Source organism: Cajanus cajan, chromosome 9 (genome assembly GCF_000230855.2).
Source record: "Cajanus cajan strain Asha chromosome 9, NIPB_CcT2T_4, whole genome shotgun sequence".
NCBI classification, from domain to species: Eukaryota; Viridiplantae; Streptophyta; class Magnoliopsida; order Fabales; family Fabaceae; genus Cajanus; species Cajanus cajan.
The window spans coordinates 31448277-31520365 of NC_138525.1; the positions used below are offsets into that span (position 1 = coordinate 31448277).

Genomic DNA, 72089 nt, shown 5'->3' on the forward strand with positions numbered 1-72089 from the left:
GATAGAGATATAGGACTAAGTTACCTACAAAGTACAAAGCACACAAGTAACAAAGCTTTAAACACACAACAAGATATAATATGTACTTTTTTCTTTAAAGGGGCTTATATTTGTAATCATCAAAATTAAAACACTATGTCTTCATCTTAAGGTTGATCCACAGAGTATTGAATCAATCATTTTCCATAGTTAATAAAATGGTTGGTTGTTGTTTCAAATTCCAATAATTGATTAACTTGCACATTGAGTCATTAATTAACAATTGATGTTTAGTGTAACTAAAAATTTTGTATATTCCATCCACGTGATTTTCTTCAATCAATATCTAATTTTATTTTTTTCTTATCTAACATAAGTTTGTAACTATCTTGAGAAATTTGAAGTAATTTGACATTTTGAATTATATGTTATAATTGATTTAAAACGTAAATTTTATCTTGCTACTTGTGTTTAACAAGTAATGTTCTAAACCTTTAACTTCTATTGGTTTTAGGTTGGCCTATCATATTGGAGTTGAGGCCAATCTCCCAACGATTAGGACTGGAAAAATATTAGGATTGATAGTGCCACTATTGATCTCTCATCTCATGAGCCCTGATATTAATGAGTCTTTTACATGTTTTCACTTGCTTTTATATCAATTGATCAATTTTGAGACCCAATACTTGTTTATTATTTTAGTAGTTAAGAACTATAAGTACTAAATAGGTGCTTGAATTCTTTAGCCTTATATGTACCAGTTGCATCATGTGGATGGTCTTACTTATTCTAGAGTGAGAAAACTTCTTGGCGCTTGTAATATCTTGTTAATAAAAATAGAGAGAAAAATGAGTAACATAGAGTGGGGAAGTTGTTGATATTTTATTAAAAACCTCTAAAGAGTACAAACTATATCATATCACAATCTCTTATTTTATGGGCATAACATTACTTGAAGTTAAAAAGAAAAAAAAAATCATAATAGCCTAACATTGAAAACGTGAAAAACTTAAAAAAAATTTCTACAAAATATGAAACAAACTATGACTCAACTAGCTTTTTATATGCACATGTTTAACAAATCTCCTACTTGCCTAAATAGTTGCATACTCCTATTTTGGTTCTCAAAGCTTTAAATCACACTTTTGGAAGAGTTTTTGTTAAAACATATGCACTTAAATCTTCAATTTTATAATAAATTAGTTTGACTTCATTTTCTCTTTGCATATCTCTTAATAAAAATAACTTAATCTTAAATTGCTTAGTCATGCCATGAAAAACTAGATTGTTTGAAATATAAATAATTTCTTGATTATCAACAAAAATCTGTGTTGGCTCACTTTTCTCCATATATAAATCAGTAAGTATATGCCTAAGCCTAATAACTTGATTCACAACTGTAGTGGCTTCCATATATTTTGCCTCAATTGTGCTTTGAGCCATAATCTCTTACTTTTTTGAGTACCATGAGAACACACTTGAACCAAAACTAATACAATAACCTATTATACTTTTCATGTCATCAACTAAGCCACCCTAGTCACTATCAGAATATCCATGAAACTAAAAAATTTGTAAATACTTATACATGATACCATAGTGTACAATACCTTTGATGTATCTCACATTTTGTTTGAAAACTTGAAAATGCACTTCACTGACACAATGCATAAATCTTGAAAGCATGCTTACTACAAATATGTGTTGGTCCCTACGGTTAGAATCTAGAAGGGGGGGTTGAATAGATTCTATGTTATTTTTCCTTTTCTTCTTTGCTTTCTAAATCTTTACCAAACAAATCTTGATTTAAAACAAACCTTTAAACAAAAAAGGTAATTCAGAGTTATAAATGCACAGCTTATCCAACAAGATTTGAATAACAAGATATGTAAAGATTGAATTTATCAATTACCAAGAATCTTTAAAGTTCAGTTTCTGCAGATAATGTTTTTCTTCATACAACATTAATCAAGAAACTTATACAGAATGTAAAGAGTGTAAGAGTTAAGAAAATCATGCACCAAGATATATACTGGTTCAGCCATCCAAAGGCCTACATCCAGTTTCAGATTTAGATACACCTCTAAATCCAGTCAAATCCACTATTGATATTCTTTACATGCACCCTGCACAAGCAATATCCAATCAATGAATTTAACAAGCAAATCTTGACACCTACAAGATTAACAAACCATTTCTTGACTCCACAAGAAACATATAACCCAAGAATATTGATCCCACAATATCCTACTTGAGAAAAACCTATCTCAAGATTTCTCTTTACACAACTCTTCCAGAGATTCTCTAATCTCAAGAGTTAAAACCATTCAAACAATAACAAAAGATCAGAAACGAGTACACCTGTTCGTGTAGATATGATCTTCAACAACGTAAACCAGTTTAGAATGAATTTTCTATATGAACTTCATCTTCTTGAATTGATCTTGCACACTTCTTTTTCCAAAAGTTGATTTTCAGCAGATATGTTCTTTCTTTCTTTTTCAGAAAATCTTTTTCTCTTTTGCAGTAATGTGTATTCTAAAAAATGTCTCTCTTGTTCGTGTAAGTATCTCTCTTTTTTTCTGTGTGTGAAAAATTCTCTTTTAAAAGCTTCAGTTTTAATCTTATTTAAAGATAATTTTTATGTGCAAGGAAACAGTTATTTCAGTTATATTCATAACAGAGATAATCTATTACCTGTGATGGTAATCTATTACCACGAGTTAGAATAACTGAACTAATTGTTTCAGCTCCTGTTTTAATCTATTACCTAACATGGTAATCGATTAACACGATGCCAAAATAACACAAAACTCACATTTGGAACAGAGGTAATCGATTACTTTAAAGAGGTAATCGATTAACACGATCCTTTTTCCTCTTGAAATCATCAGAATCAGTTTGGTAATCTATTACCACACATGGTAATCGATTATTCCAGTATCAATCAGTTTTTCAACATGAGTCAGGTAATCTATTACCAGTTCAGGTAATCTATTCCTTAACTCAGAAAATTTCTGATGTTTTCAAGTTTTCATTTAAAGTCTCAAACACTCAGTAAATTAATACTTCATGTTCTCAACAATGAATGAAATAAGAAAAATGAGTATTATGATATTTTCACCTTCATGTTAATTACTAATTTTTAACACATAACAAACAAACACATACAAGCCTAATCTTTTAAACAATCAATACATTATCCTTTTGACATAGGCTTAAAATAAAAAGCAACATGAGCAAAACATCAAAACTAAAACTTCTAGGGAACATCTTCCAGATGTAGATTCTTCAATCTTCAACAATCTCCCCCTTTTTGGTTTTGATGAGCCAAACTCTTCATGTTGACTTTCACGATCATCATGTTGTTTTGTTTCACTTGTTTGTTTGAAATTTGAACTTGAATTTGAACCTGCATATGTCTAGAACAAAGACTTCCATACAAAGCATTATGCAGTTCTATTTCCATTTCTTTCTTATACAATACATAAACAACCATATAAACATTTAATCAGTTTCTCATGAATTTCTCCCCCTGTTTGGCTTAACCAAACCAAAAAAAATAGAGTAAACAGAGAAATAACATGATACTTATGCAACAAAAACAACAAGCACTTAATAAGACTTTCATCATATAAGCATTAAAAATGTTCAGAAGCATACAAATACTACAACTATTACAAACTTTAAGTCTGAAATATAAATCAAAGTATTTATGCAGAACAAATTAAAATGCAGTGCCTAAAATGTAATGCATAACTAAAGTTCTTCATCCTATTATGAGTGCACATACATCAAGTTTAAACCTATAAGTGCTTAGCAATTTCATGCATATTCACACAATCATACTTTAATTATGAGATTTAGGATAGATTGGACTCACTAATGATACCAAGATTGGTTCTTAGCTTGAAAAATCTTTCCTTTGGTAGAGGCTTTGTAAAGATGTCAGCAAGTTGATCTTCTGACATTATGAATTTGATGTCACAGTCTCCTTTCTCTACATGATCTCTGATAAAGTGATGTCTAACTTCAATGTGCTTAGTTCTTGAGTGTAGAATAGGATTCCTTGAAATGTTAATTGCACTTGTGTTGTCACACTTCAGTGGTATGTGATCAATCTTCAAACCAAAGTCTTGAAGTTGATGTTTAAACCAAATTGACTGAGCACAGCAGCTTCCAGCAGCTATATACTCAGCTTCAGCAGTTGAGAGTGCTACACAAGCTTGTTTCTTGCTCTGCCACGATATGAGACATTCTCCAAACGTGTGGCACGTTCCACTTGTACTTTTCCTATCCAATTTACAACCAGCAAAATCGGAGTCAGAGTAACCAGTTAAAGATGGAGAAGTACCTTTAGGATACCACAATCCAACATTGATTGTGCCTTTCAAATACTTCAGTATTTTCTTTACAGCCTTCAGATGTGATTCCTTTGGTTTTGATTGGAATCTAGCACATACACATACACTGTACATGATGTCAGGTCTGCTAGCTGTTAGATACAGAAGAGATCCAATGATCCCTCTATACATTGATTCTTCAACATCTTTTCCTGCAATATCACTATCTAGATAACAATTAGTAGACATAGGAGTATTTGATATCTTACAATTCTCCATATCAAATTTCTTTAACAGTTCTTTGCTATATTTAGTTTGATGTAGAAAAATTCCATTTTCCATTTGTTTGACTTGTAGTCCTAGGAAGAAGCTTAATTCTCCCATCATAGACATATCAAACTCCTTCTGCATATTGGAAACAAATTCTCCACAAAGAGATTGGTTAGTTGATCCAAATATTATATCATCAACATAAATCTGAATCAGCAGAATATCTTTTGATTTTCTCTTTATGAAAAGAGTTTTATCAACATTACCTCTTTGAAAGTCATGAGTTAGTAGAAACTTACTTAGCCTTTCATACCATTTCCTTGGAGCTTGTTTCAGTCCATACAAAGCTTTCTTGAGCTTGTAAACATGCTTAGGTAATTTGCAGTCAACAAAACCAGGTGGTTGAGCTACATAAACTTCTTCATCAATTAGACCATTTAAAAATGCACTTTTCACATCCATTTGATATAGTTTGAAATCAAACACACAAGCAAATGCAAGTAAAAGCCTAACAGCTTCTAATCTAGCAACTGGAGCATATGTTTCACCAAAGTCTATACCTTCCTGTTGATTGTATCCTTTGGCTACTAATCTAGCTTTATTTTTAACTATAACACCTTCTTCATTTAGTTTGTTTCTGAAAACCCATTTTGTACCAATGACATTCATATTCTTATTGAAAGGAACTAAAATCCAAACATCATTTCTTTTGAATTGATTCAGTTCATCATGCATGGCCATTATCCAGAATTCATCTTTTAATGCATGTTCCACACATAATGGTTCAATTTGAGAAACAAATGCCATATCATCACTTAGAAGATTAAAAGAGTGTCTAGTAGAAACTCCCTTATTTATATCTCCAAGAATGTTATCCAGAGATAGATCTTTGGGTTTCCTCCATTCTTTGGGTAGTGATGTGTCTTCAGATGGTGTTTTCTGCTGTAGTTCCAGTTTTTCTTCTTCTTGTGTAATACTGTCACCTATCTCATCTTCATCATTAAGAGATTTTCCTTTTTCAAGGATGTTAGTTTCATCAAAAGTAACATGTATAGATTCTTCAACAGATAAGGTACTTTTGTTAAAGACTCTATATGCTTTGCTAATTGCAGAATATCCAATAAAAACTCCTTCATCAGCCTTAGCATCAAATTTTCCAAGAGTGTCTTTTCCATTATTCAGAACAAAACACTTACAGCCAAACACTTTAAAATGTGAAATGTCAGGCTTTCTTCCTTTGTAAAGCTCATATGGTGTTTTCTTTAACATAGGTCTAATCAAGATTCTATTTAGAACATAGCATGCAGTGCTTACTGCATCAGCCCAAAAGTATTTTGGTAAACCATTTTCATTTAACATGGCTCTTGCTAGCTCTATTAGAGATCTATTTTTCCTCTCTACAACTCCATTTTGTTGAGGAGTTCTAGGGACAGAAAAATTGTGATTAATACCATTTTCTTCACAAAAAGTTTGAAAAGATTCATTTTGAAATTCACCACCATGATCACTTCGCAAAGATTTAATTTTCAAGTCCTTTTCATTCTGAATTCTTTTTGAAATGATTCTAAAGGCTTTAAAAGCATTGTCTTTATGGGATATAAATGCAACCCATGTGAATCTGGAGTAGTCATCAATGAGAACTAAAGCATAAGTGTTTCCACCTAGACTTTTGGTTCTTGATGGTCCAAAGAGATCCATGTGCAAAAGTTCCAGCGGTCTAGAGGTTGACATAACTTTCTTTGATTTAAAAGAAGCTCTAGTCTGCTTTCCCTTTTGACATGCATCACAAAGTCCTTGTTTAGAGAACTTGATCTTTGGAAGACCACTAACAAGATCTTTAGATGCAAGTCTATTTAACTGATCTGCATTTATATGTGCAATGCGTCTATGCCATAACCATGTTACATTATCATGTGATGTGAGACAAGAATTGGATGATGAATGCTCTAAGTCTAAGATGTATATGTTATTGACTCTTTTTCCTATAAGCAGGACTTCATTTGATTCCTTATCACAAACCATACAGCATTGATTATTAAAAGAGATTTTGTAATTTTTGTCACAAAGCTGGCTAATACTAAGCAGGTTATATTTGAGACCTTCTACATACAGGACATTTTCAATGAGAGTATTGGAATTGTTACCAACACTGCCTGAGCCTAGTATTCTGCCTTTGTTGTTATCTCCATATGTTACAGATCCTCCTTCTTTTTCCTGTAATGAGATAAATTTGCTTTTATCTCCTGTCATGTGTCTTGAGCAGCCGCTGTCTAAGTACCACATTGATTGCTTTGCTCTCAAGCACACCTGCAACACAAGTTATTCAATTTGATTTTGGTACCCAATGGATCTTGGGTCCTGGAGAATCAGTGTGTACATAATCTAATTTCTTAATCCATTTATATTTTCCACTAGGAATGCCAAATTTCCTTATCATGCATCTGTAGTAGTTATGACCAGATTTCATACAATAGTTACATGAGTGGGAATTAATGGATTTCATAACATTAACATTCTGTTTTTCTTTATCCTTTGCTTTTAATGCAGCATACAATGTTTCACAGTTCTCACATGGTGACTTTAGTTTAGAGATATCTGAAAGTAGTTTCCTGTTATCATTCTCTAAATCAGAAATTTTTATCTCTCATGTGTGTCATTTTCTTTTTGTAAACATTATTTGATTTTTCTAATTTCTTTGCTTTAGCATACAGTTCAGCAAATGCATTTTGCAATTCATCATACGAGTCAATAGATGAGTCAGAATCATATACCTCATAATCTGAATTATGTTTGGTCATGAGACAGAGATTTGCTTCCTGATCCTCATCACTATCACTTGAAGTTGTTGAGGCATTCTCTTCCCATGCTATGTATGCTTTCTTTTTCTTTGATCTGAACTTTTGTTTCGTCTCCTCATTCTTTTTCAGGCTTGGACAGTCAGCTCTCATGTGTCCAGCTTTTCCACATTCAAAACATTTGAACTTTGGAGATGAGTTTTCATTCTTCTTGAAGGATTTCTTCTGACTGGAGAATCTCTTATTGTTGTTCTTCCTTCTCATGAATTTTCTGAAATTCTTCACCATTAGATTTAATTCTTCTTGTTCAGAACTTTCATTGCTGCTATCCTCTTCATCACTTGAGGATTCTTTTACCTTTAAGGCCAGACCTTTTGCCTTTTTATCTTTTTGTTCTTCATCAGCAATCCTTGACAGATCCATCTCATATTCTCTTAGCTTTCCAAATAACTCAGCACTTGTCATCTGAGCTAAGTTCTTTGACTCTGTAATTGCTGTGACAGTTGGTTGCCATCTTCTGTTTAGTGACTTCAGGATTTTGACATTTACTTCTTCTTCCACGAAGTCTTTCCCTAATCCTTTTAGGTGATTTATTATGTGAATGAACCTCTTTTGCATATCCATGACAGTTTCACCTTGATTCATTCTGAAGGTTTCATATTCCTGAATGAGTGTGTTCTTTCTAGCTCTTCTCACTTCTGGAGTTCCTTCATGTGTTACTTGGATTAAATCCCAAGCTTCCTTTGCTGTAGAACAAGCTGAAATTCTAAAAAATTCATCAGAATTTAGTGCAGAATGTATGATATTTAAAGCTTTTGCATCATTCTCTGCTCTTCTAATTTCACTTTGATCCCAGCTATCATATGGTTTCTCAATTTCTTTTCCTCCCTCTATCTTAGTGGGTATTTTGTAATCTGTGATTACAGCCTGCCAAATATTTCTATGAACAGATTCCATGAAAATTTTCATTCTAACTTTCCAAAAGGGATAGTTATCTCCACAAAACAATGGGGGTCTGTTTATAGAAGCACCTTCAGCAAACGGTAATTGATTACCAGCCATCTAACCTTTCTAAAGATCTAGTCTTGAATGTTTTACAAGATACAGCTCTGGTACCAATTGTTGGTCCCTACGGTTAGAATCTAGAAGGGGGGGTTGAATAGATTCTATGTTATTTTTCCTTTTCTTCTTTGCTTTCTAAATCTTTACCAAACAAATCTTGATTTAAAACAAACCTTTAAACAAAAAAGGTAATTCAGAGTTATAAATGCACAGCTTATCCAACAAGATTTGAATAACAAGATATGTAAAGATTGAATTTATCAATTACCAAGAATCTTTAAAGTTCAGTTTCTGCAGATAATGTTTTTCTTCATACAACATTAATCAAGAAACTTATACAGAATGTAAAGAGTGTAAGAGTTAAGAAAATCATGCACCAAGATATATACTGGTTCAGCCATCCAAAGGCCTACATCCAGTTTCAGATTTAGATACACCTCTAAATCCAGTCAAATCCACTATTGATATTCTTTACATGCACCCTGCACAAGCAATATCCAATCAATGAATTTAACAAGCAAATCTTGACACCTACAAGATTAACAAACCATTTCTTGACTCCACAAGAAACATATAACCCAAGAATATTGATCCCACAATATCCTACTTGAGAAAAACCTATCTCAAGATTTCTCTTTACACAACTCTTCCAGAGATTCTCTAATCTCAAGAGTTAAAACCATTCAAACAATAACAAAAGATCAGAAACGAGTACACCTGTTCGTGTAGATATGATCTTCAACAACGTAAACCAGTTTAGAATGAATTTTCTATATGAACTTCATCTTCTTGAATTGATCTTGCACACTTCTTTTTCCAAAAGTTGATTTTCAGCAGATATGTTCTTTCTTTCTTTTTCAGAAAATCTTTTTCTCTTTTGCAGTAATGTGTATTCTAAAAAATGTCTCTCTTGTTCGTGTAAGTATCTCTCTTTTTTTCTGTGTGTGAAAAATTCTCTTTTAAAAGCTTCAGTTTTAATCTTATTTAAAGATAATTTTTATGTGCAAGGAAACAGTTATTTCAGTTATATTCATAACAGAGATAATCTATTACCTGTGATGGTAATCTATTACCACGAGTTAGAATAACTGAACTAATTGTTTCAGCTCCTGTTTTAATCTATTACCTAACATGGTAATCGATTAACACGATGCCAAAATAACACAAAACTCACATTTGGAACAGAGGTAATCGATTACTTTAAAGAGGTAATCGATTAACACGATCCTTTTTCCTCTTGAAATCATCAGAATCAGTTTGGTAATCTATTACCACACATGGTAATCGATTATTCCAGTATCAATCAGTTTTTCAACATGAGTCAGGTAATCTATTACCAGTTCAGGTAATCTATTCCTTAACTCAGAAAATTTCTGATGTTTTCAAGTTTTCATTTAAAGTCTCAAACACTCAGTAAATTAATACTTCATGTTCTCAACAATGAATGAAATAAGAAAAATGAGTATTATGATATTTTCACCTTCATGTTAATTACTAATTTTTAACACATAACAAACAAACACATACAAGCCTAATCTTTTAAACAATCAATACATTATCCTTTTGACATAGGCTTAAAATAAAAAGCAACATGAGCAAAACATCAAAACTAAAACTTCTAGGGAACATCTTCCAGATGTAGATTCTTCAATCTTCAACAATATGATATTGGGTTTTGATGCAAGAAGGTAAGGAGGAGTGATGAATGTTCTTCTCCTTAGCTCTCCTTATGCACGGATCTTCTTCAAGGAAATAGAAACCAACGTGATGAACACTATATGAAGGAGATTCTCGGATAGGAAGAAGGCTTAAGCCTTGGATGGAAGCATCCAAGCTTAAGGTGCAAGGGAAAGCTCACTTCAAAGAGGAGGAAATCCTAGAAGGGTTCCTAAGGTGAAGCTTTCTCTCATGGTGACTCTTGAACGAAATTTGGCTGAATAAGCTCTCAAATTTCATTATTCTCAAAAGTGAATACAAAGAGTGGAAGAATCACTTAAGTAGGGTTCCAAGTGTGCAACTTTGGGCGCCTAAATCCAAGGCTACATGTGGCGCCCAAAATTTGAATTCAAACTTGAAATTTGAATTCAAATTTTGGCTCCCATGTGCTAGTCCGAAAATTTAGGTGCCTAGATGAATTTAGGTTTGATTTGAGAGTTATTTAGGGTTAATTTGAGTGGCACATGTTCAGCCACCCATGGTGCTAAACATGTGACTCAAATGTAACTTAAATGACTTCCAAATTAAACCTAGTTTAACCTAATTTACCTATTTAAGTAATTCTTGTATATTCCTAATCTAATGACCTAAATACAATGGTCAAACAAATACAATGGAAAGGAAAAATTACAAGAATGAAAATGAGCCCAATATTGGGTACCAAAAGCCCAAAGGCCCATGAAGCCAAAAACTAGGCCCAACTAGCCTATAACCTAAAATGCTACTCTATATGGTCCAAAATACAAGACCAAAATATATTCAAACTAGGTTAACAAAAATATAATAAGGATGTTAATAACAAGATAGGCCCATGTTGAAACTTGGTTTGGGCCTTCCAAGCCCATAGGGCCTATTGGGCTTGGACTGGCCCAATCTTCCATGTCTAGCCCACTCCTCTTGGATCTTTAAGTATGTCACCTCTTGCACTCCAAAGCATGATTCCATCATCCCCTCCCTCTTGAAAAGAATTTGTCCTCAAATCTCGAGGATGAATGGAAGAAGAAAAATTAACACCTACATATAAAACATGCAAGGAATAAGAAGTAACATGGTAAGAGAAAAGATCATGGATCCTAAGAGGAGTCCTAGTATCTAACCTAACAAAGAAAGATAAAATATTAGACTCTCTAGAAATAGGCTCCTCTTTTAAGCATAACCTAGAAGTAAAACCTAAAAATGTAAGAACACTATGACTAAGACAATGAAAAGTCTGATTTTTAAACACTACAATATCTTGCCTAAAGTACCCTAAATGGTATCCTAGGCTTTTCCTAAAATATAAAAAAAAATACTACTAAAAAACGTCCTAAACAATTTTGGATTTGATTGTTTATTAGATACTCATAGTCATATAATCTATTTTTGTCTTGTAAGGAAGGATACATATTAAGTTCAAAAAAATAAGAACTTCCCATAAGATCAAACATAGAATATAGATTATTACAAGTTATATCTACTAAACAATGTAAACCGAAAATTGGGTGCTTTATGAAATCCAAAGAAATACTTCCTTCCTTTTGCACCTTCAAGGAAGTAGTATAAGGAGTAACACTAGGTATAGTCCACTCCTTCTTCACTATATCTCGAAGTTGAGAAGAATTCTTTACTTGAAATTCATTTTGTTCCTCATTCTCAACTTTAAGATAAGTGGCAGCATTAGGATAAGAGTCAAGACTTTTGTGAATAAAGAGAGTTCTTTTCAAGTCTTGATTGGTCATAAAATAACTCTCTTTTGTCATAAAGGTCTTAGTGGAGTCCCCTTTATCCACACTCTTTCCTTCTTTTTTTTCTTTGTTTCTTTTCTTTTTCATTTGCTTTTGATCCTCAAACACTTGGGGTGGTGTTAAAGGATTAAAAACAATTTCCTTATTTTTATGAGTGAAGGATATTTTGTTAGTGAGGCCATCATGTATAGTTTGTTTATCAAATTGTCATGGCCTACCAAGAAAAATATGACAAGCTTCCATAGGGATCACATCACATAAAACTTTGTCTTTATAATCCCCTATAGAAAACTTGATCTTCACTTGTTGATTCACCTCCAATTCCTCACCTTCATTGAGCCAATGAAGTTTATAAGGGTGAGGGTGAGGAATGGTGGTAAGGGCTAACTTGTTAACCAACCTTGTACTACAACAATTAGAACATGATCCACTATCAACAATGAGAGAACAAGTTCTTTTAGAAACCAAACATCTTGTATGAAAGATGTTCTCTCTTTGAGAAAGTGAAGTGGGACAAGGTTGGCTTCCAAGAAGCCTTTTGATCATAAGAAGATCACCATCCACAGGATACAACTTTTCAATTTTAGGATCTTCCTCACTAGTCTCACTACCACTTGAAGTGGTAGAACTAGATTCATCAAGACTACTATAAATGTCTTGTCCTCTCAAAATCATGACCTTTTTAGTTGGACATTGAGAAGCTATATGGCCTCTCCCAAGACATTTAAAGCATTTGATGTCACTAGTTTTACTACTAGAAGTGACAACATTTTTATCATTTTCTTTTTTTATTTCTTTTTCTTGACCCTTACTAGAGTTTGTAGAAGAGTCATGTTGACCCTCCCTCTTGTAGTCATTCTTGATATATGAGCTAGATTGAGTTTTACCTTTAAAAGAACTTTTTCTCAAATTTTGTTGTTCCACCCTTATACAAAGTTGGACCAAATCATCAAGGTCCCTATAAGGGAGTAACTCAACTCTATCTCTTATATCAAAATTTAGACCACTTAAAAACCTAGCAATGGTCAATCTTTCCTCTTCCCTTATGCTAGCCCTCATGAGATACAACTCCATCTTTTGTCTATACTCCTCAACACTCATATTCTTTTGTTGGAGTCTTTGGAGCTTATCCATAAGCTCCCTACTATAATAAGAAGGTATGTGCCTTCTTCTCATAGCACTCCTCAACTCATTCCAATAAGTGATGGGAGGATCATTGTGAAGTCTTCTCTCTCTTTCCAAGGATGTCCACCAATACATGGCTTGTCCTTGAAAAGCTAGGGTGGCTAAAGGAACTTTTCTTTCCTCACCTACTTGATGACAAGTGAAGATTTGCTCCACTTTCATCTCCCAATCTAAGTAGGCGTCCACATTTTCTTTTCCATGAAAGTAAGGGAGATCAATCCTTGATTCCCTCACTTTGTGTTCTTTAATGACTCTCCTAGGTGTGGGTTGATAGTAAGCATCCATTTGTATACTATTATCTTGACTTTGAGAATCATTGGAGCTCTTGGTTGAGCTCCTAGAAGAACCTTTTGGACTTTTATTTTTATTCAATCTTTTCAAAAGTTTTTCTTCTCGTTGCTTAATCTTTTAAATCTCTTGTTCTAAAGCCATGATTTGTACTTCCTTTTCAAGTTTTTCTTTTTGTTTTTGAAGTATTTCATCATGCTTCCAAAGTTTTAGTGCCTCAACCTCCTTGACAATTCTTTTAAAACTTTTAGGAGATTCAAAGTCACTACTACTTTGAGAATGTTGACTCATGATTAAGCAATAAGATTTTATATGCTATGCAAAAAGTTATAAAATGTTTTTGGTATTTTCTAGGAATGAAAATAACACTTGGAAGTCTAAGTGTACAAGTTGCACTATCAAGGGAGGTGAGCTACAAAGAGCCACTTAATAACCAAGCCTTTTCAAGTGAAAATCACTAAACTCCTTTGTGGTACTTCCAATTCCCCAAAACTTTTCACAAAAATTTTGAATGCTTTTTCACAATTTGTTTGTTTTGAGACTAAACTAAACGTGAGTAAGTAAATCTACACAAGTCTAGACGTTTCAAGGCAGCAAAATAAAGCAATTAAAAGACAAAGAACTTAAAGGAAACAATGTAAGCAACTAGTCGGATATCCTAAGTGGAAGCTTGAAACATATGAAATTTCCAAGCCACTTCCACTAGCACTACACGTGAGGATGCTAACAAGGAGTTAGATATACCTGACCAGCTTCTTAATACTCCCTCCAAGCTTTACAAATTGATTTTAAAATACAAGAGAGATTGCAAAATTTAAACTAGCCTAGAAAGCAATAAATGGCGGTTTTGGTGACCAATTAGTGACGGTTTTTGTGTTCAACTTTTCTAACACTTGTTTAAGTGTCTTAATCCGCCACTAATCCTTCAAATTTGATGCTCCTGGACCTGCAAAGAATCACAACAAAAGAGGTTAATGGTGGCTGCCTCACAAGGTGAAAGGAATGGTCACTCAAGTGAAGGAAGTTTAGGAGAAGTTTTGGTCACTAATTTAGGTCAAATTTTTAGGTCTTAGTGTCCAAACTTTTCCTACTGTTTGTTGAGCAATGCTTGATCCTTGAGCAAGGATTTGAGGCCACTTCCAGCACAGGGAAATTATTGAAAGAAAACTAGACAAGCAATAGAAGCACAATTTGAAAAGCTTATACCAAAAGTTAAGAGTAATATGTATATATGACAAGACTCAAAGAGGTTCAACAAGTAAAACTGGAAAATAAGACTCCAAATAAAGCTAGCACTCAGTTAGGAATGTTCCTAGATAGGTACTAGAGTAGATGAACAAAACAAAAAAAATTTGAAAGCAATTGGATAAGTATAGCAAAAATAGTAGTCAAAACAATAACAAGGAATCAAGTAGGTTTTTCACCAATGTACACCTCTCGGCTTTTTCCTTTTAATTTGCTTTCTCTATTTTATTTTTTATTCTTTCTTTTTCCAGTTTCAAGTTAAGAGTCCAGAGAGTATATTTGCCTTTTGTTTCAAATTTTTTTATGATTCCAAGCTCTAGAAACCGAGACTACAAGTTAGGTCAAATTTCAAGTGAAAACAAGGAAACTAGTGCACTAGTTTTAGGTTTTGTTTTTGGATTCTTTTTGTACTCTTTTTCTTTTGAAATTTGGAACTCTTCTTTTGTTTTAGGCTTTGTATTTCCTCTGTTTTCAGCCTTTTTTTTTTTTTTTAAATTGAATCCACAAGAAAAGTGCACTAGAAGTAAGTTAAACACTTGAAAATTTTCGGTCACAAATTTTTTTTAAGAGATGTTCAAAGGAAAGTGAATTGAAAACTTAAGAACACAATGGAAACCTAACTCTAAAGAAACTTGCTAGGACTAATAGCAAATCATGAACACAATAAGGTAAAAGAAAAAGCACATATAGGTAGGCAAAAGAGAAGCAAAACTGAGAGCAATATGTAGACACAAAGTTCAAAATAAAACTAGGTTAAACATGCTATTCAAGGAATTTGCAACATATAAAGACTAAACACAAACTTCTGAGACAAAACATAGATTCAAAACCAAAATCTAAATGCAATGCATGAGGTCCAATCACGGACACATACAAGGAATGGAGAGACTCAAAATAAAATCAAAAATAGCACAAGCAAATAGTTCCTAAACAAGTTGATTGAAGAAGAAATTCAAGAACAATCAACAATGGATCTATGAACACAAGAACATCAACAATATAGATCCGAAAATGAAACTCAATTAAGACAAACAAGAACAGCAAAGACAACACAAGACACGGACACAAAAGTTTGAAGAACTTATCTCCTTGAAGAAACCTTGCTCTTGATACCAAAATTGATGGAAGAAGGTAAGGAGGAGTGATGAATGTTCTTCTCCTTAGCCCTCCTTATGCACGGATCTTCTTCAAGGAAATAGAAACCAACGTGATGAACACTATATGGAGGAGATTCTCGGATAGGAAGAAGGCTTAAGCCTTGGATGGAAGCATCCAAGCTTAAGGTGCAAGGGAAAGCTCACTTCAAAGAGGAGGAAATCCTAGAAGGGTTCCTAAGGTGAAGCTTTCTCTCATGGTGACTCTTGAACGAAATTTGGCTGAATAAGCTCTCAAATTTCATTATTCTCAAAAGTGAATACAAAGAGTGGAAGAATCACTTAAGTAGGGTTCCAAGTGTGCAACTTTGGGCGCCTAAATCCAAGGCTACATGTGGCGCCCAAAATTTGAATTCAAACTTGAAATTTGAATTCAAATTTTGGCTCCCATGTGCTAGTCCGAAAATTTAGGTGCCTAGATGCATTTAGGTTTGATTTGAGAGTTATTTAGGGTTAATTTGAGTGGCACATGTTCAGCCACCCATGGTGCTAAACATGTGAGTCAAATGTAACTTAAATGACTTCCAAATTAAACCTAGTTTAACCTAATTTACCTATTTAAGTAATTCTTGTATATTCCTAATCTAATGACCTAAATACAATGGTCAAACAAATACAATGGAAAGGAAAAATTACAAGAATGAAAATGAGCCCAATATTGGGTACCAAAAGCCCAAAGGCCCATGAAGCCAAAAACTAGGCCCAACTAGCCTATAACCTAAAATGCTACTCTATATGGTCCAAAATACAAGACCAAAATATATTCAAACTAGGTTAACAAAAATATAATAAGGATGTTAATAACAAGATAGGCCCATGTTGAAACTTGGTTTGGGCCTTCCAAGCCCATAGGGCCTATTGGGCCTGGACTGGCCCAATCTTCCATGTCTAGCCCACTCCTCTTGGATCTTTAAGTATGTCACCTCTTGCACTCCAAAGCATGATTCCATCAGGTTTAGTTGTAGTAAGATACATTAGACAACCAATTAGGCTTCTATAATGGTGTTCATCTAACATATTAGCACCATCATCTTTGCTAAATTTCTCCTTTTGATTCATAGGGGTGGTGGTACTTTTGCAATTCTCCATGCCAAACTTTTTTATTATCTCCTTTGTATACTTCTTTGGTATATAAAGACTCCATCTTAATCTTGTTTTACTTTCATTCCCAAAAAAGGATATCAAACCAAGATCTATCATCTCAAATACATTGAGCATTTCAACTTTGAACTCCTTTATTAGCTTCTCATTGGTGCCTATCACAAGTAAGTCATCAACGTAGATAAAAACTATGATTAAATTAAAACCAGCCATTGTCACATATGTAGTTTCACTTGGACTCTTAACAAATCTAAGGTTTTGAAGATAATAATCATTCTACCATACCAAGCCCTAAGGGCGTATTTAAGACTATATAAGGAATTCTTTAGCTTGTAAACATTATCTTCTTGTCCCTTGACTTGAAACCCCTCTAGCTGTTCCATAAATATCTCCTACTTCAAATAACCATTTAAAAATGTAGATTTTGCATCTAAATGGTAAATATTCCATCCTTTGTGTGAAGGCAAAGCAAGTAGCATTCTGATTGTATCAAGGCGTGCAATGATGGAAAATGTTTCTAAAATTTCTACCCCAAACACTTGAGCATATCCTTTCACTACTAATCTAGCCTTGTATTTGTTTATAGAACCATCTGCATTAATTTTGGTTTTTATAAACCCATCTGACTCCTAAAAAACTTCCTCTTCAATAATTCCATTTAGAAAACATTCTTTACATCTGTTTGAAAAATTTTAATGTTTTAGTGAGTTGTAAAAGCTAAAATAATCTTGATATCTTCAAGTCTGGCAGCAGGTGCAAAAGTTTCAATAAAGTCTATACCTTCTTGTTGATTATAGCCTTGTGCTACCAATTTGGCTTTTTTCCTTACCACTTTACCTTGCTCATCCAACTTGTTTTTGAAGACCCATCTTGTTTTGATGATGCTTTGATGATTTGGGCCTTGGGACCAAAGTCTATACATCATTCCTTTCAAATTGATGAAACTCTTCTTCCATAGCTAGAATCTAGTCGTTGTCACCAAGGGCTTCATCTATGTTTTTTGGTTCAATGTTTGACGCCAAGGCATATGAGGCACTATCTCTAAGAGCAAAACTTGTTTTGACCCCTTCAATCTTATCACCAAGAATTTGATCTTGTGGGTAACGATTGACGAACTTATAATTTATGTGAGATCTAACAGCTTCATATGACTAATTCGTTTACCTTTCTAGCGTAGCCATCATTTGATTAGTGTTTGGCTCCTTTGTCTTCTCTACATCGATTTGCAAATCTATAAATTCTTATTCTAGATCTGATAGTTTTCTATTAGTCATTAATGCATCATTTAACTTCACATGGATAAATTCTTCTACCATAGAGGTTCTAGAATTAAAAACTCTATAATCCTTTAAGGTATCTAAGTATCCAAGGAAGATGCCTTTGCCTAATTTTGAATCAAATTTCCAAGTTGATCCTTGGTGTTTAAGACATAACACTCACCTCCAAAAGAATAAAAGTATGATATGTTGGATCTTTTTTCCCTTCGCAATTCATATGGAGTCTTGTTTAACAAAGGTTTTATCAATATTCTATTTTAAATGTAACAAATTGTGTTCACTACTTTTGCCCACAATTTTTTTGGTAAATATTTTTTACAAAGCAAAGTTTTATCCATTTCTTGCAAAGTCCAATTCTTTTTTTTTTTTCAACTACCCTATTTTGTTGAGGAGTTCTTAATGAAGAGAAGTTGTGAAGGATACCATTCTTTTCACAAAAGATTTTGAAATCAGAATTTTCAAATTTATTTCCATGATTATTTTTTATGGTAGAGATGCAAAAATCTTTTTTTTTTTCATTTTGAACACATTTATAGAATATTTCAAACATTTTGAAAGACTTGTGTTTGTGGGCTAGGAAGTAAACCTATGTATATCTTGAATATTCATCACAATGACAAATGCATGCTTCTTACCACCCAAACTTAAAGTTTTGGTAGGACCAAATAAATTCATATGTAATAGTTCTAAGGGTCTAAAAGTGGAAATAACTTTTCTGGATTTAAAAGATGTTTTAATTAATTTGTTTCCCCTTCTGACAAGCTTCACAGAGAATATAAGTTTTCCATGAAATCTCAGGCAATCCTTTTATTAAACACTTTTTGGTTAATTTTGAAACATGTTTCATATTGACATATCCAATTGGTTTTGTGCCAAATCCATCTTTCATCTTCTCTAGAAACTAAACATGTTATATTTAGTTTGCCCAGATTTTTCAGATTAATCTCAAAGATTATTCTTTCTAAAGGTAGTAAAAAGCACATATTTGTCATCTTGCTTGACTATGCATGCATCTTTGTCAAAAGATACAGCATATTTGTTGTCACAAAATTGACTTATGTTAACTAAATTATACTTTAATCTATTAACATACAAAATATTATTTATAGTAGGTATATAGTTTTTACCTATCTTAACTATATCAATGATATTTCCTTTTTCGCTTCCTCCAAAGGAGACGAACCCTTCACGAGGTTGGAAACATAGGAACATAGACCTTTCTCCCATCATATGTCGTGAACAACTTGATGGAGGACCATCCAAGGAGGCTGCACACATGAAAACCATTGGGCCTTTAACTAGGTCCATGGTTAGGAGGCTTCTATAGAGGAGGTGCTTCTTAGACGTATGCTCTTTATGAGCATTGAGTATGATTCGTCTCATTAATCTCTTAGTTTTCATTGTATACATTGTATGATGCTTGTACATAGTAGTTACTTATATAGGTGTATTTTACCTTTATATTTGTGAGGTACTTTCTTTATTTTCTTATAGGTTATCCGTTTGGAATTTGAAGGTATGTTACTTCGAAACTTTTGCTCCATTTGACCTTGTATTAAAGGTCATTAATTTTTATATTTTTAGTAGTAGAAATGGGGCGACAAATAGTAAAGTATGTAGGTGTAGCTAGTAATTGGGCATTTAGTAGGCCTAGGCTAAATTTTACATATTAGGCTTGTTTTCCTCCATTTTTTTTCCAAAGAATTGATTTAGCTAGGTCTCACCATCATTTGGTGAACCTAACTAAACCAATTCTAAGAGTTTTGGATTGGATTAAATGAAGGAAATAAGCTTGGGCGCCTAGCTCTCCTACCTTGGCCGAAATTACCTAGGCTTCCCCCACATACTTGGATAGCTTGTGCTACAAGCTTCTAGCTTAGCTTGATTCCCAAGCTTCAAAGCTAAATATTGTTCCACAAGCTTCCAAGTTACTAGATCGGTTAACTTGAGTGTAAAAAGGCTAACCATGGTTCTCCTTGAACCATAGTTAGCCTAACTTGCACCACAAGCCACAACCTCACTATATAAGTCTTTTCCTTCACTTTGTAAACACTTTTGATGCATCTATTGAGAGAATTCCAAAATTTTCTCTGAGTTTTCTCTCTTCCAAAAGTCTCAAACCTATTTGATTTTAATCCAATTCTCTTATCTTCTTCATACAAGAGTGTGGAAAGTTTTGAAATGGCTAATCTTCCTCCAAGGAGTGGTGCCATTTGAGAGTGTTCTTCACCTTCTAAGGTGAACCTTGAAGCTTCTAACTCCATTGGAAGCTTCAATAAAGCTTAAGGAGAATCAAGGAGCCGAAGATCTAGGGAGGAACTTGGAGAAGACACCAACACAAATCTGGTTCTTAATCAAGTTTCCATCACAACTATTGTCTACGTACTAGTGTGAATCCTTCTTTTTCCCACCAAGGATATTTGCAACAAAAAATATTTGTGACTTTGGTATCCAAATTTTTTGGGTCCTTTCCTATTAATATCCACACCCTTAAATTTGTCTTTTTGTTTGCTTGGAGTTTTTCCTCCTTTTCCATTGGTCTTGCAAAAAGTAGTCTTAGGTTTGGATTGAGATGTCCCAAATATAGGATCAAAGCCAAGACCACTTTTGTTTAATGAAAGTCTTTTATGTTTTAAAAGCATGTTTAATTTAGAAACCCATCAACAAATTTAGCTAGGTCCCTCCTAAGTTGTACGTTTTTAGCCTCTAATGTTGTAACTTTAGGTGGGACACTACTAATGATCTTTTCTTTGAGAGTTTGTATCTCTCTTGTAGTGCTTGACATGTCTTTCTTGAGTTTATCATTATCATTTTGTAAAATCTTACATTTCTCGTTTCATTTCTTATACTTAAGATATATCATGTGAGAGATTGCAAGAAGAGTCTATTGATTTTTACAATATGTCAAAATAAAATAACTAACAATGTAATTATACAATATGTCAAAATGTAATATTTACAAATAATTTATTACTTTCTATTAAGTGTCTAAGTTTAATCCTTGGCGAAAATGATCTTTAGCTAAAGGCTTTACTTATCTCCCGATCAAACTAGATTAATTTAAGGTGAAGTCATAAGACACTAGTGTGAAATCAAAAAATATATATTTTGTATATATATAATTATGAATGATGTATACATACAAACACACACACACCCACACACGCGCGCGCACACACACACACACACATATATATATATATATATATTAAAGTGTTGGTTGTTATATTAAGTATTTTTCATATTTAAAGCGGACATTTAAAAAGGATAGATATTTTGTCTTTTAAGTTTAACAAATCTATTAAGAGAGAAGTTAACTACAAATGTAAGTTTCTTATATTTGAATTAACAAGACTTTTTACGTTAATATGGTCAAGATCTGTTAGCAAGTGTACTTGATCCTAATCGAAATTTCATTGATCTTCATGTTGCTTCCAAAGTTTGTAAACACATTTTGTTAAGGGTGGTTTAAAAATTTGTGAGCTTTATGGATTTCATTTAACTCATACAATGATGTTTCATTTCATAGGAAGAAATATATTCCATGTTAAAATTTTTGATGGAGAAAATTTTGAAGTTGATTATCCAATATTCTCTATTAGTACAAAATTTAAATTCTCAATAGATTTTTTTTTTAAAATCATAAAGGTGGTATATCAGTTTAAACAAGTATTATTTCTGTCATTGTAATTTATCATTGAATTTTTTTATTCATGTATTTATAAATGTAAAATCTATGTAGGATTATATCAAACTTGGACGAACTTTTTATTTGTTTTGGTTAGAGGATTTACTTATGAGTGATGGAACCTTAATAGATTCTGTGGCAAACAAGTTCATTATCAAGTCATATAAAATAGAAGATGGAAATTCATTGGCTATATCAAGAATGGTTCAAGTTTTTTTAATTTTATTAGTTAAATTGTGATCATAAGCTTTGATCCATTACATTAGTAGTAATGTATTTTTCTTTAAAATATTTTCTTTCAACAAAATTAAGTTTCATTATTCAATGCTGATAAAAGAATCAAATAATTTAGATGACATTCATGAAAAGCATGTTATGCCTATTTTTTATAATGGTTGTGCAGAAATTCAATATTATCTGAAAGTTGTTCACTCTGGAAGAACTTGGAGGAAGAAAATGTCTAAAGTTGATGCATATAGACAACAAATTCTTCTCAGTTTTTATTTTTTGTTTTTAAAGTCCTTAATGAAAATATTTTTATTTGTTGTTGAAGATTAATATATTATTGTTGTACATTATGTTATTCCAATTAGCATCATAAAAAATTTCATACTAATGGATCAACAAAAGATTTTATTGAAATATGACAAGGATGATGAATATGAATATTTGTTGAAGAAAACCACAAGAAGTTAATGAGCAATTTATTTTCAAAGGATGGTACATTTTGTTATGTGTAATGTTTTAAAACCAAATGTTATGCTAACTTTTTGACTTTTGGAAGATCCATCAAACCTTTTTTATTAGAATCCATGATGATTAAGTTATCTTGAAGTATTTTTTTTTTGTTAAATATCTTTGTATTTAGACGTTAAACTCTTTATTGAGTGAAGACCTTTTGTTGTATCTACCTTTCTGTATTGATATCTTTTGTACATTTACAAGTTAAAAATTGATGTGAATCTTTTATGTTGTTTTAAGTTTCATTTTCTCCTTAATATTGATACTCTAATGTATGGTTTCTATGTTTTCATTTATAGTCATTAACTTTGGGGATTTTTTTTATGTGTGACATGTTTTTTAATTCGTAGTGTTGAATTTGATCGAATATTATTGTAAATCTATGACAGTAAAAAAAGATAGATAAATAACCGTAATACATGATGATGAAAATTTAATATGTTTAGATTAGACTGTTATGTTGTATAGTTTCTGTCACTATCTTTTGCATTGTTGTAGATAGCTAAATTTATATGTTATTAAAGGTATAATGATTATAATTATAATATATATTTTTTTTACAAATTTTTATTCTAAATAAAATAAATTACTTAGTGAACTTTTCAACATTCAAGATGATAATAGTTTAAAGTGAATCTTTAAATGTTTGTCGTTAAGCAAGACATTATAGCCATTGTATAATTGTCATTATTTTGCATATAAAATCATATAAACCAACTCTTTGTACATTACATAAATTTTTTATAATTTATATTGCTTCTTTTAAGATGTATATAGAATTTTAGCAACTTTTTTTTTTAATGATTTAGATCAATCTACATATTAAATTGCAAATCATCAACGATAATTTATATTGTTAAAAATTATTGTAATCATTTTTTATTTGATTGACCAACCTTTATCATCTTACAAATTTCTGCATTCAATACAACTTACTTTACTAGTTTGCACATGCATTACCTATTAAGTAAAATGATTTTTTATCTATTAATCATATTATAAAATTAAGTTCTCTTTAATTAGTGTCAACATTTATAAATGAACACTTCTCACTTCTTCAAATTAAATTAACTTTTATGACCAGTTTACATGGTGATAAAACATTTGACTAAGATAAAAACTTTTTCATTCACTTTTTTGATTTCACCATTTTTCTTCTTGAAAAGTCATCTCATCATTCTTCTTCTAAACTCGTGTCAACATTTTTTTTCTCACAAATCATGTATACATGTACAGATTAAAGTGTTAGTTATCTTAGTTATTACGTAAATATTATTTCCTTTATATATTTGTATTTTAGAAGTAAAAACAAGTTTCGTGCCTTCCATAGGTGAGCTACTAGAATTTGAATCCTCTTTCGTAATATTTTCTTTTGAATATTTTTCTAGCAACATTAATAATTATCGAAAAAGATTTGCTTTTACTCCTCTTAACATGTTTCCGGATCCATCCCTTGTATCGCATCACATTAACACCTGACCCAACCCTTGACTGAAAGGGTATAAATGTCTTTCCATCAAAGGCTAAAATCACATAGTTTTAGGTTCACGATAGCTAAAGCAAGGGCAAGGGTTTATCCCTCACGTAGAAAGACAAAATGGCGATGAAATAGGGCACTGTGAGTGAAACTGAGAAGGGTAACCAAGACTAAAGAAGCGTAAATCGGATCTAATCTAAATTCAGTTAATTTGCGTAAGAATCGTGCATGGCCACAGAGACCAAACGCAGCAGTGTGAAGCTCAAATCAGGTGCCCCAGATGGGTCTTCCAAGGGAAAGGTCGATTCTTCGGCTGTCAAGAAGAAGCCCCCCGCTGATTCAAAGATGAAATCTGTCTCCACCGTAACAAAATCTGAGGTACCAATCAGCCTTCACAATTGAGGATTTAAAAGTTGGAGATTTCATGTTGTTTGAGCATAATTTTGAGCATGCGTGTCGTGATGGATTGGATTGTTAAATGGGTGGTTTAAGTTTTGGGGAGTTGTGAATTGGTTGTTGGGCTTTCACTGATTGTTTGAAATTAAAGGTGTAGTGCTCAATTGGGGAAGTTGGGTTCTGAGTTTTGTGGATTGTTTAAATGATGCATTGTGATTTCTGACAAGGACTTGCATTTGATTTCTCTTGTATGCACCTGCTTTTCTTTTCTCTAATTTGAATAGAAATGGGCACCTTGTACCATATGTTTTAATAACGTCTCAATTGTGTTAATTTTGATTTTGATTTTGATTTTGATTTGGATGGTTGGGCATCTAAAATCTTAATGGTATTTTATTTTCTGGATGAATATTTGAAGGTTAAATCTAGATCGACATCATCGTCTTCAAAAACAATAACAAAGACAACTACAAAAGTGAGAGAGAAGAAAGTGTACAGTTTGCCTGGGCAGAAACATGATCCTCCAGAACAGGTTCTGAACTCAGCATTTAATTCCTTGAAATTACAAAACTAATGTCCATACATAGTAATCAACTCTAACTCATCCATGTGGTTTCTTATTGCCTTTGTTGACAGAAAGAACCCCTGAGGGTTTTCTATGAATCATTATCAAAACAGATACCAACAAGTGAAATGGCAGAATTTTGGTGAGTATCCTTTCAATCTTACAGCTGTTTACCAACCATTTTTACTTCCATGCAATGAAAGAGCATCGGTATTACGAAATTGCCTATGTTTAAAACCTGTAATATAAATTCAAGAAACATGCTTTAAATTCATTCATCCTGTTTCAGATCTTATCACTGCAGCTTAAAGTTATCTTCATAAAATGCCTTGTGTTTTGAAATTTTGTGTGCCATCTTGCTTGTTTTTTGATTGGCCGTAGACCCCCACATGTAAAGAGTAAGTGGAAAGAAACAGAAAAATGGGACTAACAGCAGTAACAGCCCATTAGTTTGTGATATAGAAGAAAAAAAGGGACATAGATGGAAATGTGATGAAAGAATGGAATGGAGTGAAGAAATTGACTGGAAGAGAGGGAAAATCCTAACAGACTAGACTAGTTTTTGGTTTGTCAGATAATTTCTCTTGCCTCAGCTACATTTCTCGTAGTCAAGTATTATCCAGTTTTTAGTTTCTGGCAGATTCTCCAGTCAATGTTGGTACCATACATACTCTAAATACAAATTCATGCAATGGTTATGCAAAATAGATAAATAATGATACATTATCTGCTCTGTTGTGTCTAACCAAACTTATTCACAATAGCTGTGTAATAAGTTAACAACTACAACTGTTCTGATATTATTAAACAGAGAAAAATCATGTATCCTTCTCATGAGCCTTCTAGTTACTTAAAGAAGGAATGAACTAAATGCTTTTTGACTTTTTAAGGGCATTAGATGCCTCTATTTCTCATTTAATACTTTGTTTGAAGTATACAATTAAGTGGATGTTAGGATAATTTAACATCACTCTGAAACAAATTAAAGTTTAAAATCATTGACATTAAGCACCTTAATTTTACTGACAATCTTATACTGCTACTGATTAGTGACCTTAATTGCAATTACTTCTTTTGTCTACATTTGCATCACTAGAGAAGGTCTCGTTCCTTTCCCATTCTTTCGCATCTAACGTCGGTTACTGGTGCATGATAATAAAACATGCTAGAGCATCTGCCAATACTCCATCCCTACTCCATTTCAGAAAAAATGGGATTCTCTGCTGATTTATCTATTATATTCAGCTGTTTACCATACAAATGGTTGCTTGTTTCCATAGATCTGAAGATGTTCAATTTTCTCTTTAGACAGAGTTCTTTATGATCTGGCTGATAGGCATTCTCGCTCAGCTGTTGTCCATTTGGTTCTTGGCTTCTTATTGCATATCGTGGAGGACTGGAGTCCTTTTGTTGTCAGAAATGACAGTAGTTTTAGTTGATTACAATAATTCATTCTTGTCACTTTCATTTGTGCATTTGGATGTGTTTGTCCTAAATATCTATTTTTGAATATCTTTAGATACTTGTTTCTCTATTTTCTTCTTATTATTTTCTTATGTCCTTTTTTTAAAACATATTCATTTATCATATAAAAGGGAGAGTAGTGAATGTACAAAATACACAATTAATACAAAATCCTCTCATTTCAACTTGGTATCGATATTAGAGCTCATTTTACATCTTCAAATGGGCTACCCATCATATTAATCACGCACGATGCTCTATAGTGTCGGGTTTGAAGGAGTCTATCAGGAAAACCCTAGTCCAATATCTACTAGAGATATAACCAAAATAGTGTATATAAGTGGGGATAATCCTCACTTTATAAATCGGTTTTGTTTGGTTGAGTTAGGTTCAAATTCACCTTCTAAGATGATATCAAAGCACTAAATCCATTGTTCGGTCACCCGCATTTGCAACACCTCAGGTCAATAGCCTTAGGTGTGAAGGGGAGTGTTGGAAAGCCACCTTAATTGTGGTCACTCCTAGCCTGATTTTGATGTGGCCTCTTTGGGGACTCCTTTGATTGTAGTCTCAAGTGTGGTGGTTTAGTCCTGTTAAGATAATTTTATAAGATATAGTTTAGATATACTAGTTTATCCTCTCCTAATTTCAAGTTTAGTTTCCTTAGTCAGTTTTATCTAAATCCCTAAACTTTAGGGATTGATTATGTTTTATGCCTATTTATTTTATTGTATCCATCAATTCAATAACATGAAAATTATTCAGATTCAAGTTGGTACCAGAGCATTCTGGTCCTGGTTTGGAAACCCTAACCCAGCCGCCACCAAGGCATCTAGGGTTTTTTGAATTTTGTCAGCGGTTGTCGGAGTTGACGCCGCCTGAGTGTTCAGAGGTCGCTGATCGGCCTTTCCGTCGCGAGCTGCCTCCAGACCGGTGTCTCACGCGCTTTCACGCACGGTTTTTGTCAGAAAAGCTCGCCGTCGCGTGGGGTTCACGCGCCGCCTTCCAGGCCTCCGTTTGCGACACTGTTTGCACCGTTGGACTCACCGACCCTCCTTCTTCTTGTTTTGACCCTTTTTAGGTTGTGGGTCACACTGTAGGTGGTCGTTTGGTTGCTGCTTGGAATTTCGTGGTTGTTTGGGTGCTGCCACGAAATTTCGAGACTGTTTGGTTGCTGTCTCGAAGGTCTTTCGGGATTGTTTAGAGGTGTTTTTTGTTCTTCTCCTTTTTCTCTTCATGGCAGAGATTTCCAAGAATGTTACACCTTCTTCTTTTATCCCTAGTTCAACTGACCGTGGAAGTCGAGGGCGTGGTCGAGGTCGTGTTCGTGGTAAAGGGGGTAGAGGAAACCTCCATTGTACCTACTACCAAAGAGATGGGCATACACGAGACAAGTGTTATTCCTTGCATGGCCTTCCGAGCAAGACAGCTAGAGTGGCTCAATCTCCGATTTCGGCTCTAGAAGTCAAGATTGAACCCTAGAGCAATCATCCAATCACATTATCTGCCGATGATTACAAAGAGTATCTTCAACTAAAGGCGACTAAACAGGCCCCTTCCTCCATCACTGTTGCTCATACTGGTAATTCGACAGTCTCTCTCTCTCATTCTACGTCTATTGGACCTTGGGTTTTGGACTCCGGTGCTTTTGATCACCTAACTGGTAATGTCTCCCTTTTCCGTGACCTATCATCACCTAAAACTCCACATCATATCACTCTTGCAGATGGGTCAAAAGTCCAAGCCACTGGTATTGGTCAAATATCACCTCTTCCATCACTACCATTAAAATCTGTTTTACTAGTTCTTGGATTTTCCTTTAATTTGATTTCTATAAGTAAGTTGACTTGGTCACTAAACTGTGTCATAACCTTCACTTCTAATTCTTTCTTGATACAGGACCGGAGTACGGGACAGACGATTGGAGCCGGATCTGAATCACATGGTCTCTATTACCTTCAGCCTTCTACCTCTACCATATGTGCATCTATTGAGTCTCCTAGTTTAATCCACCGTCGCCTAGGTCATCCAAGCTTGAATAAATTAAAGAAAATGGTACCTCATCTCTCACGGTTAGAGTCTTTAGAGTGTGAGTCGTGTCAATTAGGAAAGCATGTTAGAGCTTCTTTTCCTAATAGTGTTAATAGTCGAACTATGTCTCCTTTTGATGTTATTCATTCTAATGTTTGGGGTCCTAGTCGTGTTCTTTCTCTTTTGGGGCATAGGTATTACGTCACCTTTATTGATGATTTTTCTAGATGTACTTGGATATTTTTGATGAAAAATCGTTCTGAGTTATTTAATATTTTCCTAAGTTTCTATTCGGAGATCAAAACTCAATTTGGCAAAGTAATTCAGATTTTACGAAGCGATAATGCTAAAGAATATTTTTCAGATTGCTTCAAATCATTTATGGCTTCTCATGGCACTCTACATCAATCTAGTTGCCCTCATACACCTCAACAAAATGGTGTAGCTGAGCGAAAACATAGACATATTGTGGACACTGCTCGTACTCTTTTATTGAATGCCAATGCACCCCCAAAGTTGTGGGGCGATGCTGTCCTCACTGCAGGGTATCTAATAAATCGAATGCCATCGTCTGTCTTGAATGATCAAGTACCTCATTCCCTATTATACCCATTGGATCCCCTTTACTCTGTTCATCCTCGTGTCTTTGGTTGTACTTGTTTTGTCCATGATCTTTTCTCAGGACGTGATAAGTTGTTTGCTCGGGCCATCAAATGTGTGTTCTTAGGATACTCCCGTGTCCAAAAGGGGTACCGTTGTTACTCTCCTGCTACGCATCGATTTTACACCAGTGTAGATGTCACTTTCTTTGAAGATACACCATATTTTATTGCCACAGATGTCTCTCCGGTTGACTCAAATCTCCTCTCTCAGGTATTGCCTATTCCTCATTTTGATCATAGTGTGCCTCCTACCACACCTGCTACTTTAGAGGCACCAGATCCTCACACACTACCAGGGTTTGACAATCCTCTACACCGATTTGGGATAACCTATGAGTGTCGATCACATACTGTTGTTCCTCCCAATGATTCTACAATTGAGCCATGTGATTCTACTCCTGCTTCAGTCTCCTCACCTACTCCGGCCCCACCTACCTCAGTTGACTTGCTCATTGCTCTTCGTAAAGGTAGTCGTTCTACTTGTAATCCTCATCCTATTTATAACTTTCTTTCATATCATCGTTTGTCTCCTACCTATTATGCTTTTGTCTATGCTATTTCCTCTATTACCATTCCCAAGACAGTACAGGAGGCCTTAACCCATCCAGGATGGCGACAAGCAATGATTGATGAGATGACAGCTTTAGACTCCAATCACACTTGGGTACTTGTCCCACCTCCACCTGGAAAATCTGTTGTTGGTTGTCGGTGGGTATTTAATGTTAAAGTGGGTCCTGATGGACAAGTGGATAGATTGAAAGCTCGTCTTGTGGCTAAAGGATACACGCAAGTATATGGTTTGGATTACAGCGACACTTTCTCTCCAGTTGGAAAGATGGACTCAGTTCAGCTCTTCCTAGCCATGGCTGCTATGAGGCATTGGTCTTTGTTTCAATTAGACATCAAAAATGCCTTCTTACATGGTGATTTGGAGGAGGAGATTTATATGGATCAACCTCCCGGGTTTGTTGCTCAAGGGGGTCTGGTCTTGTATGTAAATTACAAAAGTCCTTGTATGGCCTCAAACAATCACCTCGTGCTTGGTTTGGTCGGTTTAGCAAAGTTATACAGGAATTTGGAATGATCCGCTGCGAGGCAGACCACTCTGTCTTCTTTAGACGCTCATTGACACATAGATTTATCTATCTTGTTGTTTATGTAGATGATATTGTGATTACAGGTGATGATCAGGAGGGCATCAAGGCTCTGAAGCAACATTTATTTAAACACTTTCAAACTAAGGATTTAGGTCCCCTACGTTATTTTCTTGGGATTGAGGTCGTTCAGTCAAAGTTCGGTATTGCTATTTTTCAGAGAAAATATGCCCTTGATATTCTAGAAGAGACCGAACTTACAGATTGTAAGCCAGTTGACACTCCCATGGATTCCAATGTGAAGCTTATGCCTAATCAGGGGGAGCCTTATCCTGACCCAGGGAGATATCGGAGATTAGTGGGAAAATTGAATTATCTCACCATGACCAGACCTGATATATCTTTTCCTATGAGTGTTGTAAGTCAGTTTCTTAACTCTCCCTGTGAGAGTCATTGGCTTGCAGTTGTTCGAATCCTTAGATACATCAAAAGATCTTCAGGAAAAGGACTTGTTTACAATGATAGAGGACATACAGACATTGTTGGATATTCAAATGCAGATTGGGCAGGTGATGCAAGTGATAGACGATCAACATCAGGCTATTGTGTCTTCATGGGTGGTAATCTTGTCTCATGGAAGAGTAAAAAGCAAAGTGTTGTTGCACGATCAAGTACAGAAGCAGAATACCGTGCTATGGCTCACACCACATGTGAGCTCTTGTGGCTAAAATTCTTAATTCAAGAGTTGCAGTTTTGCAAGGTTGGTAATATGGAACTAGTTTGTGATAACCAGTCAACTTTATACCTCTCCTCTAATCCAGTTTTTCATGAGAGAACAAAGCATATAGAGGTTGACTGCCATTTCATCAGAGAAAAGATCCTCTCCGGTATCATCAAGACCTCCTCAGTTTGCTCCAAGGATCAACTTGCAGATATCTTTACTAAATCTTTACGAGGTCCTAGGATAACATATATATGTAACAAGCTAGATGCATATGATATATATGCTCCAGCTTGAGGGGAAGTGTTAAGATAATTCTATAAGATATAGTTTAGATATACTAGTTTATCCTCTCCTAATTTCTAGTTTAATTTCCTTAGTCAGTTTTATCTAAATCCCTAAACTTTAGGGATTGATTATGTTTTATGCCTATTTATTTTATTGTATCCATCAATTTAATAACATGAAAATTATTCAGATTCAAGTAGTCCCATATCGACTAGATATGGCTTAAGTAAAGCTTCTAAAGCTTAAACAACCCTTACCTTATAAGTCAATGTTGCAGGGATGAGTTAGGCCCTATGACCATATTCTAAGATGGTATCAAAGTCTGTTATAGATTTATTAATGTATCACCCACCATATTATCTACGTACCAAGCTTAATAGTATTGGGTGTGAGGGAATGTATTGGGAATAACCAAAGTCCCACATCGACGACAAATATGGCCAAAATAGTTTATATAGGTGAGTGACTATAAATTGGTTTTATAGGGGCCTAAATATAGAGCTCTCGATCTAAGGGCCTCTATTATCAATGTTGTCGTTTGTTGCCATTGCCACTCATGGTACAAATGATCATGACTAGGAAGTGCAAATCCCTTTTATCATCCAAAAACCAAAACAATCAGATAGGCATTGTTCATGTGTTACAGTTAGGGGTGGGTATATGGACTTGAGTCCGCGGACTGGTCCGTAAGTCCGCGGACTTCACGGATAACGGGCCCATGTTTTTTAATCCGTATAATCATACGGACTTTTTAGGTCCGGCCCGTTAAGTCCGCGGATTTTGCGGATTTAATCTGCGAGCCCGCGGATTACCCGTTTAAATGTGGACTTACAAATATTTTATGTTTGTTTTTAAGATATTAATTAAGACTTTGATGTTTTAAGGTATTTAGACTTTGATGTACTTGGACTTACAAATGTTTTATATTTGTTTGGTTGTGTATTAAGACTTTTAAAGTTTTAAGGTAGTAAGGCTTTAATATTTGGTTAATAGTTGGTATGCTTGGACTTTAAATTTTAAAGGCATTGAGACTTAAATATTTCTATTAGAAATTTAGAATGTGTAAATTTTGTTATTTAAGACTTTGATTTATTATTTACAATGTTTGATATGTTATTATTAGAAGTATATTTATATCATTTTATATGTTTTTTTTTCCTCATGTTTTCATAGGTTAAATAAAGGAGAAATTCAAAATCTGAGTCAATATTCATTTAAACAATTTAGATTTAATTGGGCCCGCGGACTTATCCGTTTATCCGCGGGCTTCACGGGCCGGATACGGACTTGAAGATTTAAGTCCATTTATTTCGCGGACCGGATTTATCCGGCCCGTTAAAAATGCGGACTTCGCGGACCGGGCCTTAAACGGGCCGGACCGGTCCGCATACCCACCCCTAGTTACAGTTCATAAGCCACACTCCACCTTTCGGCATGACTCACTTGACAAGCCACCATAGAAAGACTTGCACGACAAAACTTCCCCACCTTATAGATTGGGTGTCAAGGGTTGGCAAATCTACACCAACAAGTTCTCCCTTTTTTCTTAACTACGTCTTCAGAATCAATCTTTGCAAACTTGAGCCTGCACATCCTTACTACCTGGATTTTATCATGGCTGAAGAATAGGTCAGCTCTTTGGGCCCCTGTGATCTTAGTAAGCTTTTTGATGCTTGCTCCGTGACCATGGAAAGTTGGAAAGCAACTCATTATAGTTGCTAATGGAGATCATGTCCCTATTATTGGATTGAACAACATCCATCTCAAGTCCTTTCTATTCCTACACAATGTCCTTCATGTTCCTAAATTGTTCTAACAATCTTATCAATATTACATAGGCTTACACAAGATTTGAATTGTGTAGTAACATTTTTTCATTCTCATTGTGTCTTCCAAGACCTTACAACAGGAGGACGATTGGACTTGCTAAAGAGCAAGGTGGGTTATACTTCTTGCAAAATATGAAGGCTAATGATGGTACTAGAAAATGGAGTTGTTTCCCAATCAAGAAGAAACCTAAAGGACTTGGGTAGCTTCCTAAATTTGGCTTAACCATAGGTGTCTTGGACATCCACCATTCAATTGGCCTAGGTCTTTATTTCCTCATTTGTTTACAAAAGAGTCTGTTGAGTCCTTTCATTGTGATATTTATTAATTTCTAAACACCATTGTGCATCCTTTATACCCTAGTAATAATATAAGTGTTGCTCCTTTAGATTTTATCCATTCTGATATATGGAAACCTACTATTGAATATGTTTCTGGGGTTGCATGGTTTGCAACTTTCATTGATGATTTTACTCATATGATGTAGACTTACATTATGAAACACAAATCCAAACTTCGTCAAATATTTGTCATTTATTTGTATCTTGTCAAAAACCAATTTTGTAAGTCTTTTAAAAGGATCCAATCAAACAATGATATTAAATATGTTAACCTTGAATTTTCTAAGTTTGTCATAGACTAGGGCATTACCTATGAGTTGTGTTCATAGTAATACCACAAGTGGGGTTGCAAAGAGAAAGAATTATGAGCTACTTGAGGTTGTTAGAGATCTACTCTTTTTAAATCTTTGTTCCTAATGCGTACTAGGGAGGGAGAAGTTGTCCTAACTATCATGTATCTCATTATACTACGGCCCACTTGTGTCTTGCAAGGTATTAGTCTTGCTGAACACATTTCGCAATTCTTCCCTTCTTCTCCTCTATTGTTGTCTCATGGTTTGTGTTTGAGCATGTTGCATTTGTTTATTCCCATAGTCCCGTGATAGAACTGGTACCAATCGAATATGGAATTCAGATTTAATAACAACAGAATGCTAGAACCTTATTAATCATAATATTGTCTCTTGAGACGAATTACAACTGGACACCAATAGCCAGCTACCCAAAACCTAATTCTTCCCAATCATGATCCCCAATAGAGGTACAATATCCTCTATTTAAACTAAATCTAATAACTGAAAATAGATAACTAATCAAAACAAACTATTAAAAGATAAACCTAAAAAATAGATAAATTATTTAAAATAGATAAACCAAAGCTTTAAAATAAATAATGATAAAACAGATACTCAATTCTGTTTGGCTAACTATTATCATTATTTTCCCTTTTGTGGCGCCTCCTATATACCTTAGTAATAGGTAGAGCTGTCAAAATGGGCTCAGCCCGGTGAGCCAACCCGGCCCACCACGGGTTCGAGCCGGGTTGGGCTAAAAAAAATTTGCAAATTTCAGTGTGGGCCAATTTTAAACCCGGCCCACTAACAACCCGGCTCACCCGGGTTCAACCCGTGGTGAGCCGGGCTGACCCAACAGCCCATAAAAAAAAAAAAAAAAAAACTTCTGCTATTGGGTTGGGCCAAATAAAACTTCATAGACCATCATAAGTTCTCAATTTTATGTATTTTTTCTTCAAATTATGTAATTAGTGTAGGAATTTATTTACTTTTCTCTAGAAAAGCTTATGTGCATACTATTTTTGCAGGATTAGGCATTAAATTTGATTACATTTTTTTAAATTAGGTGATTTTTTCAAATTAGGTGAGCCAACCCGTTTAGCCCACCAACCCGTGGTGGGCCGGGCCGGGCTCAATTTTTTCCAGCTCACCAATAAACGAGCCGCGTTGGGTTGGCCCACCAAAGGCTCAACCCGTGGTGGGCCGGGCCGGGTTACCCGTTTTGACAGCTCTAGTAATAGGAGGTTTCGGTTGAAGTCTATCAATACCCCCCCCTAAAAGAACCACCTTGTCCTCAAGGGGAAAGTGAGGAAAAGTATCTTGAATATCTGCAGCTAATTCCCAAGTATTGTTGCACGAAGGAAGTTGTTGCCATTTCACTAATACCTCCACCTGCCCTGTGTGTGATTCACGACACTCGACAATTTCCTCAGGTTGCACTTCCAACTCATGATCTTCATTGAGCATAGGAGGCAATGATTGAGGTTGTTGCTGCGGTTGGAGTGCCTTCTTCAGCAAAGACACATGAAAAACTGGATGAATTTTAGAATGAGCGGGTAACTCAAATTTGTAAGCAACCGCACCCACTTTACTAATAATTTGGAAAGGACCATGAAAACGAGAAGCTAATTTCTCATTGGGCCTCTTAGCCAATGAACGAAGACGGTAAGGTTGCAGTTTCAAATAAACCCAATCCCCAACCTCAAACTCCACCAATCGCCGATGTTTGTTAACATAAGAACGCATTTGTTCTTGAGCTTTAAGTAAATTCTGCTTCAGTTCCTGTAACATTTGATCGCGTTGCTCATTAAGTTGATTCACGGCTTCAACTTTAGAAGGGATGGTTCCAGCCTTAATCAACAAAGGAGGTTCTATACCATACAGTGCCTGAAAAGGAGTCATCTTGGCAGAAATATGATAATTGGTATTGAACCAAAATTCAGCCCAGGGCAACCAATCTGGCCATTGTTTCGGTTTCGTACTAGAGAAGCAACGTAGGTAAGTTTCAAGGCAACGGTTTACAACCTCTGTTTGGCCATCTGTTTGAGGATGATAAGCGGTACTAAATTTAAGCTTAGTTCCTGCCAATTGGAAAATTTCCTTCCAAAAGTGACTCAGAAAGAGCTGGTCTCTATCTGATACAATTGAAGAAGGAAAACCATGTAAACGGACTACCTCCTTAACAAAAACAGCAGCTACTTCTTGAGCAGAGAAAGGATGGCCCAAAGAGCAAAAATGAGCATATTTAGTCAAAAGATCTACCACAACAAAGATAGTATCTTTCCCTTTTGTCCTTGGCAGTCCTCCAATAAAATCCATGGAAATATCACTCCAGACTTGAGCAGGAATAGGTAAGGGCTGTAACAGTCCCCCTGGAGCTAGAGTGTCATATTTATTCCGTTGACAAATATCACATTGTTGCACATACTTCTTAATGTCTCCTCTCATACCTTCCCAAAATAAGAAGCTAGCCACTCGTTTATATGTGCGAAAGAAACCAGAATGGCCGCCTGAAGGGGTGTCATGGCACTCTGCTATAATAGTGGGAATTCTGGGGTTAGTTTTGGGTAAAACTAATTTCCCACGATAATGTAATCTGCCCTTGATTAAGGTATAATCTGCATGTGAACGAGGATCAACCATTAAATCTTGAATAATGAGTTGTAGTTTAGGATCTTGTTGTACCTCATTGTCCCATTTATCCACTTCTCGTGATGCTAGGAGGGATAAAGCAGCGTACATTGCTTTCCTGGATAATGCATCAGCCACCGAATTTTCCCTTCCTGGTTTATATTGAATTTCAAAGTCCATTCCGATCAACTTGACAGCCCACTTGAATTGTTCTTCACTAAATAATCTTTGATCAGTAAGGAATTTCAGGCTTCTTTGATCAGTTCTAATAATAAAATGTCTGCCCAACAAATAATGGCGCCATTTCTGTACTGCTTGCACTAGTGCCATTAACTCCCTCTCATAAACTGACTTTAGTTGTGCTCTTTCGGATAACCCTTGGCTCCAAAAGGCTATTGGTTTTCCTCCTTGCATCAGTACGGCTCCTAAACCCTTACTTGAAGCATCCGTTTCTACTACAAATTCCTTGGAAAAATCAGGTACAACCAAAGAAGGCAGTTCGGTCATGGCTTTCTTAAGGTCTTGAAAAGCTAATTCGGCCTCTTCATTCCAATAAAATTTATCCTTTTTAAGAAGGTTAGTTAAGGGTTTTGCCAATTTCCCGTAGTCCTTGACAAATCTTCTATAATACCCCGTTAACCCAAGAAATCCCCTAAGGCTTTTAATATCCTTAGGTTTAGGCCAAGTACACATAGCTTCCACCTTTTTTTGGTCAGCTGCTACACCTCCTCCAGATACTAGGCCCCAAATATTCCAGTTTAGTTTGCCTAAAAGTGCATTTCTTCTTGTTAACTTTCAAAAGGTTAGCCTGTAACACCTCAAGAACTTGGCGTAAATGTGAAAGATTTTGTGATAAAGTCTCACTGTATACTAATATATCATCAAAGAATACTAGAGCAAATTTTCTGAGGAAGGGTTTAAGTATCTCATTCATGAGGGCTTGAAAGGTTGACGGAGCATTTGTGAGACCAAAAGGCATCACTAAAAATTCATAGTGCCCTTCATGAGTTCTAAAGGCTGTTTTCTCAACGTCCTCCTTTTTCATTCGAATTTGATGATATCCAGATTTGAGATCCAACTTAGTAAAAATAGTAGCTCCACCTAATTCATCCAGTAACTCCTCAATGATAGGGATAGGAAATTTATTGGGTATGGTAATTTTGTTCAAGGCTCGATAATCCACACAAAATCTCCACCCTCCATCTTTCTTCCTAACTAAAATGATGGGACTGGAATAAGGGCTGATACTTGGCCTTATTAATCCCGCCTCTAACATCTCCAAAACTAACTTTTCAATCTCAGATTTTTGATAATGAGGATATTTGTATGGCCTGAGATTTGGAATTTCAACCCCCTCCTTAAGATGTATTGCGTGATCATGTCTACGATTAGGATTAGGAGGAAGGTGGGTAGGGTCTTCAAATAACTCCCCAAAGTCTTCTAACAATCTTGAAACTGCAGTAGGAGTATTAAGCTCGGTTGTTGGAATTTCTAGTTCGTTTCCATAATGAATAAGTAGACCCTCTCCTTCATCCTTCAAAACTCGCATAATAGCACTGAAGTTCATCTCTTCCTTGGTTAAAGCAGGATCTCCAGTAATCTTGTGCATAATGTCCTCCCTCTTCAATGTGAGTTTCAGCCTCCCGAAGTCAGCCTTTATCTCCCCTAGACTGGCTAACCAATCTAATCCCAAAACCACATCCACTCCTTTTAGGTTGAACAAATAAAAATCTTGAATAATGTCTAAATTCTGCATATGAATCAGCAGGCCTTTGCACTTTCCTCGACTTCTAACCTTGTGCCCATCCCCCACTTCCACCACGTAAGAAGGAGTATCTTCTACTGATAACTGTAACCTCTCCACCAATTCTGTGGAAATAAAATTGTGAGAAGCTCCACAATCGATAAGAATAATGATTGACTGAGTTTGCAAATCTCCCCCTACTTTCCATGATTTAGTTGTCGTGAATCCAGTCATGGAGAAAAGGGATAATTGTAGTGACTTAAAACTTTCAGGCATAGTTAAGTCTTCTTCCTCCTCCTCGTTTTCCGCATCCTCACACATCACGATCATACGAAACTGTTTATTCTTGCAGCGATGCTCAAGATGGTATGGTTCATCGCAACGAAAACATAACCCTTTCTCGCGTTTCTCTCTCATTTCTGCTTCTGTTAAGTATTTAAATTCTCTTCCCCTGTTACGAGACCCTTCTCCTGTCGTCCTGCCTCCAATACTGCTCATGGTATTCCCTGTTGACGAATCCTCTATTTTCTTTTCCATTAAGGCTTTGGAATCAACCGTAACAACCTTACTTGAAGGGTTACTCCGAAAAAATCCATTCGATCTGGTGTAATTATTAACTGTCTTCTTGTTCAACACTAAATTTTTTTGTTCTACCATGATGGCTTTCTGGATAATTGCTAAAAGGGTAGTGAGTTCATATAATCTCACTTCCACTTGAATTTCTTCTTTTAGTCCATTCAAAAAAATTCCCTTCGCAAAATCTTGGTTAATTTCCCTCAAGGCCCCCACGTATTTCTCAAACTCCTCTACAAACTCCTCCACCGTCCCTGTTTGCTTGAGACAACAACAATTCAAAAGGATTTTGAATCATGGATGGCTGGAAGCGCCTGATAACTGCCAATTTGAAGCCTTCCCAAGTAGGTGTTGGGTTGCATCTTTCCCACCACTGGAACCAACTCAAGGCTCTTCCCACCAATGCAACCATGGTTGCTTGCATTCTCTCCTCGTCTGTGACACCCTTTAGGCTAAAGTAGCGCTCCAATTTATGGGTCCAACCAAAAGCATCTTCGCCCGCAAAAATTGGAATTTCCAATTTGCACCACCGTTTGTTGCCCCTATCGCTGGAGCTGTTGTGATCCCCACTGGCTGTGTGGTTGTCGGTTTCGCCTGGCTGCACTCCTAATTTGGCAGCAATTGCCATGAGGAGTTCCTCGTTTTTCTTGGTCCTGGCTTCATTCAGTTCCATTCTAGTCCTCATCTCTTCCCTCTCTTGAGCCCATTCTTCCATGCTTCGCTCCATCCCTCGTGTGGTTACCATGCGCAGCTTTTAGAATCGTGGGTTTTCAGGGCACCAGATCGGTGCCCTGATACCAGTGATAGAATTGGTACCAATCGAATATGGAATTCAGATTTAATAACAATAGAATGCTAGAACCTTATTAATCATAATATTGTCTCTTGAGACGAATTACAACTGGACACCAATAGCCAGCTACCCAAAACCTAATTCTTCCCAATCATGATCCCCAATAGAGGTACAATATCCTCTATTTAAACTAAATCTAATAACTGAAAATAGATAACTAATCAAAACAAACTATTAAAAGATAAACCTAAAAAATAGATAAATTATTTAAAATAGATAAACCAAAGCTTTAAAATAAACAATGATAAAACAAATACTCAATTCTGTTTGGCTAACTATTATCATTATTTTCCCTTTTGTGGCGCCTCCTATATACCTTAGTAATAGGAGGTTTCGGTTGAAGTCTATCATCCCGCCATCATGGTAAGTGTTGTAATTAGAGGAAAATCTTCCTAATTAGAGAAAATATCTGTAGAATCTTCTAGTTTATTTTTCAGAATATTTTTTCCTTATTTCCTTATTTCGGAAGATTAGATTGTTACAAATAGGTGTTAGGAAAATGTAATACAATTTAATTGATAATAATAAAAATTATTCTCCTTTTCAAGTTGGTATCTGAGCTCCCGATCTTGGGAGCTCCGTTTCCGCTGCAACAGTAGCCACCGCCGCCGCTGTCCGGCCACTGTGGCTGCCACCGTAGCTGTTGGGGTTGTTGATAGGGCAAAAAGGTGCGCCCAACTCCGGCGAACACAACGCCGGAATTCGCTTCGAGAAAGAGTCGCCGGAGCCTCCTGAGTCCATTCCACGGGTCGGTGACGTCCCATTTGGCGCAGATTTGAGTAGATCTGAATTTTGAGTTTTGCTCCTTTTCTGGTGACGTCCCACGCGCCTAGCTCAGACAAGACCCACTCGCTGCTGCTGTCACAGATCTGGTCGTCGGAGCCTCCTAAGTCCGTTCCACGGCCCACTCATCGTTGTCGCCACAGACAGAGTCGTCGAATCAATCCATTAAGTTAGGTCCATCAAATTTTTGAGATGAAAGCTTTTAAAGAGGAACTAGATAGTTTGAAAGCAATGATTGAATCAATAAGTAAGCCCTCTGAACCATGTACTCTGTCCATGAAAGGTAAGAGTTCTCTCCATACTGTGGGTCCTGTGTCTCAAGGTATTTGGATTCTTGATTCAGGAGCAACTGATCATATGACCAAGATTGTCAATCTCGAGAGTTTACGTGATCTCGTGGAGGTTCCGTAAACTCGTATCGTAAACTCGTCTCGTAAACTCGTAAGTAGGGGTGGGTATACGGACCGGTCCGGCCCGTTTAAGGCCCGGTCCGTAAAACCCGTGTTTTATACGGGCCGAATAAGTCCGGTCCGTAAAATAAATGGACTTATTTTTTAAGTCCGTATCCGGCCCGCCAAAATTCGCGGATAACGGACCGGTCCGCGGGCCTAAATAATGGTTAAAAAAAATAAATTTTTAAAAAATAAAAATACATAAAATTAGAAGAAAAGAAATATTTTTTATTTATAAGCTAAATTTTATCATACTAAAATTTATCAATAGTTAAAATGGTTTAAAATACTAAATATTAAAATATTAAAATAAAAATAATTACAAATACTTAAATAATAGTACCAAACTTTCAATAATAAAAGCATCAAAATGTCATAAAAGTAATTCAAATGACAAATACCTACCAACTAAACATAATTTTAATGTCATAATAATTTAAATAATTAAATACACAACTTAATATTAAAATCATAATATTTAAAAATATTAATTAGTGAAGTCCGCGGACTAGCCCGCGAGCCCGCGGATGAAATCCGCTAAGTCCGCGGACTTCATGGGCCGGGCTCTAAAATTAGACATAGTCATACGGATTTGAAAAAAACGGGTCCGTTATCCGCAAAATCCGCGGACTTACGGACCGGTCCGCGGACCCGGGTCCGTCTACCCACCCCTACTCGTAAGAGATTACTCAATAAACAAAATTATAAAAATAATTAAAAATTACATAATAATTAAATATTTTAACTCTATATTAAAGAGTAAAATAACAAATTATATTAATAATAAAATAATTTATTAAATATAGCAGAATTACACATAGCAGGATTACACTATTCTAATTTATTTTTATATATATATATAAATATTAAATAATTTATAATACAAATAATTAATAATATACATATAAAAATAGAAACATAACAATTTATACATTAAATATTTTTAATAATAAAAGTTTATAGTAATTAAACAAAATAAAAAAATTAAGAAAACAAAATATTTAAGGTCTTATATTAAATTTTGTATTACTTAAATATTATCTAAATTATAATAATAATAATTAATAATAAAGAGAAGTTACTTTCTAAAAAAATATAAAGTAAAAACCCCATAACCAAATCAAAAAAAAAAAAACTTGGCCCATATTTCAACCCTAATTACACAAAATAAAACGGCCCATTTGGCCCATATTCCAACCTTAATTATTTTTCGTGCAACCCTTCCTCAAGCCGTCGCCGCTGCCTTCCCTCTTAGAAGAAGACAGATCTGCAGATGTCGGAGAAGATAGAGCCACCTTCGGAGAAGATAGAGCCACTATCAGAGAGGATAGATTGACGGAGATCCACTGGAGAAGACAGATCGACGAAGATCCGCCAGAAAAAGAAGAGAAGATTCGTCGCCCACCCGTGATCGCGCCGCCATGCTCAGCCGCTTTCGCGGCCGCTCCGCAACAGAGCCGCTGTGCTCCGACACGCTGCGATTGTGGCCGCGACAACTACTATCGATTACTATGTTTCAGCCCTAACCAAAACGAACGTTTTGTGGAGAAAAAAAAAATGTGATCTCTTAAACTAGGGACCGATCTCGCGATATTACACGAGATTACACGAGATCACCGAGATTACTCCGAGATTACTCAAAAACGAGTTTACTCCCGAGTTATACAGGTAAGCTGTCCTAATCTCGTAAACTCGTACGAGTTTACGAGTTATCACTAGAGATTGACAACCATGCATATGACACCTTTTCGTATGATCTTCAAATCATATGTTCAAAGGAATAAAGAACAACTTATTACAGTTGCGAATGGTCAAGGTGTACCCATATGCGACTTTGGGAATATAAGTTTGGAATCATCTATTGTATTAAAGGATGTTTTACATGTTCCACAATTAGCCAATAATCTTATCTCTGTGCAAAAGCTCACAAAAGATTTAAATTGTTTAGTAACATTTTTCTCAACTCATTGTGTTTTTTAGGACCGTGCTATGGGGAAGACGATTTTAACTGCTAAAGAGCAGAGTGGGTTGTATTTGTTGGAATTTGATGACCAAAACAAAACAAAAATCATGAGTCAACAAGCTACATCTGAAACGTGGGCAAATTCCCAAATATGGCTACATCATAAAAGGCTATTGAGTCTATTGAGTCTTAAATCATGAGTCTTAAATCCTTCATTCAACCTTCTTAAATCCTTATTTCCTCATTTGTTTACTAAGGAGTCTATTGAGTCTTTTAATTGTGATATTTGTCAATTGTTAAAACACAAAGATTTAAAAAGAGGAGATAGGAAAATTGGGATGCAAGACCCCAGGGTGCTCATTGAGCAGAACCACAAGATTGGAAGTGAAGAAAACTCACTTCTAGATAAGTCCCAATCCTAGAGGTTGGTGGGGAAGTTGATATATCTATCTCCCACTAGGCCTAATAGTGCATCTATGATGCACGGATACGATACGCGTATCGGATACGATACGTATCCGATACGGCGATACGTCAAATTTTAAAAATATAGGATACGATACGTTTAGGATACATATTAAAAAATAAATAAATTAATATATATAAAATAATAATTGTAAATAAATATTATTCAAAAATTAAATAAAAGTACAAATAAATTATAAAATTAATATGCTACTATTTTTTATATTTTTAAATAAATTATAAAATTAAATAAAGGTACAAATAACACAGTAAAATATAAAAAAATGAAAAAATGAAATGGCAATAGACTCAAAAATATTTGCTTTGATTTTAATTTTTTTAATATTATATACACCTTTTAATTAATATTTAAATACTTAACTTATTTTAATATTATATTTTAATATTATTTTATCAAAAAGCATGAAGCATGACCGTAAAATATACGCATCAGATAAATTTTCTCCCCCAAAAGCGTAAAGCCTCCCCCCCTCCCCCCCACACAGGAACAAAGTCGAGACCAGAGAGTCCCCCCCCTCCCCCCACACAGGAACAAAGTCGAGACCAGAGCCCCCCCCCCCCAACAGAGGAACAAAGTTGAGACCAGAAAAAAAAAAAAAAGTCGAGACTAGAGCCTTAGGTTTCCATCTCGCTATGCATGACCGGAACTGGGTCTGGTGTGCGGTTGTCTTCTGAGTCGGACTCGGTGTCTAAACGCAGCAAATCCTATGGAATGCAAAGTATCTCCCTCTCAAATTTGTATTTTCCTCCTATTTTATAGTTGATTTCCGAATATTTTCGTTTTGGGAACAAATCTGAAATTTTTTTTTTTTATAATAAAATCAGTGTGGATACGGATAAGATACGTATCCTTCACGTATCAAAACGTATCCGTATCGGATACGTATCCGATACGGATACGGGATCTATTTTCACGTATCCGTGCTTCAGAGTAGTGCATAGTGCTTATGGTGTTAGTGTGGTCATTCAATTTATAGATGACCTCTGTAAATGTCACCTTCAAGTATTTGAGCGGATCCTCCATTATTTGATGATAAGTATATGAAAGGAACTATAATTTAGAAGAAAAGCTCATTTTCCATGGAGATATACATTGATGTTGACTATGCATGCTTAGTAATAACTAGAAAATTCATTTCTAATTATTGCATGTTTCTTGTTGAGAATCTGGTAACATGGAGGACTAAGAAGCATAATGTAGTTGCTCAGACTAATGCAGAAATTGAGTTTTGAGCTAAGGAACATGGCATATATGAAGGATTATAGATGAAATTATTCTTGATGACCTCAGTTAAATAAGAAGGTTCCATTTTGTTTTGGTATAACAATTTGGCTATAAACATTGCCCATAACCCAGTCAAGCATAATAGACTGAAACACAGATTTGATAGACACTTCATCAAAGAGTAATTGGATGATGGCCTTATAGTTATAACACGTGCCTATAGGAACTTTTATAGTTGAAATATGCAGCTTCTGTTGTTGATTACTGAAAAGCATAGTGTTGGAAGAATATTTCCATTATTTTTCTATCAAATTTCATTTTCTTAACACCTGTTTCTTCAAATGTGTTAGCCTCAATTTAATATTTTTATTCATTTTCTATTTTATTAATTTTCATCAAAATTGAGTAACCATGCTCTATAAAAGTGCAAATGCCATCCTTTACAAAATTAGTCACTAGAAGAGGACAGAATCTGTTATTTAGGATTTAACAATAGTTAAAGCATTGGATTTTGGTCCAAATGATACGGAAAAAAGTAGCAATTGATGAAAATTATCAATTTTATAGGACAGCATAAGCACGCTTGCTTATAGCTCTTGTCATGGGTCTTTCCTGTCTACAGTTGCCTATGTTAGATCCATTTTCTGGTGCTTAAATCTACCCTTTTCATTTCTCTTCTCCTATACGATAGGAATTTTGGGATTGAACTGCAATTAATCTTAAGTTGAATATTCTCCAACAACGAAAAGGGGCAGCAACTTGGTTAAACCTTTGACCCTGAGGAGAGTGGCAAAGAGCATTCCTCAGAGACTGGTTACTCAATGGATAGTGTACACCTTCTTGGCCCGATTGACTGGAAAAGAATAGTTGGATCCACAAAATATTGGTAGCATTTGCGTTCACATACGAAAAAAGTTTAGTCTTTGTTCTAATATGGTACTATATCCCAGAGTCAAAAATATGACAGAACTTCACTTTATCTTATACTGACTTAAATAGTACCACTTCTTCCCTGAAACATGCACAAGGAATTTTCTGTTTCAACCTTTGCACTGGCAAAGTTTTCAGGGAAATAATGATCAAAGTGCTTTTTTGTATCGGCAGGGTATAATGCAATTATGTTTTCTTCAATTGAAGGGGTTACTTAATTTGTTCAGTGTTAAATATTTATGCAATATAATAAGTATTTATCATGTACCATATATATTTCAATGTACAGGTTAATGGAATATGGGATGTTGTCTCCAGATAGAGCTAAGAGAGCATTTGAGAAGAAGCAGAGGAAACAAAAGGAAATACGGACTGGAACTCCTGTTAAGCCATCAAAGCCGTCAACTAAAACTGAAACTTCCCAGAAGCAACAACAGGCATCCAAAAATGGTGACATAAAAGCCAAGAAAAAAATTACTGAGAGTGATGAGGATGATGATGATTTCATTTTAAGTCATAAAAGAAGAAAAGGGAAGTAAGAAGGAAAGCTTCGAAATGGTTATAGCGGTCTTCAACATTGCTCCATAAAACTTTTATTTAACTTGGGGAAAAAATGAAAAAAAAAATGTGAGGAGGAAATTTGCCAGACAACCTAACAATTGTTAGATCAAGACATTCTTTATGTTTCTAACTTACCGAGTCTAGAAGGACCACACAATTTGTGACTTTGGCAATCTGCATGATGACCATTGAAACTTTTTCCTTATTATTTGACATTTCACTGCTGTGAGATTGAAAACTAATAACTCACTTTAACTAACTCCTTCCTTATATATTTGCCTCTGAAGAAAATATTTGTGGCTCTCTTTACCCGTTCGTTTTCCTTCTCATGTATTTGAATAAACTTGTAGGTTGATTCAGATTGCCTGTCTTGAAATTTCCATTTTTGCATAAGGCTACAATATCTATCTACTCTTGAGTCAAAGAGGGTAAAGTTCACAACATTCTTTAAATGAACGATAAATTCATCTTGTGCTCTTTAGTTACTTCACTTTAGTGGAGACTTGTCCCCCTATTCTCTTTCACTCTTCATGATAGGTACTAAGAAAGATGATTAAGGTTAATAATAGCAGCATATGGCCGTATTTAGAGAGGTTTTAATTTTTTTTATTGATTTTTGGCAATTAAAGATTCTGTCATTAAAATGTGCTGTATATTTTAGGATTTGTAATCTGTCCATTTATTGTATATAATATAATTAGATTGTCTAATTATAGGAATTAGAATAATTATGTCATTAATACTGACTGTAAATATGTTTGTAATATTTATGATCAATGAAAGGCACAAAACAGAATTCTGACAATATTAGTCTCCATTTACACTCTTAGCAAGGAAATTTTTACAAATGACAAGTTCAAGAGAATATTTCGTTTCCTACACAATCTAATTAGTAGATATGTTTGTCCCTCAAAAAAGTGGGACTAGATTTGACTTTCATGTGTGTGAAAGGACTGGTAGCTGTATGACATTTATCCACCAAAAGGAGTACTTTGAGAACGTGTTTATGCATGAAGATTGTATCTTTTCTTCATTAAGTTAGACATGTGGAGCAACTTTATTTAAAGAGAATTTGAAAGGAACTTGCATTCTGTCTTATTAGAATGTGACACAGCAACGGAAGAAAATTAGAGTAGCACGAGATTCTGTGTGCACCTTTGGAGGCACGGCAAGCAATTAATCATATGATTTGGACAGAAACCTAAAATATATTCGTAGTTCAGTATCTTAATGCAAAGTTAGCTTTTATGAACTCAAACCAGTACAATTGAATAGAACAACACTATATCAGCATTGTAAAGACAGAATTACAGAGAAGTAAAACCTGAATAAAATGTTCCTGTAAGACTCTGCAAATATCACCTGAATTCCATGTGAATAGAACATGAGATAACATCAGAATCATCGAGAGACCATATTATGCATGATATATTTATTATTGTATCTTTAATTTGGTAATCAGAGGCCCCACTTACAATTAATGTGGTAGAAGTGTGCTACCTCCTCCATGTATGGGCAATGCATGTGACACTATAGCTAGCAAAGCGGTGAAGATGCATGTTTCAGTGAGTACTCACTCCCCTTACCTCCATTTTGACCCATAAATAATTAAATTCAGAGAAGCACACCACCCAATGAAACAAAAGCGTCATACACATTGCAGCTATTTATTTTATATCTGTCATGTATGCATAATTATAATATCCATGTAACACCCGAGGTATTGAACTGCCACTGTGGTTTTCGGTACATAAATGCAGATGAGTCTACAAACATGGGAATATGGAACCATCTCTCTAGCCTAGGTATGTCAAAAAAAATTCGTACTTGTAGATAAAATTTGCAACGGATAACAAATAAATATTATAAATAGATATTTACAAATAATAGTTACGGATATTTTTTATACTCTCATGTTAATAAGGAGGGTACAAGTATCATAATATCCATACTGATATTCATACCTGTTAATATTCAATTTATTTGAATTTGTATCAATTCGATTTGATTTAGACTTTGTTTAAACTTATAATAGTAAAGTATTGTACTTTATTATCTTTTATTTTGATTTGTGTAATTAAAATATTTTATCTTAACAATTATTGTTTGAACTTTCAACTTATATGATTGAATGTTTAATATTTAGTTTTTAAATTTACTTGCTCTATCTCATTAACATCCCTACTCTTAGATCCGTGGTTGTGAGACCTATTTTGGGACATGGGGGTCGACCTATTACTCTTAAAATCAATTTCTGTCGATGTTAAAATGATATTTGATCAATGTAACACTTTGTAAATGTAGATTAATTCTTGATTGTTGGCTTTGAAACACTACGTAGATTGTTTTAAAGGAAAAAAAAACATGGAAATATGGGGTGATCAAAGCCTATCCTTCGTGGCAGTTAGATCTTTGTCATTACCTTTGACTACAAGGAGGAAAATCCTTAACTACAAAAAGAGGCCTGAATGATGACATGTACGTTACATGTAGAATAAAGGTTTATAGGTGTATAATATATATATATATATATATATATATATATATATATATATATATATATGTATATATATATATATATGTATATATATATATATGTATAATACTCGGTAAATGCACCTCAATTACTTGACACTGAGCTCATGGTATACATAAATTTTTAGCATTCAGAATACTCAATTTCGGACTTTGCTAATTACTAACCTTACAGTTACACCAGATAATGCCATTCGCCAAAGATATTTCATTCAAGTTTAGTAACTCTACGGTTAATTGATTAGTAACTTACTAGTGGTCAAGAATTGATGAGAATGCAATAATCAACGAGTCCTGAAATTGTAATTAAATGCTTTCTTTTCTCGTCTTTCTTAGAACAAGGAATCCCAATTCATTGATTCACCGAAATGATCTTTAGTGAGGGTGGCCTTGTCGGGCCTTGAGATGAATGACCCATGCTTGAACATGGTCCATATGTGTCAGCATTAAGGTTTTTTAATCGTTTTCTTATTACAAATTAGTGATAATGGTTAGGTTGCAAGAGGTTTCTTTTTTCATTTTATTTTTCTATTTTATATACCACATGTATCACAAGAAACAATATCGTTTGAGCTGGTAGGATCAATTCAGAAGTAAAATCTCCTTCTAAGTATTTAACGTAGTCAAAACTAAAATTTGAAACTACTAATTAAACTACAATAACATTTGGGAATTGATATATGCGTTTTATGGATCGAAATGTATCCATCAACAGACAACAGCTCATTCCATTGGTACAATGTCAACTTCTTCTCACAAGTAGGCTTACCCTAGAGAACGTACATAGAAAACAACAACCATGAAGACAAAAATTAACTTCCGTGTCGTAATTAACGCTATGTCCCTTCAATTGAGTATCTTAACTTTCTTCGTTATCTGCTTGAATCATTATGCAATAATTGGCACCAAAATTTACATAGATTTGTAATTTGCAATGTGTCAATTTTCATTTTTGGGGGGAGCGTAATGTGTCGAGTCCTAATAATAGGGAAAGGGTCCATTGAAAAAATGGACTCTTTGATGTCTGGGGTTAGTCCATTTATTAGAATTAAATGGGTGTTCACATTTCGGCACGTGGCAACAAGTGCACAATTGGAACCACCTATGGTGTACCATACGTGCAACACAAACGTAGCAATGCTCCGGAGTTGGGACCCATTTGCAGGGTGTGACTCCTGTTTGGTGCCTGGGATTGTGGGGGTGTTAATATTGATTTCATCAATTCCACATTTCAACTACTACTACTACCAGATTATCAAATTTGGACAATCACTACATGGAGGATTGTGATACATGTAGCTAGCACACTAATTTGTCTAGATACTCGCGCCCCTGGAATTGAAGAGAAAACAAACAAAGAGATGATTGCACCTACTAGGAATGGAAAATAATGTATAGCTGAAGGGAAGATATCAAAGAAGGGTCCAAAAACCTAAACATTGCTGGCTCTTACTATCTTGTTTTAAAGGCACTCACATGCCTTGCTTCATTGCATAAAGAGTATATACCTAGTTCAATTAATTCATCTATTAATTAATAGGTGGTAGATACTTATTTATTTATTTATTTATTTATTTTTGTATAGTTATGATTTATATAATGTTTCAAAATTGACAGCTAAAAAATAATTTGTATTTGTTAAAAGTAATTTTTGCTAATTAAACTTTATTTTAACATAAACAAGAATAAAATCTAAGAACACTATGTCGACTTCATAATTATATAGAACAAGCATTGCTCAACAAATGAATTATTTATAATTAGTTTAAATAATTGCTTAACAACCAAACTTGAATGTATTAGAATCTATCACAAAACTAGTAGATCAATTGGTGAAAGATTATTTTAGTTTAACCAGAAATCTTGAGTTCAACTATTTAGTGCCTTAAATGCTAAGAGGAAAAATTTTGTGGTACATAATACTCTTTTTTTTAGTTCAACTATTGGGTGTTCTCGGCCTAAATGTGAATACGGCGCTGCCGACCTCTAGGGATCTAGTACGGTTTCGGATCTCGGCAAGGTATGGTCGGCCTTAGCCGCTATGGGTGTGCTGTGGTCGCGGTTTATCTGAGCTTGGGTCGGTCGGGTCGGATGCTCGGGAAGTAACCCCCGTGTGGAGCATCGGATTGGTTGAAACTTGCCGAGACCCCTCATGGCGTGTTGCCTTTGGACGATCACTAAGAGATGATGTCCTCGGCAGGATGGGGGTCGTATGTGCCGAGGCCTTGGGTGACTATCCGATGACTATGTGCTCGTCCTCTGGGTGGGGCCTATGCCGAGACCTCAGTGGTGTAACCTGCCACGCTGGCCCTAGCGGTTAAAAGCCCAACGACTATTTAATCTGGACCGTTGGATGGTCTATAGATCGAACGGTTGCGGTTTCGGGGCGTCTTTTCACCTCCCCCATTTGCCTTGCCTATAAATAGGGGGTGTGGGAATTTACTCGCTGTAAATTTCCCGAGAGCTCTCGAATTCAAAATTGTCCGAGCTTACCGATCAAAGGTAAAATTTTGTATTCTTTATTTTCTGGTAATAAATGGATAAAGGTTACTCCTCGGCTACGAGCTGGACGTCGTCGGCGACGTCGGATGCTTCGCCAGAGAAAGAGGGGTCGGGTTCAAGTGAAGTGTCAAGACTTCCTTCTTTGCAGTGCGAGGTGGTTTTCCCCTCGGATTTTTCCGAGTAGGAGGATAGTGGAGACGAGGTGGTAGAGGTGTCGCCCTCGGTGACCTTAGTCGTGGCTTCGGCACGAGCGACCGAGGAGGCCGTGCACGCCGACGCGAGTAGGGACGATTTGGAGGTACTCGACAATGCCCGAGGCAAGGTTGTTGGTGGTCCGAGCACTCAAGCGAAGGTGAAGATTGATTATGGCACGGTTGAGATGCCTTGGTACGAGTGGGTGGACGGGGAGGTCGACATCTACTTCTCGTTGTTCTCCGACCAAGGGTTACTTGACAAGTTTGTAACCTTGGAAAAGTGCTTCGGCAGTGGGGAGGATGAGTTGCCTTTGGTCGCTGAGGCATGTGACGATGATGGACCGGACACCGATTTCGTGTTTTTGGGACCGGGGTCGGCAGGAGAAGATTACATCTATGCCTACATGTGCTGGTTTCAGGATCTCGGCATAAAGCAGCCCTTTGACGATTTTCAAATGGGGGTGCTCCGAGTGCTGAACGTGGCGCCGAACCAGCTGCATTCGAACGCTTGGGCGGCCATGCAAGCGTTCCGGAACCTATGCCTCTGTCTAGGCCTTATGCCCCGACCACTCGCGTTTCTGTATTACAATATCTGCCGTCCGAGCAAACCGGTTAAGTGGGTTTCATTAGCTCGGGTGCCGAAGCGGGGGTTCTTGAGGGCGTTTACATCGTCATATAAAGGTTTTAAGAGTGGGTTTTTCAAAATCCGTTAAGGGCCAGATATGGACAATTGCTTCTATGACCGAGAAGGGTCTAAGTTGTTCCCCTTCTACTGGATGAAGCATCCGGCGCGTTTTGAAGCGATGGACGTGTCGAAGCTCCCTGCCGAGGACCGAGAGGTCGTGGATCTGCTCGACCAATTACTGAAGGGGTTGCCTATCCGAGGACTCCTAGACATATTTGATTCTTCAAATTTTGAGCTTACTTCGTTAGGTATGTTTCTTGGCTTCGGTAATGTAACAGTGTTTTGAATTGATGTTAAGACTTGTTTTGTTGCAGGATTAATGGCCGGCCACGACTTAGATGTGACTGCTATGCTTGGCAACCGAGCAAAAGCTACGCGAGCAAGCGGGAAAGTGCCGCCGGCTAGGTCGGCGCTAAAGATTCTGAGGGAGAAGCCCTCAAATGTCCTAGTTCCTCTGCCTGACGCCAAAAAGAAGACTGGGACAGCTCGGATGCGCCCAGCCGATCAAAACGTGGAATCGGACCGCCCGAGCTCATCCACCAAGCGCCAAAAGCAACCGACTTTGGAGCAGTCGGGTTGTGGTGCTTTTGCCATCCCGGCAGTCGTGGCCGGGTCGAACTTCCTCGTGCCAAGTGTCCAGACCGAGAACCTTGTTAGCCTAGACCTCACTTCGGGTGGCGGGCTTCAGTATTTGGAAGGGATGTCGGCAGGGGCCGAGTACAAGCTTTTCTGTGAGCTTGATGCTCGGACCTCTCTAATTACCAAGCACGTGATGATGAGGTCCGCTGTCTCGAAGGAAAGGCTCCAGGGGCGGCTTAAGGAGGCCGATGCGATGTTGAAGGAGGTCTTAAGTGCCAATGCCAAAGCTACCGAGTCGGCCGAGGAGTTGAAGAGGGCAGCCGACGCCCATAGATGGGAGGCCGACGACTTAAAGTTGACGGTGCAGAAAATGAAGGCCGAGGCCGCCACTGCCGCCGGGGAGATTGCTCGGGTGAACGAGGCCGCTGCCAAGTTCAAGGCCGAAGCCACCGAGAAGATTCTTGATCAGCATGATGCCGGCTTCCAACATGCTATTCGACAGGCTTTCTACTTCTGTGAGGTCCCGACTAACTTTAATTTTGATGTTAGTCGAGATTTCTACGGTTGCAAGTTTATAAGCTACGCCGAGTTCCCACAAGGGGCCCAGCCTAACGAAGAGGCCCCTCGCCGAGGCATTTCAACTCAGACCGCAGCGCCGTCGGCCAGGGAGGAGGAACCGATCATTGATGTGGTCGGCGATGGGAACCCAGAGGACTAGGCCATAGTATAGGATGTCGGCTCTGGTGGTAGTAGTAGGTTAGGGTTGGGATTTTTTGTTTGATTTCTTGTAACCGGGCCATTAGTGCTTTTTTGTAATCGGCCATTGGTGTCGGTGGACAAAGATGATGATTTTTTGTGTAAGTAGTCGTACTAATCGGTCATACTTTTAACGAAATGTTATTTTGCTTTCCAGTTTTTTTCCATATTCATTAATGTCTAGTAATGTAAAAATAATCGATCTGCATGTTCGGCCGAGGGGGGGGGGGGGTTAAAGTTCGCGAGTTGGTATATAATTGATGCTTGGTGTGTTTGATAACGCGAGAGTGCTCAGCTTGAGAGTGCTCGGCCTAAGCGTGCTCAGCCTCGGAATGTTGGGTCACGCAACTTGTTATGCGAAGTATGTTGGAGCTTGCACGAGTGCTCGGCTTGAGAGTGTTCGGCCTAAGCGTGCTCGGCCTCAGAATGTTAGGTCACGCGACTTGATACGCAAAGTATGTTGGAGCGCGCGAGAGTGCTCGGTTTGAGAGTGTTCGGCTTAAGCATGCTCGGCCTCGGAATGTTAGGTCACGTGATGGTGTAGCATTCAGTCTAGGTGCGTCCTTGGACGGAGGGATGCGAGTTGCATTACTTGGCCTAGGTACATCCTTAGCCTAGGAGGGTACTCGGGAGGGAAACCTGTCGGGCCGGAGTGCGCGTCATTTGAGTGGTCGGCCTAGGTTTGATCGGCGTCGGGGCGTGTCATAGTGCTCGGCCCAGGTACAGCCTTAGTCAAGGAGGGTACTCGGGAGGGAAACCTGTGGGGCTCGAGTGCACGTCGTTTGAGTGGTCGGCCGAGGAGTGCTCGGCATCGGCGCGTGTCGTAGTGCTCGGCCTAGGTACATCCTTAGCCGAGGAGGGTACTCGAGAGGGAAACCTGTAGGGCTCAAGTGCACGTCATTTGTGGTACATAATACTCTTTTTTTTTCTCTATAGACATGATCCATGCAATATTTTAAATATGATAACTAAGGACTAATATGCACTCATAAAATGTGACTACTAGTGATCAAATATTTTAAGGAAGTTGCTTTGATACCTTTAAAAAATTTAATCCTTTTGATAGCTTCTCTGACGTGTACCAATAAAATAAATACACGTTAATTAATTAACAAAATCACATTATCTTTTTAAATAAATTTTATTTTTTATTTTATTTTTTATATTATTTATCTTTAACTCCTATTTTATTATTTTTTAAAATAAAAAATAATTATCAGTTTAAAATTCTTGAATTTGTAGAGGTTATGATTTTTCAATCAAAGGGTGTTGTATGTTAAAACCCTACAATTCCTCACAGTGGAAGAAGATTAAAGCGGACGGAGATCGGGGGTGAAGTTTTAAGATCAAAGGGTGTTATATGTTGAAACCCTACATTTCTTCACAGTACAAGGAGATTGGAGTGTGCAGAAAGAGATTAAAGCATCCGACTTGTGCATTCATTCAAAGAAGGTAAAAGGTGTGCGAATTCTCTTGTTAAGCTTGGAAGAACATCCACTACAAGAAAAATGTAAATTTTCGACGGATATAGTCCGTCAGTAAAAAGGAATATCTGTCGGAAATAGAGAATTTTTGACGAATTTCGGACAGAAAAAAGGGAGTCAGGAAACAAAATCTATTTGAAACAATTGAATCCATCGATAATTATTTGTCAGAAATTTTCGACAGATATATCCATCGGTAATTTCTGATGGATATATCCGTCGGTAATTTATATCCGTTAGAAATTGTTTGAAAATCTTTATGTGATTCCACACCCCTCATATTTGGGCTCTTAATGGTTCTATTTCACGACACTTCACTTTTCAATGTGTTTTGTCCTTACTTTCAAAATTTTTGGAAAACATCCTAAGGTCACTCATCCCTATATTACTCTAAGTCAAATACGTTTAACTGTGGAGTTCTGATGAGATAAGCTACCGAAAAGTAGATGCATGTTGTTAGTATAGGTAGTACAAATTATTTCATTTAAGTCATCCTCAACTATACAATTTCATACTCTTGTACTATCTCTAGATCCCTCTCATTTCGGTGTGTCCGAACTGTTATAAAAATATAGTAATATATAATAATTATTACCAATAATAATAATTATATTATATTTAATTAATCTTTATTTATATATATACTTACTTTTATAATTAACAATCTACTTATAATTATTTCTATTTAAAATTAATATTATGATACAATTTAAATTATTTATTATAAACTTAAAAGTTTAAATAATAATTTATATATTTAAAAATATTATTTTTATAAATTTAAAATGATAATATAATTTATAAAATTATAAATATTTATTTATTACATACTTATAAATTAAATTTTAAAATTTTAAACAAATTATTAATTAACTTAATATATTTATTTATCTTAAATCTAAGATATAAATTCAAAAAATATATTTATCCTTGTTTTATTTTCTAATTATTAACCATTAATAAAATACTAATTTAAAATCTTATCTATTTATATCATAATATTTTCATATCAAATTTAAAATAAGATATTAGTAATACAAAAATATCAAAATCACATATTAAATTGTCAATAAGATTCTAGTTAAATAATTTAAAATAATTAATTTTTTAACTATATTGTTAGAAATAATTTATTCCAAAGCTAATCAATTTTTTCTATATTAATTATTAGTAAAATTTATTAACTTTTAATTTAACAATTGAATCAATGAAATTCAACAAACACCATGAGTTATTGAGCGGAGTAACTTTACCAAGAATTACTTTGTGAGTCATTTGATTCCTCCTCCTCCTCTTTCTCCGTCTCTCTCTCTCACTATCTCTCTCACTCTCTCTCTCTCTCTATATATATATAGATATAGATATTTAAAATTTTATTGTTCTTTTTTAATATATGATTGTCAATTTTCGTCAAATTTTTTTACATTTTCAATAAATATAAATTTGTCGAAAATATTTCATCAATACTGTACCTTTTCCTACGAATTTTTTTCTTTCAAAAATATAAATTTTCTGACAGATTTATATCTGTAAAAAATTACCAACGCATAAATCCGTCAAAAATTAGCGACAAATATATTCATAAGAAATTATCACGGATATATCCATCGAAAATAATATTTTTCCAACAGATTTGTATCCGTAAAAAATTATCCGTCGAAAATATAAATTTTCTGACAGATTTGTATCTGACAAAAATTACCCACGAATATATCCTGTAACGACCCGCTACGTCTCACACTGTCCATAGCATTCAGATACAAGTATAAAATAAAATCTCACTACTAAACAATTATATATATATTGAGAATACACAACAAAAAAGTCTCATAATATATATAACTAAAAGTAGGGAATAATACCCTATACAACAACTAGGTAGTCAAATGCTACCAATCAACTAAATACAACGTCAACCCTTCTCTTGAGTCCCAACCAAAAAGAAGCTCACCCAGTCCAGCAGAGCACCAAATCCTGATCTGCTCGCATACTAAAGTATGGTCATCACAGTCCCAACCACAAGGGAAAACATGCTAGGGTAAGCTCACAACAATAATCATAAAAAAATTAGCATCAACATATAATAAACAACAATAGAATTCTACTTTCAACTTGCAACTTAAAGCAACACGACATCTACAACAATAGAGATACAATATCATCTAATAGCAACAACATTTTCAACACATCGTACTTTATTCAAATTGGCCGTTTGTAATTGGTATAGCTCGACCTAACCCTTATCCGTGGTCGCTTCATACACGTGTGCCTCGACCTTGCCCACACACGGGACCAACCAAGTCCTAGAGGAGAACAACAAATCATCCACTCCAAGGGACAACTTTCCAAGGAGGGTTTTTAAATAAATTGGGCTCTCAAGCACCACAACTATTTCAATCCGCACAATGGGATGAACAAGTTTGAAAACTTCTCCTACAGTCCTAGTGATCAACAACTCATCACAACACAATCACATAGTATTTATCACAATAGCTCAACTATCAACTCAGTCATACAACATTATATACAACTTGAATGCAACAACCCATGCAACATCAACTAATGCGTCATCACGCATATACAACTAGGAGATCTCCAACAACTGAGGTCGAGCAGTCTAGGTGGCATAAACCATATCGAATCTAACGTTTGACCTATCTCAACCAGGTCAGGTATAGGGCATCGTTAGGAACTCCGAAGAGAACCAGGTATAGACAACAATAGGCGATTACTCGGGTGTTCCACTTAGACTCGGAGGTCTAGTACTATTGTCAAGATAGAAGGGATTGGGTATGAGCCTACCACGGCCTTGGCTAGCATCACCAATCCACATATGGAGTTAGCCCACCCACTGTCCTCCAAGTACCACGCACCCTCTAGTACCTAGTCAAAGACTACATCTCTAACTAGATACCTTACTCAAATTGGTCATTCAACCATGACATGGATCGACTACTTCCATGTCGCCCACACAGTACTAAGGGGTTCAACTTTAAAACAACTTTCAACTTATCTCCTTAGTACTATATATCTCAACATAGGACATATATCTTCACCATATGTCTCCAACTTTTCAACTTTACAACAATAGGCAGCTTTACAACTTTACGACAATAGACAACTTTATAACTATAGGCATCATAACAACTTTACAACTATAGGCATCATAACAACTTTACAACAATAGGCATCATAACAACTTTACAACAATAGATATCAAAAGGCAACTTTCAACTTTACAGCAATATGCATCTTTATACTACTTAATTAAACAACTAGAGCAACTATAGTCAACACAATATCAACTTTACAACAATGAACTACTTCAACTTATACATCTCAACTTATTAATAATTCAACATAAAAACAACTTAATTTCACCAAATACACAACATATACTAACTTTAACAACATATCACACATTATCAACAAGCAACATATAAACAGCTTCAGTCAACAACTACTTAACTCATCTTCATCAGGAAACTTAGCAACTTAACCACGTTATATAAACAACTTCTAAAACACAAGAACAACTACATGCAACCACTAATTTAAATCAATCATCTCTTTTTCTTTCAAACAACAAAACCCAACATTTTAACTCAATCCGCACCCAACAACTCAACCATTTCAAGGAAAACAATGCATGAAGCTTCCCTAACCTGAAGATTGGCTCCGAACATCCAAAAAATTTGGGAATAAGAAAACTTTCCTCCGAGCTCGACTCCGAAACTTCAATCCTTCAAAATCAAGCTTCCTAGCCTAGAGTCCTTCTCTCTAAAACTTCTCTCTAAAACCTCTCTCTAAGTTTCCCTTCTCTCCCTCCTCAACGCCTATTTATAGAGGTCAGGAGTGGCCAGAACGGCCCGTTTCGAATCCAGAACGGCTCGTTCTGGGCTCCTTCGTCATGTGTAAAAATCACATGCAGAACGGCTTGTTTTGGCACATCTAGAACGGCCCGTTCCCAAACTAGAATGCCCTGTTCTAGAATTGAATTTAACTCACAACAACCATGTTTGGAACGACCCGTTCTAGTTTGGGATATATAGGCTTATTTAGTAGTCTGGAATGACCCGTTCCAGTTTGGGAACGACCCGTTCTAGGCTACTAAATCATCCTTGTTTTAGTAGTTTGGAACGGCCCGTTCCAAATTTGGAATGCCCCGTTCTAGTCTACTAACTGCGTTACATATCCGTTGAAAATATAAATTTTTTGAAAAATTTGTATTCGTTAGAATTTATCCATCAGTAATATAACTTTTCTTACAAATTTTTTTTTCTGTCGGTAAAATCCGTCAGAAATATTATTTTTCTGACAGATTATATCCATCGGTAATTGAAATTTTTCTTGTAGTGGTCTTTTAACGATATTGTCTTTCATCATTCGAAGTTGCCTCATGTACTTCTACAGTGGGGTGTTCCTCCTCTATCATCAAAGAAAACGTAAGTTTTTTTGAGTTTAATGATCACTATAACAACATCGTTTGAGGTATAACCAACTATGAGGTCGTCTCTTACTTCTCTAATTTTGCTTGTCGATTGTGACAATGATCTTGGTTCATAGTATCCCAATTGTATTGGTGCATTGTAGACTCAACAATCAGTTACCTAAGTGATCAATGCCATTGGAAATTTTTTTTTCACCCTATGAGAGGTCCATGGTGTGTATGGATGCAAAGGATGTGAGTGTAAGGATAGAATTACTTCACACCATTTGTTCATTTTGTGCCGATATCTCCTCCTCAAAATTAAAAGTAAGAATTTAATTAATTACGTGCTAAATTAAAAATATAATAATTTTAGTATTAAAATGTAAAAAATGATAACATGATTCAAATTGATCGCAAAACATAAATTTAATTGATTTTACAGAAATCCCTCAAATACTGTTAGGTACCTTAAAAATTTTCTTATTTTTATATTGACGGAAATCGATCTTAAAAATACCAAATTAAACCGATATCCTAAGATGGCCATGGTGTATAATATAATTTGAGGGTGATTATGGATCCATAAAAAGAAAAGTATTAGAACCTGAGAACTATAGCACATGATAATATGGATCGATAGTTAGTTTAATCAAGTTTGAGTTGAAGTTGGGGCCGAAGAATTTAGAGCTTTCTATCAAAATTCTTCACAATGACATATATAGGGCTTTTAGTACCCTTAACACGTAATCGAAAGAGTCACAAGGAAGACTTTACGCAGCATGGTGGCAATAGAAAAAGCGCATTAATGATAGCCTAATTATATTATTAACTAGTGGGATCACGTTACGTCACTACTTACCTCTATAACTCTACCAACCAATATTGCTACCAAGACGAAAGGAATAAGCTACACACACCATACCATAAACACAAAATGCTAGATCGCAACAGGAAAAAGGGCAAATCGGAGATACTTGCAATGCAGCAGGGTAAGTGGTGTGTATAATTGGGCTGAAAAGCTGAGTGATCTTGAACGAATACACGGATAAGAGATAAATGAACAGTGCAACGTGAGTGAAAGCGGTTAAATAAAAGATTAGGTTGAAGTGAAGGGCACAGTGCCCTCCCACAGAGCAAAACCAAAAGCAAATTTGCGTGGCACATAGAAAGGGTGACCCATCGTGAATTTGTACCCACCGGGGTAAGCAGAGCGACCCATTTCCCTTGTGGGCCCTCTATCAAACTTTATAAGTGTTATATGACTCATTCAGAAGTGACTCTAAAAATTAAAAAGCATGGTTCATCCCTTCCATCACTTGCATGCTTTGCTATTCCTCCTTCCAAACTCCACATAAAATTACTTCCTCATTTTTTCTCTCTACTCAAGTATCTTTCTTCCAAACCAAACCAATCTTGTTTCATTCTCAGTTTAAATAAATATCACATATAAACACTTCTTTTAATAAATTCAAACTAGCATTCATTTGATCATATCAACCTTGATAGCTTCCTTGGTTCCACCTCTAAACATTTCAACCATAGTACCAAACTAGGGTATTGTATTTCTATTACCAAAACTACAACCGCAACCGCAATTTAAGATGAGAGTTTCAGCTCAGAGCAACTCTGAGACTGAGACCAACTCATCTTTATTGTCATCATCATTATCATTGTTGTCACAGCCGAAAGGCGGAGAACATAAGACGGAGAAGCGGAACCGCGACTCCAACAAGCACCCAGTGTACCGCGGGGTGCGCATGCGGAACTGGGGGAAGTGGGTGTCGGAAATCCGGGAGCCGCGGAAGAAGTCGCGTATATGGTTGGGCACGTTTCCCACGCCGGAAATGGCGGCGAGAGCGCATGACGTGGCAGCTCTCAGCATAAAGGGGAGCGGCGCCATCCTCAACTTCCCCGAACTCGCGTCCTCGCTTCCTCGTCCCGCGTCGCTCGCCCCTCGCGACGTGCAAGCTGCGGCGACCAGAGCCGCGCACATGGACTTCTCCTCCTCCTCCTCGTCCTCCTCCTCCTCGTTCATTTCCTCGTCTTCATCGTCATTGTCGTCTCTTGTTTCCGCCGCGGACTTGTCCACCGCGTCGGAGGAGCTGAGCGAGATCATCGAGTTGCCCAGGCTGGAAACGAGTTACGAGCTGGGGAACGAGTTCGTGTTCGTGGACTCGCAGGACACGTGGATGTATCAGCCACCGTTGACGCCCTGGCTGCAAACTGCAAACTGTGATGAAAATGAGTTTGCTGTGACCGAGAGTGGGGTTGCGACTAGTTTTGAGAGTTTTCTGTGGGACTACTAAGATTTCTTTCTTGGCTTCTTTTTCTCTCCTTTTTTTGGGATGCTTTTTGTGATTTGACAAAATTCAAGTGGAGTATTAAGACGTGGGGCATGGACGTGGATGTCGTACTCTTAATCGATTAAAATGAGTATTAAAATTATAATTCACTTCTTGTCGATGTTAAATAAGAAAGTCACAATTTACAAGTTCAAGTTAGTTTTTCGATATCAATTTTGAAATATTACTTAATCTATGTCCATGTCAAAAAAAAAAGTGATTTGGTGTCGATTTTTAATTAATTAAATTGAGTTGCATTTAAGTGATCGGTGAAACTCAAATTTGATTAAAGATCAACCTCAAAATGTCATAAAATACTTTGCTTAAATTTTGTTCTTGTTATTACTTATTCTATTCTTTATTTATAGTGTAACTTATAATTACTACTGTTTTCTTTCATTTTTTTCTTCTTCTTAATTTGGCTTTGTGTTAAGCCCTTTGTAGTTTTTTGTTGAGGGGTTTTGGCACGGTTCTCTTTGTTTGATTTTCAGTCTTTTATTCTACAATGTTTGTTTGCTTGCTTGCTGTGTATTATGTTACTATCTATTATCAATATCATCTTCAGAATGTGAAGTATGAAAAATGGTCACAATTTTCCCTGTTTTGGCACAAATATGTGTTGCTCTGCTTCGTAGTGGTTCGATATAGATGCTGCTCAAGCTTGAGTTGTCAATCAAACTCGAGAAATCTCATGGGTATGTGTCTTTACGTAGTAATGTTATGCATACGATAAGGTTTCATATTTTTATGTCTTTAACTCTTTGTTATATCATATGTTTTATTATATCTGCAAGACTTATATACAAACATCGAATCAGATTAATTTAATTAATATATTTGTCTACGGATTCATTATCATGATGCGTTTTTGTTTTAATGAACTAAAAAGATTATGATGATGACGACAATAAGATTGTGTATAACCTCTCGCTATTGTACTCAATCTACTGGTTCTATTATGACGTGTTGTGTTTAATTTTTTTTATTTATTTTTTATTTTTATCGAATGTCTGTATAAGAAAGTTTTACGATGATTATACGTATAACTCAATTTTTTTTTTTATATTTCTTATTTGTATAGAGATTATTGTAAAAAACTATTTTATAAATAAATTTTACTGTCGTGTATGAAAGAACAATACTGACAAAAGAAAATCAGAAAAAAAAAACTTCACTTTTGGGGAATCTTGATGATGATGTTGTTGTTGACCATAAGCTATCTTTCTATTGGAGCTTATTGTTTGGTTCATAGAATGTGGAAGAAAATTAAATGAAAAGGCTGGAATAAAAAAGTTTAAGCATTGGTGTAAAAAAAATTTTAAGCATTTAATGATGAGAATGAATTGAAAAATGTTAGTAGTGTCTTTTCCCGTGAATAACAGAATTAGGTAGTTTAAAACTTTAAATCATTCAACAACAAATATATCATCATTTAATTTTAAATAAATGATTTTTTTTAAATATAACACAATAATATATTTGTTGTTTTCTGATTTTATCTTATCTAATGTGAGAATTGATCTTTTCCATTGTTTGTTTATGTAAACTTGTAAAATTTTTGTTCATATGACGTATATTTGGCCTAATATAACTGTTATATTATATAATTTTACATAAAATTTAATTTCTTGTAGTCTTAAGAAATTATACAAATTAATTTGCATGTATTATTTATTTTTTATCAAGAAATTTAGCTCAACAAGCAATGTTGTAAGTGGTTGGTAACCCTCAACACTGTTCGATTCCTATTGTCAAAAAAGAGAATTTACCTTAGTAATACTTTTTTATTTGAGTTAATAAACATGTTATTTTAATTGAATAAAATATCTTTTGACTAAAAGACAGCCAACGACTAATTTTTTATATACGGAGATTTATTTAAGAGTACTTTTTAAATAAGTATTCGTTCACATCCACTAAAGATATATCGAATTATTTGACCACACACGAGAGACAAATATATCTATCAATTATATCATATTTTATGGCTCTTAAAATAATATAATTATTAATATTTTTAAAGTAATACGTATGATGAAAATTACCTAAAATTACGAAAAATAATAATTAATTTAAAAGTGACACAAGAGGATGTAAGTATCACGTTATTAATGAATTGCACCTCTACATTCTGCTATTAATGGCTCATAAAAGTTTGAGGTTTACTTTTGTAAAGTGGCATATAGTTATAGGGTGAGCCCTAGAGATGGTAAATATACTCATACTTGCGGGTAATATCCGAATTTATCCCGACTTTGATAGAAAATACTTGATTTAATTGAGTACGAATATAAGTACGAGTAAAAATTGATATATTAAATTGGGTATGGGTACGGGTACGGGTATGTACTTACCCGCTCCGTACCCATATCCGTATCTGTTCTTGTTTCTATGTTTAATTTAATATCCACTTTCAATTTAATTATATTAAAAAAGTTTAATATTTTTTTATGTGTGATTATTTATTATAATATGAGACAGAGAAATAACTTAATTATAATTATAATAAATAAAAAAATAATTTTAAAATATCATTTTTTACAAAAAATAAAAAATAAAAAAATTAACGGGTACGAGTACGAGTACGAGTATACCCAATACCCGACGGGGACGGGGATGAGAATGAAAATCACATACCTGACGGGTACGGGAACGGGAAACGGGGATGAGTTTAACTCGCGAGAACGGAGACGAGTATCATAAAACCTGTACCAGACCCGCCCCGTTACCATTCCTAGTGAGGCCAAGTGACGAATTATTTCTCGAAAAAGACATACACTCATCTACGTGGACATCTATTGTGATGCCACATCATCTGCACTGTCCATGTGGCTTCATCTCAGCAATCATGTATTGAATCCAATTCTTTGTGCAAGAGCTTTACTAATACATAATATATGTTCAAAATTAGACTTATTTTATTTTTGTAATATATTTTTATTATATTTTCCTTTTATATCTCTTTTAATTTAGAAAAAAGTTACGAATATATATATATATATATATATATATATATATATATATATATATATATATATATATATGTGTACAATTAATGAAATACAAATGATGAAGGTAGATAGAAGAAAAAGAATCTATTTAAAAGTAATTGTAGATTCATAGTTCAATGTTTGACGAAATACTATAAATATATTTTATAAACTAATTTGTTTGCAATGTATACCCTCTTTGGTAGTTTCAAAAAAAAAAAATATATTGTTTTTTTTATCAAAAGTGTAGAATTCTCTGATGCTTTTTTTTATTTTTTTATTTTTATAAATATTTTAAGGCAATAAGTATAAAAAGTCTTTTACAATTAATGAAATACAAATGGTGAAGGTAGATAGAAAAAAAATCTATTTTAAAGTAATGTAGATTCATAGTTCAATGTTTGACGAAATACTATAAATATATTTTATAAACTAATTTGATTGCAATTTATATCCTGTTTGGTACTTTTAAAAAAAAAAATTGTTTTTATCAAACTTACTACTTATAAAAGAGATTCTAAAGATATTAAGTTAATTTTCTTGAATGATAAGATTAACTATATAAAGCAAAATAGTTACCTCCTTTTTTCATATCTGTTCTCATTATTTTATTCTCACTACAACCATTTTTTCGAGTATTTTATTAAGCAAAGATATCGAATACCATTATATAAATAGGAATACTTGATCTCTTTATGTGATTAATGTTCGACCATTTACTAAATTCAGTTATCATAATTCGAGCTTATAAAGCCGAGTTTAATCTGAACCTTAATGACTCGAGTTAATATTATGATTATTCGACGACGGACTAGTAGTTAATTTTGAAATCTTCAAAATTAGAAATCAATTGAAAAGCTAAATGATAATACCTTTGCATTTGATGTTCCTTTGCTTGGTATACTCCCCCTATTTGTGCAGTAATCAATTGAGAATTGTTCTTATCGGAGATCGGTCGTAGGGGACGATTTGTTAGGTAAGATCGGCGAGTCTCCTTCACTGGTACGTTTGATGTTCCAAGATGGGGTGGTACCTGCAAAAGAGACTCCGATGCTAAAGTTAGTGTTTGTGGGTGTATGAGTCTCGTATAAGTAATGCACGTACCTTAGTATGAATTAGGGTTTCGTTGGGCCTTGGGCCTGATATCAGTTATGACCTATTTAGGTAACGGACCTCGTCTAGCCGAGGTTTCCTAGCACGTGTCCGAGGTCGTTCTATGCTGTGATGCCGAGCTGGAGCTCGGCTTCGCGGTACGGATAGTACACTAGCCCCTCGAGCTCTAAAGACCGTGGGTCGAGGAGTTAATGCCGAGCTTGGAGGAGAGTTGTGACTCTTCGCGTACGCTTCCTTGCCATACTGCCATGTGTCGAAACTGTCACCTCGTTCCCATAACGCGTGGGCGGCGCGTTAGTGGGAAGTGACGGTTACGCAATGATGACTTGTGCTCGTCATAATGGGGCTCATTAAATGTGTCGCCAGTTTTGTCCCTTGGCTGACACGTGTTGTGACCGTTTGAATTTTGGAGAACCCCTTTTCTCGCTCTCGCGCCTCTTCTCCTGCCACTTTACTCTTTGCATTCTTTTTCCTCTCTGGCTTCTTAAGCACGCCGATTTTCTTTGCCTTCCTGCTTCTGCCATCTTCGTTTTCCTCCGTCGCCTTCTCTGGCAACCGAGTTTCCCTCCTCTCATTTCTGTCTTTTCGTTTGTTAGAGGAGTACCAGGTACTTCTATCTTTCAATCTTCTCCCTCTTCTGAAATCTTTTCTCCTTCTTTTCAAATCTTTTGATTTTCTTGATGGCTGGTAACAAGGATGTTGCCCCCTATGCGCCTGCCAAAGGCAAGGGTAAGGCACATGGCAAGGCGGTGGCTGCCGGGACGGTCGCCGCCAAAAAGAAGAGAGGGGAGGGCCAGCCTAAGGAACCCCTCCCTGGCATTCCTGGCTACGACTGAGTTAGGAGTGACGTGGGGGAATTTCAGAGCATCTTCAGGTCGTTTATATATGGAGATCAATGCGATGTGGAAATCGCATAGGATCTGTGAATCCTCTCTTTCCAAGCTTATCCGACTGGAACCGTGCCAGCCTGGTGAGCGCGTCTATATGGGGGGTCCCTCTGACCCTCCTTTCTTCTATATGTACCAGTACTTTTTCAGGGATTTAGGCGTATGCCTTCCCTTTACCCAACTTGAATGTGATTTTTTAAATTTTATCAACTCGGCTCCTTGCCAGTTGTACCCCAATAGTTGGGGTTTTTTGAGGGCCTTTTCAGGTTCTATGCTCGACCCTAGGGATAGAGGTATCTCTCCCTGTCTTTCTTCATTTTTACCAACTAAAGCTGGGTGTACCCCCTTCTGGTTGGGCTTCTTTGAACGGCAGTAAGGCTGGGGGATTATTTTCTCTCTACTCCCAGTCTTACAAAAATTTCAAGCAAGAGTTTTTCCGGGTTCGGCTCGTGGATGTGAACCCGCTGGAAGATGGGGTATTTTACTTTGGCGGGCTACCGAGGTTCCCTCTTTATTAGCGGCAAGCTCCAGCCAGGTTTCACGGGTCGGGCAACCTTCAGTTGACAGCCTCGGAGGCTGCTGCCATTGCCGACCTAGAGGCGCTCCCTCGTCCCTTGGATTGCAAGCTCGTTTTGTCGCTTGCTAACTCGATGTACAAGGAGAGGGGCCTAGAGAGTGAGTATCTTGTCTTTTTGGCTGTTAAGGGCTTGGGAATGTTTGCTTTTACTGACATATCTGATTATTGTACTTGCAGGTATAATGGGCAAAAACAAGTGGCGCGAGTTGAAATCGCGCTACAACGTCGTCGAGATTGAGGTCCCCGAGCCTCAAGAGGAGGAGGTGGCCCCCTTAGAGACCCGAAGAAAAAGAAAGAGGGGAAAGAAAGAGGTCGGGGAGACCTCTGCCCCTCGAGATGCTGAGGAGGTGACCTCCAAGGCTGCTGACGCCGATGCGATCGACCTTACTGGGAGTTCTCCGCCCGAGGGAGCTCCCCAAGCGGCTGCCGAGGAGGTAGCTCAGGCCGCTGAGCAGGTTGCCCAGGCCACCGAGGTGGGTGCCTTGCTTTTTGGTTTTTCTTCTATGCTCCCTTTTTCTTGACTTTTGACTTAGGAGGAAATTTGTATTTTTTGTAGGTGAGGCATGCTGCCGAGGTCCTGGTAGTTCCGAATTCGGAGGCCCCCGTGGTTGAGCAAGGGGCGCCTGCCTCTACCTCTGCCGAGGCTCGCGGAAAGGGGCCGAGCTCCGAGGTTCCGACACCTACTCCCAGGACCTCGGGGCTGCCGTCTGGCTCGTCGAAGGGGCCCCCCAGAAACCAGTACCTCGCCCATCGCTTTGGGAAGGATCGTTCTCGGGTGCGGTTGGATCATGTGAGCGCTTCAGAGGACATAGATTCTCTGTGGAGCGCGGGGGTGACCTCAGAGAAGTTCTTCTCCAAGGAGTCACTGAGTACAGCTGATCAAGCCATGATCGAGACGGTCGGGCCAGTGGAAGGCCTTGATTCTACTGAGGTCTTCTTGTAGAGGACGATGGCAATCATGGACCATTGGAAGCATAAGTGGTCCAACCAGCAGGAGGACCTAGCGAAGCTGAAGGGCCGAGTCCAACCTTTGAAGGAAGAGAACAAGGCTTTGAAGGAGGAGAACCGGGCCCTGGCGGGCGCTCTTGGTGATGCTAAGCTGCAGAATGAGGCCGAGCTTCAAGCCAGCAGGAGGGAGCTGGAGAGAGTTCAAAAGTCCTTAGAGATTGCTTTGAGGTCCAATGAGACTCACGCTACCCAAGTGAGTGAGCTGCAAGTGCTCGCCAATTCTTTTCGAGGCCGGGTGCGTGCCCTAGAAGACGAGGTGACTTCCCTGAAGGCTAATCTCGTGGTGGCGGCTAAGAAGTGTCTTTGTGACGAGGTGCTTCTCGGTGGGAAAGAAGAGGAGGTCGCCGCACTCAGGGTGGACCTCTCGAAGATGGCTGTAGAGAAGGCGGAGCTGGAGAAGAAGCTCAAGGGAACTGAGCGAGCTGTCCTGTTCGAGCACAAGCGGGGATTCCTCAAGGCAGCTCACCAGGCGAGGCTACTTGCATCGGGGGTCGACCTGTCTGCCATGCATGTGGAGAAAGAGGTGCGCTTTGGGAAGCTGGTGAAAGAGGATGGTCTTCAGGACAGCTCGAGCGAAAACGCCTCTGCCTAGGCCAGTTTTATAATAGCTTAGTTTATTCTGTTCTGCTTGATTTTTTCTTTGGATTCAGGTGTTGAACTTTGCAAACATTGTTGTGTATATAATATTTTTTTCTTTCAAGATTTTATCCTCGCGTTTTCGGTGGTTCTTTTTTGACCTTTTTCTTATGCACTTGTGTTTTTTGTGCTTTTTTGGGGCTCAAACTTGGCCTGATGTAAATAATTCGTATTGAGGTTCGAACTCGACCCTTGGCGAGATAGAGCGGTTCAGACAGAGATTCAAACTCGACCCCTGTGTGAGAAAAAAAATAATGTGTGCCGAGATTCGTACTTGACCTCGGGTTGGGTTTCCTTTTTAAGGTTCGGACTCGACCTCGGTGGAAGGTAAGATAATTCGTAATAAGGTTCGAACTCAACCTTTGGTGCTTCCTTTTTAAGGTTCGAGTTCAACCTCAGCGGAAGGTAAGATAATTCGTAATAAGGTCCGAACTCGACCTCTGGTGCTTCCTTTTTAAGGTTCGAATTCAACCTCGGCGGAAGGTAAGATAATTCGTAATAAGGTTCGAACTCGACCTCGGTGCTTCCTTTTTAAGGTTCGAATTCGACCTCGGCGGAAGGTAAGATAATTCGTAATAAGGTTCGAACTCGACCTCGGTTTAGAGTGAAATAAATCGTACCAAGGTTCGAACTCGACCTTGGTTTAACATAAAGAATGAGTTATTTTATTGATGTTATGTGTGCCTCGTTAAAAACCCTCTCAGCCAAAACCCATTTTTCTATTTTTTGGGACAAAAGACTGAGGCAGGAAAAGAGTGCACAGCTCATTCATACAAATTTAACTGAAATAAAACTTGAGATGTGTGGCATTCCAAGTTCGCGGGATGGGTTTTGATGGAATAACACTAAGGCCAAGAAGACTAAGAGGTGATATATTGAAGGAAGCAAGAGGAATGGGTTAGTGTTGAAAAACCATAGGAGGAGTAAGCCTACTTTTGGGCCTTAGCTCCTAAGTTTTTATAGCATTTATTTTTATTCCTATTTTTGCCCTTATCTTTAATTTCCTATTTTACCCTTGTATTTTGGGGTGCTTAGGACTTAGAATTTATTTTCCTTGTATTTCCCATTTTGCCTTTGTATTATGGGGTGCTCTAGATAATTAGGTTTTTAATTTTGGGCTAGGGTGTTAATTAGAGGGTGATGCATGTTTTTTGGTGTCATTGGGTCTATTTTTGGTGTTAGAAAGACTTAGGTCCAAGTGGAGGGCAAAGGTTGCATGGTCTTATCATGCACCTAGATATAGCCAATCTAAACCCAAAGATTCCATCCTTGGTCACCAAGTTGCATCTAGGGTTCATTTGCATTTCATTTGGAATGCATTTGCCTACTCCAAATGCAACCCTAGATGCCTCCCCTGCTATAAATACCCAACACCCCACACCTTGTAAATACTTTGGAATTTATGATATTAGGAGAGCCTTTGTGCCTTAATATTCTTCCTTAGTCCCCTTGGTCATTTCGGCCACCTATCCTTCTCATCTTCACCGTGAGTGTTCTCACCTTTAGGAGTGGCCTTCATCCATCAATGAAGCGAGCCAAAACCCTAGAGTACCACCTTAGCATTTCATCAAACACCTAGCCTCCATAAACACCATTCGCCCATCTCCATCTCCAAGGCTAGAAACCTTGAGTTCCATGATCCAAGGAGTCCGGTCATCCCTCTTTCACGCTCTTAACTCAATCCATGCAAGGAGGGTTGCCATCAGGTTTTCCGCTGAGTTCTTCCAGTCGGTATGCCCCGTTCTCCAAGTCTTCTACAACTCGGAATGGGCCACCCTAGGTGGGTGTAAGCTTGCCGTCTGATGTGTCTCTCCGTGCTACACCTAATAGTCACCATACCAGGTCACCAACTCGGAAAGAGCGAGGTCATACTCAGAGTTTGCAGGCTTCTTCACGAATCCGAGCTTCGTCTCTAAGCTCGTCAACCAAGTCAAGGTCAGCTGCTATTTCTTGAGTGTTTTGCTCGCTGTTGAAGACCTGACGTCGGTGAGATGTCTCCCTGACTTCCACTAGGATCATGGTGTCAATTCCATAAGTCAGCCTGTAAGGCGTTTCCTGTGTTGTTGACTAGGGGGTGCAATGGTATGCCCAGAAGATGCTGGAAAGTTCGTTAGCCCATTGTCCCTTGGCGTTCCCTAGCCGCTTCTTGAGCTCTCGGAGTACCACTTTGTTTGCAGCTTCGGCTTGGCCATTAGTTTGCGGGTGTTCCACCGAGGTTGGGAGGTGCTTAATTCCAAGTTCCCGAAGGAAGTCTTCGAAGCTTTGCGCGATGAATTGTTGGCCGTTATCGGTGACAAGGGAATGTGGAATTCCAAACCTGCATATGATGCTCTTCCAGGTGAACTTCCGTATATTCTTAGTAGTGATCTTGGCGAGTGGGCACGCTTCGATCCACTTGGTGAAGTAGTCGATTGCCACCAAGAGGAATTTGAGCTGACCTTTTGCAGGGGGGACGATCCTAGGATGTCCATTCCCCACCGGGCGAAAGGCCACAGGGACATCATCTGGTGGAGAGCTTCGGGTGGCTGTCGATGCGCGTTGCTGAACTGCTGGCATTCTTTGCATTTTTGCACGTAGACTTGGCAATCCGACTTCAAGGTGGGCTTGTAGTACCCATCCCGGAGTACCCTGGCTGCCATCGAGCGCGCTCCGGAATGCATTCCACATATACTTCGGTGGATCTCCTCGATGAGATAAGCGACTTGAGGTTCAGTCAAGCATTTGAGCAAAGGGGTGGAGATTCCACGCTTGAACAGTTCGTCTTCGACAGTTACAAACGTAGCCGACCTTTCCCTCATCTTCCGAGCTTCATGTTTATCCTCGGGTAGGGTTCCTACCTTCAAGTAGTTCCAAATACCTGTCATCCACCCTTGTTCTTCGCTGTCGCTGGTGTTGACAACCTTGTCGTCCAAGCTGGGTGAATGCAAGGTTTCTTGGATAATGGTCCAATGCTGTCCAGGGCGTTTGGTACTGGCGAGCTTTGATAGGAGGCCAGCTCTGGTATTTTGCTCTTGCGGTACATGCTGTATAGTGAACTCGTCGAAGGACGAGATCTGATGTGATGCCATGTGAAAATACTGCTGTAGAAGAACATCTTTGGCCTGGTATGTGCCGCTGAGCTGCTCTACCATGAGTTTTGAGTCGCTGTTGCAACTCACTCTCCGTGCTCCGAGATCGTGGGCTAACCTTAGCCCTGCGAGAAGTGCTTCGTACTCTGCTTGGTTGTTCGTCACTTTGAAACTAAACTTGAGAGATTGTTCCAAGGTGACTTGGTTCGGCCCTTCCAGGATGATACCTGCCCCGTCACCTTTAGAGTTGGAGGACCCATCAACATACAAAGTCCATACCTGTGGCTCCTCGACCGAGGTTGGCGTCAGTTTGGCCACGAAGTCACCTAAACATTGAGCCTTCAGAGTGCCGCGGCTTTCGTACTGGATGCCG

The 72089-nt window shown here is 36.6% G+C and overlaps 2 protein-coding genes across 2 annotated transcripts; both read left to right on the forward strand.

The window, feature by feature from the left end:
* The first annotated feature begins 24127 nt into the window (after positions 1–24127).
* On the forward strand, positions 24128–46287 carry LOC109811220 (uncharacterized). Its single transcript, XM_020374895.3, has 4 exons — positions 24128–24423; positions 24860–24973; positions 25078–25148; positions 45657–46287. The coding sequence occupies exons 1-4, from the start codon at positions 24274–24276 to the stop codon at positions 45904–45906; spliced, it is 585 nt and encodes a 194-aa protein (XP_020230484.1). The 5' UTR covers positions 24128–24273; the 3' UTR covers positions 45907–46287.
* Positions 46288–60380: 14093 nt separating this feature from the next.
* On the forward strand, positions 60381–61592 carry LOC109811212 (ethylene-responsive transcription factor TINY). Its single transcript, XM_020374881.3, has one exon. The coding sequence runs from the start codon at positions 60697–60699 to the stop codon at positions 61399–61401; it is 705 nt and encodes a 234-aa protein (XP_020230470.1). The 5' UTR covers positions 60381–60696; the 3' UTR covers positions 61402–61592.
* The last annotated feature ends 10497 nt before the right edge of the window (positions 61593–72089 follow it).

Bases quoted from the DNA above. Each gene is read 5' to 3' on its own strand.
- LOC109811220 (XM_020374895.3), top strand. From the start codon at position 24,274: ATGGCCACAGAGACCAAACGCAGCAGTGTGAAGCTCAAATCAGGTGCC. The intron at 24,424-24,859 runs GTACCAATCAGC...GAATATTTGAAG, and splicing joins CCACCGTAACAAAATCTGAG to GTTAAATCTAGATCGACATC. The intron at 25,149-45,656 runs GTGAGTATCCTT...TTCAATGTACAG, and splicing joins AGTGAAATGGCAGAATTTTG to GTTAATGGAATATGGGATGT.
- LOC109811212 (XM_020374881.3), top strand. From the start codon at position 60,697: ATGAGAGTTTCAGCTCAGAGCAACTCTGAGACTGAGACCAACTCATCT.